Consider the following 72,089-nt stretch of genomic DNA (forward strand, 5'->3'; position numbering starts at 1 on the left):
GTGCGGCCTACCCGTACCAAGCCCCACACGGCTTGGTCGGACCAGGTTGGTGCGGCCTAGCCGTACCAACTTGGTAAGACCCGTACCACTAGAGGCAAATCAGAGATGAAGTCTGAAACCCTTGAAACATTGAAACATCTTTTATCCTAAATCAAAACACAGTTTATACCTTTACTTGCACAGTTACTATTCTATTGCATTGTTTGATCGCTTGAGTTGATTCTTTAGGAAGATTAAGTACCAAAACTCCATCTTTCTCACTTCTAGTCTTTAGTCGAGATAAGTAGATTCTAGATAAAGAAACCGTCCCTGTGGATCGACACCCGATTATACTCCTCGATAGGGTTGTGCACTTGCAACCCTAATCGGAAGGTGTAACCGCGGTTTTAAAAGGTACGCTCCCAAGCGTACCGAAACTTGCGTTGCGCTTTCACGCGAACACGAGTAATAAGGGAATGTGATTAATTAGATTAGTGTGAGTGACTTAATTATATTACATCCTATGATAATCTGAATTGTCCCCCCATAAGCCGACCTTAGAGTCGGAGAATCTTTCAAATACGCATAGAACCGAACTAAGGCATCCATAGGAAATAATAGTACCGGTATGCGGCTCTGTCTACAGGGTGGTCTATACCGCATATGGTAGTGACAGAAGGCCATATGCGGGTCCGTATGCGGTAGTGACAGAATGTCATATACGGGTAGACATGAGTGCCATAAATATGTATTGAGATAATTAGAATTATTTCATTTAGAACCCTAGAGGTTCCCAATTCTTAGCTTACAACAATTAGCATCCCCATCTATCAATCTACCAGAATAAACTGTATAATCAACCTACACGCTTATATTATTATTATTTTTAGTATACACGCTATCCAAATAAATTCGAAGAACCTAGACTAGTATATTGTTGTTAAATACTTAGAGATCTATCTCTGTGGATCGACACCTGACACTACTACAAGGTAGGATTATGTGCTTGTAATCCGACATAGTAGAATTAGAGTAACTAAGTATATATTTTATATACTAAAAGTTAGTAGTACTCATTTAGACCTTGTTCTAACTTTTACTGTTCACGTGGGAAAACAAAAATTCGGTCTGACTGAATTTTTTTTTTCCACGTAAACAGTAAAATTCAGTTCAAAATTTTCACAACCCATTTCTATTCTCATTCCTTTGAGCCCGCCAAACAGGGCCTTAGAGTCATCAGTAACCCATATACACATTATTTTGATAATTGTGAACCTATAAATTTAAATCTGTGCATACTTTACACATTTTTTGGTCTAATGCGCATTAAAATAGTGTGTTTCTGTTAGCTGGCGAATTGAAAGTAAATTTTCTTGTGAGACAAATCAGAATCCAACGTTCCATTTTTTTTAATTTGACAGCTTTCATAATGGCTGTCGAAATATTCAATAAACAAACTAAAATTATTTATTAAAATGTTTATGAATTATGAAAATAAGATTAATGCTAAGTCAAGGTACTACCTCGCAATCCTATTTGACAATTTTCTATAATTAATGTCCAACGACTCCAACCATTGAAAAATAAAATGATTTTTTGTCAAAATGTTTTTAATAGTATATAAACTAAAATTCATTTTTTTTTTTTGGACGCTAATAACTGTTCCACACCCTTGTCCCCGTACATAACTTCCATAACTAACAATTTTTTTTATATAATATGTATCGTCCCCGCACAATTTTTAAAATATTAATACCTATGAACGGGAATATTTATATCTATGCACGAAAATATTTTAACGTAAATAATTGTCTTCCCAACCAAATCTCCCAAACTGTCCTCGCATCATAAATATCAGGGGGGGCACTCAAACTAAATGTCGGAGGCGACTAGGGGGAACCATACACGTTTCTAAAAATATAAATATTACCATAACTATATGGGGGACTGCAATACTTAATATTTTTTTAATATGACGTTGGTTGACATATGAAAGTATTAGTATCAAGTATTAAAAATATTTATACCTATGCAGTGAAATATTTTTATGTATATACATTGTACAAAGTTTAATCTTCAGGCGTTTGATCATATGAAGTTATACATCAAAGTATTAATATATTTTTTGCAAGTATTGATACCTATGCATTGAAGTATTTATACTAATGAGGTCAACTATTTTTATTATAGGAAGGTTGATGCGGAGATACAAAGTCTCCACTACTTCATTAGAGGAAGGTTGATGCGAAAACTATTAGGAGACTAGAAAAGAGAGATCATCTTATTAAGTTACGCATGCAAGTATTAATATCTTACTTTGTAAGTATTAATTTGTTTTTTTTTAAGTATTTATATCTATGAAAGTTGATGCAGAGACAAGTGCAGAGACTGAGAAAGAAGGGACTATAATACAACCTTCCTCTACTGTAGATACAGAGACAGAGGAGACTGGAGTGCGAGAATGAATATAATAATTATTATTATTATAATTTTGCGTGAACGCTCGACTCTCAAAGTTTGTTTCATAACTCCTTTTAAGTCATACTTTTTTTTAACTAAATAAAAAATTATCATAAAATAGATGAGGTATTTAGTCTTTTGATTCTATAGAAAAAACTGAATCAATCATTCGGTTTATTCAGTTGCCACACTGCTACAAATAAACCACCGGCCATTTTTATTAATATTCCTAAAAAACTAATTAATTTTAAAAAGGCCCCTGTGTACCATTTTTTTTATTTCTGCCCTGACTGCCTGGGCTTCGGATGGCCCAAAATACCAAATGAGGCGCCAGCCCCTGGAGCGCCCCATATGCCAACTGAGGCGCCACCCCCCCGGATGCCCCATGCCCCATATATCTCCACCAAACCCTCATGCCCCCTACCCATTTCTGTCCCGCCTCCACACCAAAAAACCGAAAAAAAAAAAATCTGAGCCACTGCTCCGCCCCGCCGGTCGGCGCCTCACCACCCTCTCCCCACCGCGACATTCTCATCTCCCTCGCTCCCTCTCTCCCTCACTCGCTACACCACCGAGCCGCTGCACCACCGAGCCACTGAGCCGCTGCCCCACCGAGCCAAAGCCTCCTCGATTGAAGGTATGTTTTTTTTTGCGATTCGATTAGTTTAATTTAGTGTTAGGGTTAGGGTTTAATTGTGAATGTGATTCAATTCGATTCGATTCGATTCGATTAGTTTAAATTGATTGTTAAATGTGATTAAGTTGATTGTTGATTGTGATTCGATTCAATTTGATTAGATTTTAGGGTTGAATTGCTTGAATTGTTGAATGTGAATCGATTCGATTCGTTTATAGTTCAATTGCTCGAATTGGATACTTGAATTGGTTGAATGCTTCAATTGGTTGAATTCTCGAATTGCTCGAATTGGTTCAATTGCTTGAATTTAGGATTATGATTTATATAAAAATTGCTTGAATGTGATATGGTTCAATTTAGGGTTTATGGATGTGAATTGTGAATTGCTTTAAAAATTTAGAGTTTGTAGTTAAATTTAGGATTTATGGTTGTGAATTGTGAATTACTTAAAAATTTATGGTTTATGGTTCAATTTAGGGTTAGAATTTATGGTTCAATTGGTTGAAATGTTTAAAAATTTATGGTTTATGGTTCAATTTAGGGTTAGAATTTATGGTTCAATTGGTTGAAATGTTTAAGAATTTAGGGTTTGGGTTTATGATTTTGAAAATTATTTTTGTGATAGTTGGCGAAAAACATGTATATATCAATAGAAATTAATTTGAGGTAAAACTAATTATTTTGAAGTATATCAATATTTGTTTAAAAATGACATATATATTTTTTTGTTACAAGTAAATTGCATGTATATCAGATTTTTTTTTAATTTTAAATTTTAGGGTTAGGGTTTATGGTTTAAAAATTAATTTTGTTTTTTGTAAATTTTATTTGTTTCAAAATAAGTTTTATTTTAAAAAGTAAAAATTTAACAATGATTTTATATTAATTATATAATTAATAGAGTGAGTCTATGGTACTATGCATATCATGGGTTGGTCCGTGCTACGACTCAATATTCGAGATTTCAAAATCCAAATGGTCGATCCGAACCATTCATCTGGTTCTCCATATTAATATGTGTTTGGAGACCAAATGTTATATTTTTTTGAAATTTTTTTACGATTTTTTTAGATATTTAGAAAATCACTTGATCTGAAAATTCTGGACCATCCAAAAACAGTGATTTTCAATAAATCTAAAAAAAATCGTAAAAAAATTTCAAAAAAGATAACATTTGGTAATATATTAAATAATTATTTAATAAATATATATTTTTAAGTCTTGATTTTCTTAAGTTGTAATTGATTAATATTTATTTTTTGGTAAATGTAGTATGCCTAGAGTTAGACGGTGGGGAGTACGAGCTGAGCCTGCAGCAGGTTCGGCTGTAGCGGGTGTAGATGTTGTGGATCTGACTGGAGCGGGCACATCCTCGGTGGATCCGACTGGAGAGGGCCCGTCGTCATATGATGATACGACTGGCAGGGGATTTGAGGATCCGACTGGAGTGGATCCGTCGTCTCAGGCCGGTTTTACAGATGGTGTGCATGATCCTGACACATTTAGTCCTCTTCTATGGACCCATCATGTTAAGCACCGTGTCTCATTGGCATCTGTTGAGGTACGTGATTTTTATACTTAAAAATGGCATCTGTTGAGGTACTAAAAAAATCACACAATTTGAGTATGACAAATTGATAATAAATACAGGATGATGTCATGCTTACGGTGAGGCACCGCAGGTCTGAGATTATGTTTGTTCCCCATAAAGAAATGCAGCGATACATCTTGAACCTTGGATTGTATCAGCTTGCCACCATGCCGCAGAGTAAGATCGATGTGTCTCTGATGCATGGTCTAGCGAAGAGATGGCGACCTGAGACTCATACATTTCATCTCCCGGCCGGGGAGATGACAGTTACCCTTGGTGATATGAGCACCTTATGGGGTTTACGTATCGATGTTGACCCCATAGGTGGCATCTCAGACCATCTAGAGCTGCAGAGGTTGATACCGGAGTTGTTAGGGTGTGATCCGAAGACTCTGCAGAAGAAATATAAGAAGAAGAAGGGGGAGGAGGAGGAGTTCCACTTTCTGGGTACTGTATTTCTCTAAAGGCACTCCGGTCTCACTTCTTCCAGAATCAGATATTTCCTGAGACTGCTGACATTGAGGCAGTCAGGAGGTACTATTACACTCTTTAAATTAACTTAGTAGTTCATCAACAATCTCAATTATTTATATTGACTATTTTATATTGCAGGTATACTAGGGCATATGTGCTGGATTTGTGTGGTGCTGTCATGTTCGAGGATTCCAGTGGTGACGCGGTTCCGATGATGTATCTCTCCCTACTGAGGGACCTGGAGAAAGAATCGAGATGGAACTGGGGTGGAGCTGTCCTCGCCCACTTATACAGAGGCATGTGTCATGCTTGTCTGGTATGTCTGTATTAATATACGTTGTTATTGAAGGTTGGATAAGAAACACCTAGTTTTTATTTTAAGTTAAATTTTCAGGTGAAGAATAAACAGATTTTTGGACCACTTCTTCTGCTCCAGCATTGGTCGTGGTCACATCTGCCCATAAATCGGCCAGTTATACCATTGCCACATCCCCGGTGGAGAGGTCCTGACCCAGACAGATGCCCCGCGTACGCCGCTATATGGGGCAGTCATCACGATCATGAAGAGAAGGACAAGGGGATTTCTTATGTTCGGGGTCAGCTCTAGATGCTCCGAGATGCGAATATCGATTGGTTTTCGTATTGTGCATGGTATCAGCGTAGATGGCTGAGCCCGCTAACATTAGAGCAGACACAGCTATGGTATTATCGGGGACCGGTCGTCTATTTCTGGATAGTGGAGTATCACTACCCCGATCAGGTATCTCGACAGTTTGGCTTGGATGCTTTCATCCTGAAGTTTCCGCTGATGGGTAAGGATGATACCGACAAGTTTCACAAGTAAGTACCATCTACTTAATTTCATTATCACTTTAATATTGCCACTGTTTCTCTCCTTTCTAATTAATTGTACTTGCAGTACGGCGCACAATAAGTCTAAAGTCGACTGGAGCCAGCATTTCGTCATGCAGTACAACTGGGCTCGACATCCGGAGCAGCACTTATGGAGCCCGCCATCTACTGCATCATTGGGTGCTGGTCCCAGGGATCTGAGATATGCCGTACGGTACCAGAGATGGGGCATGCCGTCAGTCTACCTGACGGGCCATTATGGCGAGACCCTTCGACGTAGACTGATGGATTCATCCAGCAATTATATGCCTTGTGGTCCGATCAATACTCGCGCGGTAAGTACAACCGAAACATACTTTAATTTAAAATTGCAAATTTTAATTACTTACTGTTGGCATAATCATGTTGTGGGTAGCTGTTGACCATTGTGAGAGGAGTTGGACATAGCTTGGTGTGCATGGCGAAGGATGCTTGGCGATATATAGGATGCCAGATGCTCAAGCACACTGCACAAATCGTGGAGACAGGCGGTTTTCAAGGCCGCCTCGTTGGCATGCTGCGCGATGCTGGGGAGAACATCAATTGGCGAGAGATAAAGTCTACACCGCGAAATCCGGACTACCAACCAGAGGCCATCTACGGTCACGATATGCTGCCACCTCCTGCAGGTAATTACAAGTTAATATTAAAAGTACGACACACACAATATTCTTATTTTCGTTGAATTGTTTGTTCTAACTCAGTTAACTTCCAATTATGCAGTTGATGACTCAGGTTGGGCATTCCACGACTGGGTGTTGAATACCCAAGGATGGGATGCTTATAGAAATAAATACGGAGTTCCGGTAGAGCTTGGCACGGTCAGTTACCACTTTATATTATTTATTGCAGAGTTCTTTGTATGTAGCAAAACTAACATTATTTTAATCTAGGATGGAGCACCTCGTTGGAATGCCAATCCCAGTTTTATCGTGGATGAGCTGGCTCCGTTAGACACAGATGCAGAGGTGATTGGCTCCCACAGACCACGATATGGAGTGGAGATGGAGCACGACTTTGAGGCTGGTGGGAGTGCATCTCAGACTACAGATGGCTTTGTCTCTGCATTATTTGGCGCACCGCCTCCTGCCACGTATGCTGCAAGCTGGGAGCAAGATCCATGGGAGCTGCATACATAGCCCGCCAATGTAGAGTCAGCTGCTATATTTGATCGATGGGCAGCCAGTACAGGTACGCAGCACATGTATACGGGGGAGGAGGATGAGGATATGGGAGACGAAGAGGAGGATTTGGGAGAGGAGGCGTTAGGATATGTGAGTCCGCAGAGGCGCGTGCAGCCACACAGGCATGGCAAGGGCATAGCGGCTCCTAGGTTGTCTCCATCCGGAAGGAAACGAAGAGGATGATTGTAGAGTTTTTGTTTATTGTGATATAGTTCTGACTGTAGTATTTTGACTATGGGACTGCTGTATTATACGTTTCTGATTATGTTGGCGCATTATGTTGGCATTATGTTTTTTTTATTTATATTCATGTTGGTATTATGTTCTTTGCACTTTACATTTCTTTATTACGGGTACGGTAATAAATGACTAATTGGAAAATAATTTTAAAGAAATTTAAAAAAATTTACAATTTTGCTACTGTATGTGTACAGTAATTGCAACAATTACAGTAAATTGCTACAGTAAATGTACAATATGCTAAATTGCAATTATGTTTTTAGACTATTTGATGAAACAAATAAGATGAAAATTCAAATCACAAATAAGTCCTTCTAAATCCAATACATGTAACATTTCATAAATTTATAATTTTTTATGAACTTCTCTTGTACAATTATTTATAATTATGAAAATTTAAGAATTTATTTAGAAAATGTGTAAATTTAAACTTAAAAAAAAGGAGGATGTGTCATTCTAAGCCACGTGGCTCAGTTGGCATATGGGGCGCCTGGGGGGCTGGCACCTCACTAGCCTTATGGGGCGCCCCAGGGGCTGGCGTCTCATTTGGTATTTTGGGCCGCCCGAAGCCCAGGCGGTCAGGGCAGAAATAAAAAAAAATGGTACAGAGGGGTCTTTTTAAAATTAATTAGTTTTTTAGAGATATTAATAAAAATGGCCGATAAACCACGCACATATAAATGTAAATTAACCGAATCATTATTTTTGTTCTTTTAGACATTTCTTTGAAACAATTGGATTAAATGAATACAAAAAAATGTGAAATACAATGAACCGATTTAATGAGATTCAGTTCATTTTCATTTCCATTTTTATGTGGCCAAATTAAGTAAACCCCTCCGGACATACATTTTCTAAGAAAACAGATCCTGTGGTACGGCAGTACCAGTACCAGTACCAGTATCTCAGACGCAACGTAAAATCCCAAAGAATCAGCTAAGGCAGAATCTGAACCTTGATGCATTCTTGAAAGTATCTATTACATGGAATATCCCTGTTGTACGGTACAAATCTCAATGTAAATATACAGACAAATTAGAAGTCATCATTGGTATAAAATATATGTTTGCTTTCTTAAATATTAGTATCTTTTCAATAGAGGAACAAGATACCTTTTCGAATTAACAAACTGATCCAAATACTGGGCTCGGTCCAATCTCTATAACCATATATATATATATTTATTTTATAAAAGAAATAATTAATAATGATATGGTCAGGATAACAACTTTAAAAATTGAAGATATAAAAAATTATGATAATATAGCATATAAGAGGTCCAGAAAGTTGTAGAAACGACCAATTGGCAGTTGGTACTTGGTACACTAATAATTTACCATAACAAATTTAAGAAGCCCAATATCCAATTTAGACCCTGCGGTTCATTCTTTCTCCCCTATAGCTACTCGTCATCCTTTTTTCTTTTTTCTTTTTTTTCTTTTAGAAACTTTATTTCATCTAATTCCAAATTTGGTAAAGAAATAATCTATTTGTTCTCAAAAACTGACTTATGCTACACATAATTTTGTAAAGACTAACATTTTTCTTAAAAATGCTACACATTTTTTTATTTTTCTTAATAAAGAATAAATAAGTACTTCATAAATTTAAATTTACTTCTTATAGAAAAAATAATAAAGTGGGTAAGTTGGGGTTTTTAAAATTTAGAAGAATAAGTGTATATTACGAAATTTAGAGGAACAAAAATACGTAATTTCAATGTTTTTGAGGGGCATATATAAAATTCCTCCCTTATTTAATAATAAAACAATACCTAGGGAATGAATTCATAAGTTGAAAATTGTGTTGGTTTAAAACCAGAAAAAGAAAGAATCTCCCGGACCCGAGTTTTTTAAAAATACTCAAATTTATTAATATTTTATTATAAATAACCAGATGTTTGACAAAATTATATTTTTACCCAAAATTTTTTTTTTATTTAAAAATTCAAATCGTATAATTTCCTTACGGTTTGAAATTTTTTTTTTTAGGTTTTTTTTTTTTTTTTTTGAGACCAAATTTGCACCTCTGGTTAACATATCAAAACACAGTAAAAAATTATGAAAATTTACCGACATGCATTGTTGACTTCATAGAAGAAAACTGTGAAGTTTCATACAAAATCTCAAAACAAATCGTGAGATATCGGCTCTCAAAAATTGCCCGAATTGCTGAAAGAGTGCTTCTGAGCCCAAATTTGCACCTCTAATTAACATATCAAAATACCTTCAAAAATCATGAAAATTTACCTACATGCATTCTTAACTTCATAGAAGAAGACTGTGAAATTTCATACAAAATCTCAAAACAGATCGTGAGATATCGGCTCTCAAAAATTGCCCGAACTGCTGAATGACTGCTTCTGAGCCCAAATTTGCACCTTTAATTAACATATCAAAACACCTTCAAAAATCATGAAGTCAAGAATGTTGAAGGTGTTTTGATATGTTAATCAGAGGTGCAAATTTGGGCTCATAAGCAGTCCTTCAGCAGTTCGGGCAATTTTTGAGAGCCGATATGTCACGATCTGTTTTGAGATTTTGTATGAAACTTCACAGTCGTCTTCTATGAAGTCAACAATGCATGTCGGTAAATTTTCATGATTTTTGAAGGTGTTTTGATATGTTAATCAGAGGTGCAAATTTGGGCTCAGAAGCACTCCTTCAGCAGTTCGGGCAATTTTTGAGAGCCAATATCTCACGATCTGTTTTGAGATTTTGTATGAAACTTTACAGTCTTCTTCTATGAAGTCAAGAATGCATGTCGGTAAATTTTCATAATTTTTGATGGTGTTTTGATATGTTAACCAGAGGTGCAAAGTTGGGCTAAAAAAAGACTAAAAAAACTTTAAAAAATAATAATAATAATTTCAAACCATAAGGAAATTATACGGTTTGAATTTTTAAATCAAAATATATATATTTTTTCAAACCGTAAGGAATATTTATGGTTTGAATTTTTAATTCAAACCGTAAGATTTCCTTACGGTTTGGGTAAAAATATAATTTTGCCAAACATCTGGTTATTTATAATAAAATATTAATAAATTTGGGTATTTTTAAAAAACTCGGCTCCTGGACAATTGAAAATATAAACTAATAAAGAGCGGTGCCTTTCAGCGGTGCGAAAAAAGGCGAAAAGGAAAAGAGTGAGTAGTCTATTTCGTACTGCACTAGTTTCATCATGATGGGTACCAGACTGCAGTAACAGCTCAGTTGCGGGTGTCTTCTCCTCTTTGACAATGAAAGAGTGAGTAGTCTTGTTTTGTGTTGTTGTTTGTTGTTGCGATTGGTTTTTTTTTTTTTTTTTTTTTTTGCTCTCTCTTCTACTTCTTCTTTCTTCCCCTTGCTTTAATAATTTTTTTTGGCTCCAGCCCTAACGGCTTTTCCTCTGAGAGGCGACTGTCTTGGTCTGGTTGATTTAGTTCCTGGTTCGGTTTGATTCAGTATCTTCTCAGCTGCACGGTTCTCTGAACAGTGATTGTCCTGATCCGGTTAATTCAGTTCCTGATTCGGTTTGGTTCAGTGCCTTCTCGATCGTGCATAAGGAAGGGTTTGTTATACAGTGTAGTTTGCTAGAATGATCAACACAAATATGCACACAATTGAAACAATCACTATACTACTATCATTACAATCAAGCAAGGATAATCAAATTTGCATCCACATGATACATACTCTTTGTGTGTGTTTTATTTGTTTATAACTAAATACTTTTAAAGACATTCGTTGTCTAATATCATGTACCAGCTAGTTTATAACTCTTTTAATGAATCATCCTTTAAAAAATAAGAATAAAGCACAGGAATGATGCTTCAACTGTTTTGAGCATTTTTAATTCTTGTAAACTGTGGATACAAACCTTGTAACCACAATTGATCTCCATTCATATTGAATGAATTTGCACGCCCCTACTTTTTTTATTTTTGAAACCTTGAGAGAGGCTGCAAAGTTGTTCTCTCTCTGTGCATCCTCATTTTTAATGCATAGAGATTGCTTTTTTTCTATGTACAAATCCTACCTATAAACAAACTAAAGAGATCAAGCACTGTATAGCAGAGTGACGTGACTGAGGCATATGCTCCTATGTGGGAGTTCTTAGGTTCGATCCTGACTAGCAGGATTTAGAGAGTGTGTGTATCTACGAATTTATGTAAAAAAACAAAACAACAAAAAAAAAAAAAAAGAGGCTCTGTACCTGACACGCAAAACACTGACAAATATAGGCAACGAGATGTAATATCTGATAAAAATGAAAGAAAATCAAATTCTGATGATGGCAACAAATGTAAGTTACAAGGGAGCAAATTAAAGGTAATTGACAAGTTCAAGTCTCAATGGACCCGTTCGGCAACACATGGTGGATTAAATAATAATCTGTGCTAAGGAGGAGTTGTTCGGTAAGCTAAAGGAAGGGGCGAAGGATTAAGATAGCTAAAGGAAGGGGGGAGGTGCCTTAAGGAACGGGCAGGGGATTAAGATCCGGGCAAAAGGAGGCTAAAGGAGGTTGTCTTAATCCGCGCTAAGAAACCGGTGTTCGGGAAGATTAAGTGGCTATGGAAGCTAAAGGAAGCTCATTTAGTCTTAAGGAGGCTTAAGGAGGCTTAAGGAGGCCCTAGCCGAACGGGACCAATGCATCAATCCCAACAAAAGAATAAAATAAATGGAAGATGATAAGATGACCGATGGAGATGGTGCCACACAGATTTTTTTTTTAAGGGTATATTTTTCATTAATTTCTTATTAATATTAATATGTAGTTGAACAAAGAAATATAAATTTTAATAAAATAAGTGAATTTGAATAGAAAAATATCTACTTGAAGAAAAACGGGTGGCAGCGTATATTTTTGAAGGTCATACTGAAAAACCCTTTCCAAGAGCATCAACAGTTGACCCCACAACACAGTTGAAGGACAATCTTTTCTCGTCCCATAAATAAAATATCTGAATCTAATTTTGTCGGTTCAGTTTATAGAAAAGAAAAAAAATTAATAAATTAGAAATATATCGAAAAATTTCCAAGATTAGCTATTTAATTTACTGTCTTTTCTAAACAATAAAAAATTATCGTTATGTTTCTACTTGATTAAAATAATATTAATTTCTTTTATAAAAAAATAATTGTAATTTGGTGACATCCCGTACGGAATTGTACCCACAATAAAGAAACACATAAATAATTTGGTGACACTTGGAGCCTTCGAAAAGCTGACAGCACACTTTCAGATTTTATTACGGCCAAGGTACAACCGGACAAGCCATTGCTATCTTATCTCCGGTTTTTTTTTTTTTTTTTTTTTTAATTAAATTGAATACAAAGTCGTCTCCTATTGCACTTAATTAAGATTTAACACAGAATCACTATGGGATTTCCTCATGCCATGCATAATCATTGTTTCAAAAATGATATCCTTTGCTATTAAATTTTTGTTATATTAGGTTGAATCTTTTAAACAATAAACTGAATCATCACACACTTAGATTTTTATTTTAAAGATGGCAAAGATTATAGTAGCAGTAAAGTTATCCGTATATCACCTTGGAAAATGTTTCGTATTAATTTAATTAATTTATATATGCTTCTTAATTATGCAAAACATAAAATACAGAAATTATCCCATTACAAGTTAACTATGATCAAAGGAAAGGAATCAGATATCATGACAAAGCACCATACCAAATAAGGCTATAGAAGAACAGAACACAGAATTAAGTATTAATTCCCCTAGAAAATGATGATGGTACCAATTTCCAGGAAAGCAACAATATATAATTAATTAAGTGAAAACAAGGATTCTTTCCGATTCCTCCTTTGACTCTGCATCCTCATCCTCTGGGATTCATATTTCATCCCCAAACTAATTCAACCAATAAAGAAATGTTCAACCATAATTAAAAAAAAACAGAGGTAAATGGAGCATTTCATTTTCAGCACCACCAGTACAGCTAGCCGTACAGGTACATTTCATTCATTAAATGTTAAATACAATGCTGGTAGAAAATAAAATATGAACATGATCCATGCATGCACTGGTGTTGCCTCAGCATCCTTATTGGTACCAGTGGTACCTCTTTCTGATTCAGCTCCAATGTCTCCAACAGGTCCAAACATTGGATTTAAAATTTTAAATAACATCCAAGTCTGTTGGTAACAAAAAATTTATAATATTCAAAATGGAGATAGTTGATTATGTGGAGTATTGTGATTGTATTTTAATTTTCACAATCCTGAGTAGATGGATCATAATATTCCTACCATCACTTACAAAAGACTTTAATTTTCATAGAGAATAGCAGCGTAAAATTTATAACTTTTATATTACACTAAATAAGAAAATTATGTTACGAATTTTAAACGGTGTATGATTGATAAATATATTTGTTCAATTAACAACTAATAACTTTTACTTATAATATTTGTTCAGAAATGGACAGTAAATTCATTACTTAGGTGAACTCATTGCTTAAACCTTTTCTCCAACTAATTCCAAGTCCACTGTTACCAATTCAGATCAATTCTCTTGCCAGCCTTAATTGCTGTGCTGTTCTGTTCTGTTCTGTTCTGTTCACTAAATTCCTAGCCTCCTTAAAACCAACCAAATCAAAACCAGCAGCGATTACTAATAAACTAATAAATATTAATTCAGAATAGTAATAATTAATTATTAATACTAAATCTTTATAGCAATTAAATAGTTAACCTTTGAATAGGCTAATTCTCCTATCAGTTTGTCATCCATTTATGGTTATATATAGAACTCAACTTTCTAGGAGATAAACATCCTCCTCACTACTGTGAAGAGATCAAAAGGAAGGAGGGACTTAGGGAGAATACAATCCAAGCTCCACCATTGTTTTTTTCTTTAAAAGGTATATATGCTAATTCATGGTTTGCCCTTAAAACTTATGTCTTGTCTTTAGCAATTGAGGTTTGGAGTATATAGTTCTTTAATTTATTTTACTTTTTTTTAATAGATAAAATTGGTGGAAACCCACCAATTTTATTGAAAGAAATAGCTGTTTTTGAAATGGTACCAATCTCCAGTTACAAAAAGCCTATAGCATTCCAAAACCTTTATCTAAAGAATGATCAACCAAACACATTAAGTTTTACAAACTGAGAAAATTTGAATGAATACAAGAGTAAACTTAGACAAGCATAAACAAATTTCCTAATCCAGAAAAAGCAACTCATTCAGCATTGTCAGTTAGGTCTAGTCCAGACCCAAGAACTGGTACGAGAGTAGTCTCCTCTTTCCTTTCTAACTCCTGACATGCTGGTACCTGCAAAGGTAATATGTATCCAGGCCCAAGGGTTCAATTTCAAAAAGAAAAACAAAACAATATAATTCATTCTGAATGGATTGCTATTAGAGAGAGAGAGAGAGTGAGATAAGAGTCATATTCCCTTTTCTGTGTTTCTGCAAATTACTTGCTGTTGTTGCAAACTCAGTTTCTAAATGACGACCTCTACCATGCCTTATTTCTTTCATTTTTCTAAAGGAATTGCAACTAATTGCCTCTAAAAATGGCGGATGAGATGGCAACAAACAGGGGTTCTTCTCTGGAGGTGCAACAGCGGGGCAATGCAGCAAAATTCAAGATACCAGTGGATTCAGACAGCAAAGCGACCGAGTTCTGGATCTTCTCTGCTATCAAGCCGCACATGCGCGCCTTCCACCTCTCTTGGTTCTCTTTCTTTTGCTGCTTCGTCTCTACCTTTGCGGCCCCGCCTCTGCTGCCTGTCATCAGAGACAACCTCTCGCTTACAGCCACCGACATTGGAAACGCCGGTATTGCATCAGTCTCCGGGGCTGTGTTTGCTCGTCTCGCCATGGGTACTGCCTGTGATCTGGTTGGACCTAGGTATGAATATGATTGCTGCACTAGTATATTTTTAATTGCAATTAAAGAGCAAACAATTAATATTTTTGAGTTTGATTAATCCAAAGACATAAAAGTTGACACCTAGTTTCCTACTACAAACAATATAGAATATTTAATTAGTTATGTGACATTTTAAGTAATGGATACTTTTCTTCTCATTTGGTATATTCAGGTGGTATTGTTATTTAATGATTTGTAAAATATTCATTCATTCATTGTGGACTTCCAACTGATGATTGTTCCATTTTTAAATTAATTTGCTAGAGACTGAAAAATCAATTAGCTGTGTAAAATACATATTCTTTTGTTCTTCAATTGTTCAATTTTTTGTACTTTTTTTTTCTGATTTTGATTGGTTTTTCCCAAAACAAAAATAAAAATAAAAGAACAGCATATAATTCCAGTTTTCATATTAAATTAACCTGAACATATTTACAAATTATAACAATGATGTTCATGTTTTATGCGCTAAATTTACATTAATTAGGCTCGCATCAGCCAGTGTTATCCTGCTCACAACACCGATGGTGTACTGCACATCCCTCATCGACTCAGCCACCGGCTTTCTTCTCGTTCGTTTCTTCACCGGCTTCTCTCTCGCCTCCTTTGTCTCCACCCAATTTTGGATGAGCTCAATGTTCTCTGCTCCTAGGGTTCGTAGCTTTAACCAGCCACTAGTTACATTAAAATTAAATTCTCTTTAATTATACAAAATGATTGTGTTTTGTATAACTTCATTGAGTGCCCTTATACAAAATCAGATACTCCAAAATTAGGGAAATAAATCTGCTGTTATTCCAGTGGAATAACAGTTGAGATTCGTGTATGAAAAAGATTCTTCATTGAGATGCGTGCATGGAAAACTTCGAATGGTTGGGATTGGAATAACAGCAGATTTATTTCCCAAAATTAGACATGCACTTGTACAAAAGTTAGAAATAAAAAGTCTTCAATGTTTCCTTTTTCCTACCAATTTGAAATTACTAGAACTAAACTTATTTCTGTTATTTACCGAAGTAAAGTACTGGAAGAATGATAATTGCAATTCTCCCTCCTTTCTAAAAACACACTATATATATAATTATGTTTTCTTTTATTAGGTTGGACAAGCCAATGGATTTGCCGGTGGCTGGGGCAACTTGGGTGGTGGAGCGACGCAATTGATTATGCCCCTGGTCTACGAACTGATAAAAAAGATCGGGAGCAACCACTTCATTGCATGGCGTATCGCCTTCTTCATTCCTGGAGTGATGCAAACTGGTTCTGCCATTGCTTTGCTAATGTTCGGGCAGGATATGCCTGATGGTAACTTCAATCAGCTTCACAAAGCAGGGGAGAAGCATAAGGATAACTTTGCACCGGTAAAAATTGCGATTTATTATATTTGAACCTAAAGGAAAAAAGCAACATTAATTTAAAGTTAACTAATATATCTACATTGCTTAATTTGAAGTAACTAATATAGCATTAATTGCAACACAATGCAGGTGTTCAAACATGCAGTAATCAACTACAGAGCATGGATCCTAGCACTAACCTATGGATACTGCTTTGGTGTAGAGCTAACAATTGATAACATAATTGCTCAGTACTTCTACGACCGGTTTAGCGTGAACATCAGCTTGGCAGGGACAATTGCGGCTAGTTTTGGCTTGGCAAATATTATATCCCGGCCCGGGGGCGGTTTCCTTTCGGATTACCTATCAGATTTTTTCGGCATGAGGGGGAGATTGTGGGGTCTGTGGGTGGTCCAAACATTGGGCGGCGTATTTTGCTTACTTCTTGGAAAGGTTGATACGTTGGCCTTGTCGATTGTGCTTTTGTTGATGTTTTCATTCTTCTGTCAGGCGGCCTGCGGTCTCACCTTCGGAGTCGTTCCCTTTGTGTCAAGAAGGTAATGATTTCAGATACACCTGTATTGATACTATGACAGTTTGTTTACTAACTGTTTTTCTAAAAATTTTCAAACAGAAAGCCGGTGTATATACCATTTCGAACGCAGTATGTTCTGTTTTTTACTGTTGTGAATCAACTTAATTGAAAACCTAGGTTAATATCTCTGAATTCAGGTCATTGGGCCTCATTTCGGGCATGACAGGAGGTGGCGGCAACGTTGGTGCAGTGCTCACACAAGTCATCTTCTTCCATGGATCAAAATATTCGACCGAAGACGGCATTTTCTACATGGGAGTAATGATAATTGCTTGCACACTGCCTGTACTCCTAATCCACTTCCCGCAGTGGGGTGGGATGTTGGCTGGTCCCACATCCGGCTCCACAGCCAAAGACTACTACGAGAGCGAATGGACTCACCATGAGCAGCAAGAAGGGCATCACATTCCGAGTGTGCGGTTTGCAGAGAACAGTGTTAGAGAAGGAGGCCGGAGTGCCTCGGGGTCATCCCACTCTAAGCATACCGTACCAGTCGATACCTCACCAACTAATGTCTGATACATCATATATTGTATCTGTGTGCAAATTGCAAGTCGTTGATCTGTACATTAATTACTTGCCTTTTATTTTTCTCTTTGAATTGTTGAGCGCTTAATATGGCTTGTTGATGTTCTTTGTGATTGTTGTTTGGGTGAAGTTGTAGTTTGTGCTAAAAGGGGAATTTGGAGTTTTATTTGGAATATAAGTAATTATTTGATTTTTTTTTCATCTTGATTTTACATGCACGCTCTATATATCTATGTTAATGCTCGGTTCAAAATTGTATGCATGCATGTGAGAAATGGATTGTGAGGATTGTAACTTCCAATACTATAAATATGGGCTCTTTTAACGCCCAATCTTCTATCGGTATTTTTGGTCAAAACCGAAAGTTTATTGTGGTAAGTTTGATAATTAATTTAATCTATATTTTATTATATTTTATTGGTTTTACAGTGCGTCCATTTTATATTTGAAGACTTAAAATGGAACATTATAGTTTTTTACTTTCCTAATTTTTTTTGTATAAGTTTGGATGTCAAGCCTCCTAACTATTTAATTTTCACAAGAATTATTTTTATTCAGGTTTTTGAATCTGAGAATCTCCCATACATAGGGCATTGCTTTTACCACTAGATCAAATGTTGATTCTCTTTTCTTTCCTAATTTTGCAAATACTAATATTAAAGTATCATGTAAATTCCTTTCCTAATTTTTGGTTTTAGTTTTAGAATTTTTTTAAAAACATTACTTTCTTTTTTAGTGTTTTTTTATATGTACATTACCACTCTCTTCTAGCGGTTCTGTACATGGAATCGCTACAAAATATGCCCCCTCTCTATTAGTGGTTTGGAATTGCTAGCTAGAAAACATTATCCTCTTTGTTCTATCGTGTATTTGACTACTAATGGTAGGGAAATCATCATTAGAGGCCTTTTTTTTATAGACTGTGTGTGTGAGAGAGAGTAAAGTTACCGTGTGATGTGTTCATTAAAAGAATTTGGTGAGCACATTTTTAGAAACTTACTGGATTAATTTTCAAAGACGAATCAAAATCTTTGAAACCGATCTACTTCACAAGTGATGCATGTACATACAAAATTTTGAAATTTTCAAACTTATTTAAAACAAAGTCAAGTGATAAAAAATATGATCAAAATAAATACATTAAAATAACTTATAAAACTTTATTATTATTATTTTTGGGTTGAAAGCTCATAGGCGATATTTCATTAATTAGGACAACTAATTACACATCGTTTTGTACTAGTTGTTGAATAATAATCTTATACGTAAGGGTTAATATGCAAAATGTACAAAATAACTTGGAAAGTCTATTGTAGAGAAAATGTAGATAGATTCCAACGGTCATATTGACCTTGTAACATATATATAGCCATTGTAACAGTAAAAAATATACAACTTGTTCAAATTACAAAATTATTTATGTTTCCTCAGCTTTGCATCTCTAAAAATAACATGGTATCAGAGCATTAAGATCTCTGACTACAAAAACCATAAAACAACAACAAAATCAGCAAAGGGCAAATGGCTCAAGAAGGGCAACACGAGGCTACCAACAATTCCTCCAAGCTCACAAATGCGTTACTTAACGGCAAAAATTACCTTACATGGGCAAAGACTGCAGCAAGAGCGCTCAGCAGCCGAGAGATGCGTGAATACATCACGGGAGACAACAAAGTGCCCGAAATTATAAATCCGCTTTCGCTAACCGAAGCGGAGATGAAAGCAATGAAAAAATGGCGAACTCAAAACGATAAAATCATAACATGGCTCACGAATTCTATGGAGCCGTCCATTGCGGAGCTATTCCTTCTTCCTGACACGGCTTTTGAGCTATGGCAAGTCGTAAAAGATATGTACGGGCAAGAAAACAATTATTCCCGTATATATCAGCTCAAATTAGAAATCCAACAAGAAAAACAAGGCACAAGAAAACACGTAGAGTACCTTGGTACTCTTCAAAAGAAAAAAGATGAACTCCGGTTGTACCGGCCGGCAACCACCGATTTGGCAATAATAAGAAAACGGGAAGAAGAAGATGATATATTTGAGTACCTCGCGGGATTAAACCCGAGCTATGAAGCCGTACGGGCTCAGATTATGAACACCATCCCTTTTCCCTCTTACTCCCAAATCAAAAACATGATTCAACAAGAAGAAAGCCGAAGGGAGGCGATGGGTGGTCCACAACTCACAGTCGAAGAAGGACACGAGATCCATGGCTTTGCAGCAGCGAAAAAATCAAATTTCTCCAAATCTGGCCAAAACCCTAGATCTCAAATTCACCCAAATCTCAATGAAATAAAAAAAATGTACAGGGTGTAAGAAGGAGGGGCACACCCATGAAAATTGCTGGTTTCTTCATCCTCATTTGAAACCAAAACATTGGAAAAATCAGAGCTCGATTGGAGGAGGAAGATGGGATCGGAATGAAGGCAGAGAAAGAAATGAACGGGGGCGTGTGTATTTCGCTGAACCAAGCAGCTGCACTGAACCAAAACGAATTGGTTTTGAACCAAGTCATATCAATTGCATTAATGGGCCTTTAGCAAGTAGTGGGCCTGGAGCAAGTGTTTTCCACACAGCAAATAATGCAGCTGCTAGCGGATCTAGAGCCAACACCTTTTTCGCTGGCGGGTCAGGTGCAGGCCGAAACGGGTCAGCAGAGGGAGTGGATCAATTGCAGTCCCTAATTCAGCAGATGTCCGTGCTGCTGACTCAACAAAATCAGTCTAAATTTTTTGGTATCTCTTCATACTCAAAAAATTTAAATTTATTAGATAAAATAATTATTGATAGTGGTGCTACAGACCATATGTTTGGTAACCAAGCACTTCTAAAAAATTTAGATATGACAAAAAATGACCAATTTGTCTTGGTAGTGAACGGTATGAAGGCTAAAATAAATGGTATAGGCGAAACTATATTTTGTAACAAAAAATTATTCAATGTGCTATATCTAGATACGTTTCCTATAAACTTACTTTCAGTTAAAAAATTAACACAAGAATTAAATTGTGACGTGATTTTTTCTTGTGAAAATGTTGTATTTCAAGACCGGGAAACCGGGACGAAGATTGGTGAAGGATTTCTTGAAAATGGACACTACTTTTTGAATCCAAAAAATTATTTTTGTGCTTCCGCTAAATCCATTGATATTGGACTTTGGCATAGAAGATTTGGACATCCCTCCGATAAGATTTTAAATTATATTTTGGATTGTAAAAATTTTAATTATGCTAATTGTGAAGTTTGTAAGTTGGCAAAACAAACAAAACTTCATTTTTCTCATTCCAAAAGTAAAAGTGAAGCTATGTTTGATTTAATTCATTCGGATGTATGGGGACCGGCCCCAATTGATTCATACAATGGATTTAAATATTTTGTTACTTTTATTGATGATTTTTCAAGAACCACTTGGTTATATTTACTTAAATCAAAAAATGAAGTGTTTAGTAGCTTCAAAGAGTTTTTTTTATTTTATAGAAAATCAATTTAATGCCAAATTAAAAATATTTAGATCGGATAACGGAACGGAATTTGTAAACAAAAATTTTGAAACATTTTTTAAAGAAAATGGAATTATACACCAAACCACTTGCATTAATACACCCGAACAAAATGGAGTGGCGGAAAGAAAAAAATAGATATTTGTTGGAAATGACAAGAACCTTGATGTTTCAAAACAATGTTCCTAAAATATATTGGTCGGATGCCATACTTTGCGCTACTCATTTAATTAATAAATTGCCAAGTTCAAAGTTAGAAAACAAAATTCCGTTAGAAATCCTTTACCAACAAAAAATCACCTTTGATCATTTAAAAATATTTGGGTGTACAAACTTTGTACATATTAAAAGGAAGGACAAGCTAGATTTTGTATCAACAAAAACTATTTTCTTAGGGTATTCACCTTTTAAAAAGGGGTACAAATGATATGATCCTATTAATAAAAAATTATTTATTTCTAGAAATGTTATATTTTTTGAAAATGAGCCATATTTCAAAAAAAAAAAATTCTAGAGCCTAATCAAACCCAAATTGAAAGAATAAATTCGGTAACACCCTATATTGCACAAGATAATTTAGAAGAAAATGAAACAAGTGATGTTGAAGAAGAAATAGTTGATAATAATGATGACATAAATGAAACCGAGGTAGAAAACAATTCGGGGCTTAGACGAACAACTAGGGTATCACAACCGTCAACTAGACTTAGAGACTATGTTACTTATACCGTACAATACCCTATACAAAATTTTGTTTCATATGAAAAAATTTTACCTTCATACCAAGCCTTCCTTACCACCATAGAAAAAGAAATAGAACCAAAAAATTACCAAGAGGCCATTCAAAAACCGTCTTGGAATAAAGCAATGAAAGAAGAGCTAAAAGCTCTAGAAAAAAAATAAAACATGGGTAATTGTTCCATTACCAAAAAATAAAAAACCCGTTGGATGCAAATGGGTTTACAAAATTAAATATAATTGCAATGGTACCATAGAACGGTATAAGGCAAGGTTAGTAGCCAAAGGATTTACACAAACATATGGGATAGATTACAATGAAACTTTTGCACCGGTTGCAAAAATGAATACCGTTAGAGTGTTATTCTCCATTGCCGTAAACAATGGTTGGAATTTATGCCAAATGGATGTTAAAAATGTGTTTCTTCAAGGAACACTTGAGGAAGAAGTTTATATGACCCTTCCACCGGGTCATGTAAAAGAAAAGAATACTAACCTTGTTTGTATGTTAAAAAAATCAATTTATGGACTTAAGCAATCTCCAAGGGCATGGTATGGCAAGTTATCTCAATATTTAATTTCTTGCAATTTTAAAATTAGCAATGCCGATCACTCATTATTTACCAAAAGTGAAGGAAACAATATAACACTTGTCTTAGTATATGTAGATGATTTAATAATTACCGGAAATAATTTAGAAGCAATTAGAAAAATCAAACTCCAATTAAAAGAAAAATTTAACATTAAAGATTTAGGATATTTAAAATATTTTCTAGGAATAGAAGTAGCATTTTCAAACAAGGGTCTATTAATTTCACAAAGGAAATATACCTTGGATTTATTAAAAGAAACCGGTAAATTAGGTTGTAAACCGGCCTCTACACCAATAGATAATAAAAATAAATTAAATACCGAGGATGGTGAACCCTTAGAAAATATAAACCAATTTCAAAGACTTGTAGGAAAATTAATTTACCTCACGGTAACCCGTCCGGATATTTCTTTTTCCGTAAGTCAAATTAGTAAATTTATGCATTCACCAAGAACACCACATTTAGAGGCCATAAATAGAATTTTAAGATATTTAAAAAGAAATCCCGGAAAGGGCATATGGATGAAAAATAATAATTCTAATGCAATATGTGGCTATTCCGATGCAGACTGGGCCGGTAGCTTTGATAGAAAATCCACCACCGGCTTTTGCACATTTGTAGGCGGAAATTTAGTCACATGGAAAAGCAAGAAGCAAAATGTCGTGGCACGATCAAGTGCGGAAGCGGAGTACCGAGCCATGGCATCAACCGCAAGCGAATTGATATGGCCCAAGCAATTGCTCAATCAATGTTGATCAACCCATGAAGATGTATTGTGACAATAACTCTGCACGTCACATTGCTCAAAATTCCGTATTTCACGAACGGACCAAACACATCGAAGTGGATTGTCATTTTATTAGAGAAAAGGTCCAAGCCAAGGAAATAGAAACACCATTTGTGCGAAGTGAAGACCAACTAGCGGACGTGTTCACAAAAGGATTGGATCCGAAGCCGTTTGAAGAAATTACAAGCAAGCTAGGATTACTCGATATTTATAATCCTACCTTGAGGGGGGGTGTTGAATAATAATGTTAGACGTAAGGGTTAATATGCAAAATGTACAAAATAACTTAGAAAGTCTATTGTAGAGAAAATGTAGATAGATTCCAACGGTCATATTGACCTTGTAACATATATAGTCATTGTAACAGTAAAAAATATACAACTTGTTCAAATTACAAAATTATTTCTGTTTCCTCAGCTTTGCATCTCTAAAAATAACACTAGTACATACAACATATGTACTAATACTTACACTATTGCAACTGAAACCCCTTTAGAAAAGTAAACCAGAAAAAAAAAAAAACCACAGGTTACTGCACTTAGATTAGTAGATAATGAGCCTGCGGGATTTTCTATGTTTATGCTCAGATTTATAGGTTGTGAGCCTACATAATTCCTTGTTGCTAGCACAAAACAGTGATGTTGTAATCAAAGCTAGATAGGGGTATCCAGAAGTGCCTTTGTGCTTAGATGAGTTTTGTGCCTGAGTTATTTAAAAGGAAACATAGAAAAAGGAGATAGGAAGAAGGAAGGTGAAGAAGATAAGGAGAAGAAGACAGGAGGAAAGGGTCACCGTTAACACATCATTATCATTAACTATAAACATATCTTATTTAATCGTAAATATAGTAGATACTACTAGTAAAGGTGGGGTGAATCAACAACACTCTCATTTTAACCCATTTAATCGAGACGAGGCGAAGCGACGCAACAAGGCGGAGTGAATGCGCTGCGACCAAATCTGAGACGGAAGTGCCGATCAAATGGAGACGAAATGATGAAAAATGACAATTAGATCCGAGGGGAAGCGCCATCTCAACAGAGATAAAGTGGGGGACAATGATGGCGAAAAGAGGGAAACCTCATCTACTCAGTAAGTGGGTGAGGTGGGAGGAGGGAGAGAGGGCAAGCGGTGGATATCTCCTTCTACAACTCTCAAACCAACAGTGAATTTTCGCTAGAGTTTTTTCACCTCAAAGCGGCGCTACCGTTTTTGCTAGAGTTTCCTCGTGTGATTTTTATTTTGAACTTCATTTGTTAGAGAGAACTTTATTATTTTTATCGCTTGATTTTATACTAAATTAATTTCAAAATTTCAAAATTTTACATGTAGATCGATTTAACGGTTTTAATACATTATTTGAAACTGTTTTGATAGATTTTTGAAGTTGTAATCACCAAACTCTCTTAATGAGTATATCACATAGTAACACAATACGCGTTTAATTCGCGAGTTATTCGCGAATTAAACATTTTTTAGCTATTAGCAGATCAATCCGTGTTTAATACGATGATCCACGAATTAAACGATTAATTCGCGAATTTAACAAATTTTATGTTTTATTCGAGTTAAATTCGAAAAAAATCGTCCCCGCCTTTTTCTTGAAATCCGGAGAAATTTTGAATTCGTTTGGTATGCACGTTTTCCTAGGAGTAGGCAGCTGGACCACGTGAAGCCCAAAAGGTTTGCATCCTATTGGGATCCTCTCCAATTTGAAAAGAGTTTATTGCATGCTTATTGAAGATCTCAATGGTTAGATATGAAATTAATGGTGTAGATTTTTTTGAAAACCATTCAACCAAATTTGAAAAATAGAAGGGTAATTTTGAGTGTTAAATATTTCTGACTGTGCAGAGGCAGTGGGTTTTAAAGTGTAGATTTGATTTCTATGTTCGTTTTTATATATAAAAGTTTATATTCAAGTTGTTATTTAGTGTCAAAATTAAAAAAAAAATTATCTGATTTAGAACTTAGTCTCGTTCTGTATTATTTTTGAATTATACTCAAATTATGAATTTTTGACATCGCCAAATCGAATCCAAATAATTCATTTGTTATTATGGCACATCACACCCTAGCTCTGATACGACTAGCACAGCCCCATGGCGTGTGGGTCTATATTGGTAGGGTCGTAGGGACTTGGTCATATTCTTGCACGGCTGTACGAGCACTTTATCAGAGGGGTTTTAAGATTCGTGTATAAAAATTATTTCTTTTTAAGATTCTTACATTCTAACAAATGAATGGTTGAAATTGGAATCACAGAACCTGTGATCATGTAGGATAGCAGCAGATTTGCTTCCTTGGTACTTAGCCAAATTTCTTCATCTCGTGTGGCCCGCATGTGACCGTGGGGTCCACACCAATGAGGTCGGTCTTCTCGTTGTTGCTCCATTCCTCCCGATTGATTTCTTCTCCAACTTATTTCCTACAAAAATCATCCAAAACTTCAGCAATAACCTAAATCTTTTCGATAAACTTAAATATAGCAAGATATTTGGTATATTTTTATCAGATGACCTTTTTTTGTATCATACTTCTCAGTCCTAATTAAAAAACAATGTTTTAATACTGTTGCTTACTATTAATTGTATCTTTAACGTTTTGAAAAAAAAAATCATTTTGTGGTTAAATCTTTCCGAATGCAAAAATAAATAAAAAATATAAAAAAAATTTAGACAAATTATTTTATTTTAGAAATTAACTTTTCATTTAATAGATATTTGTTTTCCGTGAACAAAGTCTGATAGCATGTTTATTTTATGACTTCTGAGGAGATTATTTATTGAAGTATAGAGTTATGTTTATTACAAATTTCTACATCTATTTATACTAAAAGCTTTTCTAAGTTACCGTTTGTACTATTTTGCTATTTATGTCAATACGGTACACATTATCGTTTATTTTATTACTATAAAAGTCTATTTCCTATTTTCTTTATTCTTGACGTCTTAATCTATGGTGAGTGTCTAAGATTAATTCTTCCATGTTTTTTCTTTATTTTCAACAAAGTCTGAAAACCAATTCTAATTAATTACTATAATAATGAATAACTATAATCAAAACAAAAAAATTCTCGTGAAGAAATTGAAACCATACATATTTTCGTCTGATGAAAGTCATGTCTACCGAATTTTCCGAACATTATAAGTGTGAATGCAAATAAAAATTTAAATTTATATTTATATTTTCTTAAGGATTGGTGAATCATTTCCGAATTATACCCGAATTATTCCCGAATCACGAACTTTTGACCTCGCCGAACCGAACCCGAATAATTCATTTGTCCCTATGTGTATACTAATATGTTCGAAGATAAAATGTACAGAACTAATGGTGTGAATATATGAGGTTTTAGATATAAGAAAGGTTATATGGAATATAAGAAAAACATAATATAAGATATTTATACTTAATTAAGATTATATTGCGGTGTAGAAGTACAGCCGCTACTTTGACATAGAATGCTTTGGAACAATGCTAAAATGATATGGTGCCACAAGAAACAGTGTTCATTGAATTTTTGGCGTAGAAAGCGAAGATCCACCAATCCTTAAGAAATATGAAGTCAGAACAAGGATTCAATGAATCTATAAAATTCAACCTTGGTATCACCTCCTCTGTTATTTTTAACCCCTACACGGAAACAGAGAAATTTCAAAAAAGCTGATACTATTTACAGACTTAAAGCTCTAAACAAGAGAATATAAAAACTTTACTCTCTTATACTTTTTTAGGCCAATATGAAAATTGCAGAACTATACGATTAGAAACAACAGAGGTTGTGGCTCATCTCTCCTCCATCCAATGTCAATAGTCACGTGCATTCAGTCAAATTTGATACAGTGATTTCTAAGCCCTCTCACTTTCAACAATCAACAGCACAACCTTGCATCCTTTTTAGCTCCTCATTGTGTGGAAAAGGTACTGAACCAAGATATTTGGTTAGAATTTGAACTATAAACTTCTTAAACAGAAGAGTTGAACTCATACCCCTCAAGAGGAAAGAAGGTAATACAAATCTTTATCATCAATTTTTCTTGAAGAGTCAAGTTGCTGCCAGAAAATGGTTTCTTCTCTGGAGGTAGTACAGCAACCCGATGTATCCCAATTCAAGATGCCGGTGGATTCAGACCACAAGGCAACCGAGTTCTGGCTTTTCTCCTTTGCCAAGCCGCACATGCGCGCCTTCCACCTTTCTTGGTTCTCTTTCTTCTGCTGTTTTGTCTCTTCCTTTGCGACCCCGCCTCTAGTGACTGTCATTAGAGACAATATTTCATTGACAACAACGGATGTTGGAAATGCTGGTATCGCCTCAGTAGCAGGTGCAGTTTTTGCTCGTGTTGCCATGGGTACTGCCTGTGATCTGGTTGGGCCTAGGTATGTTTATTCTAATTATATTAATTTGGAGGTTAATTTTTGTTCTTACAATAATCAAGAATTTGGTCTAACATAAACTTGGACTTTCAAGCTGAGAAAATTGATTCTGTTTTTTAAGCTGCAATATTTTTTTTATTCTGTAATGAAACTATTCTAACAAATAATTCCCATAAAACGAAATATAATTCATGTGCACTGTAATTAACTAAAATTTAAGTAATCTTTTACTTTATAATTGTAATTAAGGTGATATGTTTTAGGAATTTCACCTTCATTACGATATTTTGTAGTGACAAACTGATCAGATTTCTTTTTTCCTTTCTATTAAACAGTGTGAACAATTTGCAACCATTTCTGAAAATGAAGCGTATGAATAGATTTCCTTTTGCAACAATATTGTCTGAGCAAAGATTTAACAACTTCCATATTGTTGTTAATTTACATTTATAATTAGGCTCGCATCAGCATCTCTCATCCTGCTTACAACACCGGTTGTATACTGCACATCCATCATCGAGTCGGCCACAGGTTTCCTTCTCGTCCGCTTCTTCACCGGTTTTTCTCTCGCCACATTTGTCTCCACCCAATTCTGGATGAGCTCAATGTTTTCTCCTCCTAAGGTTTGCAGAGAAGAACCAGTCACATTATAACTCTTAATTTTGAATTGGTAAAAAATGTTAGTATAGTTCAAAAGTTTGTTACTGCTTGTATTTTCCCTGTAGGTCGGACTTGCCAATGGAGTTTCCGGTGGCTGGGGCAACATGGGCGGAGGAGCAACCCAATTGATCATGCCACTTGTTTACGACTTGATCAGAAAGATAGGTAGTACCAATTTCATCGCATGGCGAATCGCCTTCTTCATTCCCGGTCTGATGCAAACTTTTTCGGCCTTTGCTGTGTTGATGTTTGGGCAAGACATGCCAGATGGTAACTACAACAAACTACACAAAGCAGGGGAGAAACACAAGGACAACTTTGCGCAAGTAATAATTTGATTCATAAATTTTTATAATTTATTTCAAAAAAAAAATTATAAAAGTTGCTCTCGTAAAATTTTAACTTTTAAAGCATCTGTTTGCTTAACAGTTTTATCATCAACATCGCAGGTGTTCAAGCACGCAGTAACAAACTACAGGGGATGGATCCTCGCTCTGACGTACGGATACTGCTTTGGTGTTGAATTAACAATCGACAACATAATTGCACAGTATTTCTACGATCGCTTTGGTGTGAGCATCAGCAAGGCTGGTTCGATTGCGGCCAGTTTTGGACTGGCAAATATAGTGTCCCGACCTGGCGGTGGTTTGCTCTCGGATTACCTGTCTAAACTGTTTGGCATGAGAGGGAGGCTGTGGGGGCTGTGGGTGGTACAAACTCTTGGTGGCATATTTTGCTTGATTCTCGGCAGGACAGACTCTCTAGCCGGGTCAATTGCCGTTTTGTTGGTTTTTTCCTTGTTTTGCCAAGCAGCATGCGGTCTTACCTTCGGTATCATCCCTTTTATCTCAAGAAGGTAAACATATTACACAATTCAGGGTAGTTAAATAGCAAAGATACTAATTAATTGATGATGCAAATTGAATTAACAACACAAATTCAGGTCGTTAGGCCTGATCTCCGGCATGGGAGGTGGTGGTGGAAATGTCGGTGCGGTGCTCACACAACTCATATTCTTCCATGACTCCAAGTACTCAACTGAAGATGGAATATTCTACATGGGAATCATGATACTCGCATGCACACTACCCATAACCCTCATCTACTTCCCGCAATGGGGCGGGATGTTTTGCGGTCCCAACCCGGACTACACTGCTGAAGACTACTACCAGAGCGAGTGGAGTCACCATGAGCAACAAAAAGGGTACAACACGCCCAGTTTGCGGTTTGCAGAGAACAGCGTTAGAGAAGGCGGCCGATCAGCCCAGAGATCGGGCCATTCTGGGCATACCGTACCGGTTGAGACCTCGCCAACCAATGTTTGATATCTATGGAATGTGCAAATAGAGTGCAGGAGGGTGTAGCTACTACATAATTAAAAAAAAATTATGTGTATTGAAATATAATATAATTTTATTTTTGAAAAAAATTAAACGGTTCAATCTTCTCATAGAAATGTCAAGTGTGTAATCGTAGCTTGATGTAACTATATATATATATGCATCATCAAAGAATTAACTAAAATAACAGGGGAGCATCTGCATCAGCTTGCAATTGATTGGTTGAATTAGATTCAAGTCGGAAAAATTGACTTATTGGTTTGCACTTGTCCCAATCTCATCCACCCAATTGACTTAGAAATCGGTTCTTTTCACACCATTTTTCTTCACAAAAGAAAACAAAAATAGTATCCTAGTCAATTAATGTTCCCAAACCGGCATTTCTTCAAAAATGAAAAAAAAATATATATTCCGGTATATCACCTCAACACCTAATGCACTAAAGTTGTGTCACGTCCCTGGCATGAACGGGTCAATTCCGACCCGGTTGGATGTTGCGTAGAGGAAGACGAAGGTGCAAGTGGAGCAGTCAGAGCGAAAGGAGACCTGGACAGGGAGTTAATTGAATTTGCTTACACTGACAAGGGGGCCCGCTGTTTAATGAATATGACCATGATCGCTCGAGAAGCACTGACACCGTCATGTGGCTCTTCTCTGATAAGAAACGGAGGGTACTGCGCTGAGAAGCAGTTGAGCCAGTTCAGCTAGATTGCTGATATATTAAGCTGACGTGTAGCTTTGTAACAGAATAGAAACATCTAGACTATTATTGTTAGAAATTCCAACAACTTTAGAATGCCTATATAAGTCCAGTAAGGATATGGAGTTGGAAAATAATGAAAACAATTATCAATCATTTGTAATTTTACTTCCTTTCTTCCTTACTGTTTTTTCCTTGCTGTTCCTGTATCGCTACTGAGAGATCAATAAAATTTGTTTCTTTCTTCTATTCAATTTGTAATTTCTGAATTTTAGGATTTCTTATACCTTGCTTCTTCGTTCCTTTGTATCTCTTTACCAGTTAATAAAATTCCAGAATTCTTAAATCCAAGAGTTTCTTTGTTCAATTTGTGTTGATTGTGCTTGTTTGAGTTGAGGGTCGTCACAAGTTGTGATCCAGAAAACATAGGGTAGAGTGAACGAACGAGAAGGAAAGAAAGTGATCGGAGGTCTATTTACTTTGTCTACACTCCAATTTGATAATTTGAGAGTGACAAATCTGGAAGAGTTTGTGAAGCGAGTTGAACCTCTCTCTCCTCCGCTCTCCTTCACTATTTCTCTGATTTTCTTCTTCTGAAGCTAGGGTTGCTCATGAGCTAAGTTTGAGTCCGAGTTGAGGACAACTTAAATTCAACTCGCAAACTCATAAATCGAGTTGAGTCCGAGTTGTTAATCCAATTTCGAGTCAGAAACTTCAATTTGAAATCAACTCGCGAACAACTCGAGTAGAAGCGAGTCAACTCGTGACTCATAATATAGTATATAGTGAAACAATCTAATTTGATTCTAACAAAATAAATAATACATAGTTTATCAAAATAATACACAATTAAAGACAGTACATAATGAGACAATGGCCAATACATAATTAGAAATTACGAAAATAACAAATAATTAAAAATTACCAAAAAAATAAAGTCTAACCAAACAGTACATAGTGTAATAAATTAACAAAACAAAATGAATAATACATAGTTTATCAAATTACCAAATATTACAAATAAGTATAAGGTTTGAGGACGCAAGAATTAGGAATATATGAATTAGAGTTTGGTGTGAGTCCAACCGAGTTGATCCTGAACCGAGTTGAGGGTAACTTGAATTCGACTCATAAATCAATCGAGTCAGTAAACTCGAGTTAGTTTTGACTCGAGTCAATTTCAACTTGAGTTATTAGCGAGTATAATCCGAATTGATTCTGAAATGAGTTTCGAGTCGTGAACTTTTCGGTCTGCTGGCTTTTCTCCTCCGCTCCCTTTCCTTTTCTTGAATGAGCGATATTTCTATAATATTTTTATTTTTTGAATGCCCTGGCAGAGGTCAATTCTAGGATATTCATCCATGACAATTGACAACCTGTTTGAAAGCAGAGAGGGGAGCTCAGATTGGAAGAGGAGGAACTGGATCTGTCCATTATTGCTAACTTGGTTTGGTTAGAGAAGACACGCATTTGGGCCAGCTGATCCAATTCTGATCAGTGCATTTAACTGGGCTTAGTTTAATTTTAACTCTTGGATTTTGCAAATCAAAGTGGGCCTCCGTTTGAATTTGTTTCATGCACTATTATATTAGTGTAGTTAACAAAAATTAGAGAAGTTCCAGAATTATTTTTTATAATATTTTAAAATCAAGCAACAGTTGAGTAATTTGTCATAGGTGGAATTGTCTGAAGGAATGGCCATGGCCCATGGGCCGGTACTTTTTAGGCTTAGTAGTAGTCTCGTAATTTTTAATTTAATACTTTTTAGACTTTTTAGCCTTTTTAGGCTTGATGAGAAGGACGGATGAAAAGGAATTCCCCTTTAGTTTTTACCGCAGTAAATAATGGGTCAATGGTCAATACGAATTACGAAGCGATAGACAATTAGACAGAGCCCGCTCCGCTCCGCTCGTCAGTCGTCCCTTCAGAAAAAACGAATCAGCAGAGAGAGATTGAGAGAGAGAGGAAATGGTGGTTCGAATTGGGTCTTGTTCATCCTTCATTCGACCTTCTACCTGCAAGTATTCTAAGGTTGTCGTTCTTTTTTAAATTCTATGAATTGAATAATAAATTGTTTTGTTTTTGTGAAGAGAAATTGATGAAATTTTGATGCGCATACAGTTTGGTAAATGCACTTTACAGTTTCTCAGTGGTCAAAAGAATGTGATTACGCTGCTACATACTGCTAAAGGTATCCATCCCCTTGCTATACTCATTTTGATCAACATTTCTTCTTCAGCTAACCCAATTAGTCCTCCATAAAAATAAAATATTGCTGTTCCTATCTTTTTGTTAATGATCAGGCTGCACAGGCAGTATGGAGTTTGTACAAAATTTGTACCAGTATATACAGTCAGATTTCTACCAGTATATACAGTCTTAGTAAAGTATCTGTTATATACTCTGATTGTTTACTATTAAATCTGAATCATCAATAGGTGGTCTCAATTCAAGAAAGGGCTATATTTTAAAGCACCTCGTTCTTGCAAACTCCACTTCAGGGGAGGTAAACCCTAATTTACCTGAAGAAGTAAACCCTAATTTACCTGAAGAAGTAAACCCTGGAACAACAGAGCTTCTAGAAGATTACTTTTTTGACCTAACAGCCGAGAGAAGCGAAGGGAAACCGGGTTTCATTTCCTTTCACGGGCTCCCAGATAAGAAAAATGAAGAGGCTAACGGGTATGAACCTGTTTCTACCAATGAGGAAGTACATGATGTTTCCTGGTTTGTGGGCCCCACGGTGCTCGTTTCTTTCTTGGTCTTGCCTTCACTTTACTTGAGAAAGATTCTCTCTTTGGTGTTTGAGGACTCCTTATTAACAGGTCAGTTGACTCTTTGGTGTTTTATGTATATCAGGTAGATGGAATTATATACCTGACGCAGCGAGTAACAAAAATAACCGTTTTTGCAATTACACTCAAAAGAAAGAACAAAGTTTTATAATTCTTCACTCAACTAAAAAGATACATCCAGCCATCCCTTTTAGGGCTTTGTTGGTACGGAATAAAAGAAAATACAAATAACTGCCTAAACAGATAAAATACAAAATTCACGCCCTTTCATCTGTTTTGGCCAAAAAATATTTTTTGACCCGAAAATGTTTCTTTTGGCCAAAACAGTAAACTCCCAATACCATTCAGCTTACCTCATTACCTGATGATTTTACTGGTACCATAGAAGTTATGGCAGGGATTGGATCATAAGAACTGTCCAAAGCTTTATTGGCCCTCAAATTTTCCTGTCAGCTGATCAAAGGATGATTTATTTTCATGCGAATTTGTTACACAGCTTCTGAATTTGCTCGGCTTTATTTGGAGAGAAAGGAGGTAGCGTTTCGGGGTAAAATGGGTGACATTAGTAGAAGAGGGTTCCAATGCCACAAGTTTTTGCTGCACAAAATGCGACAACATCATTTTCACTTATATTTCAAATTTGAAACTCAAATGTCAAATTCAAACTATTGATCTTGTTCATTTTTATTTGGGATGTATCCATGCATTATGATGGAAGACAACTAGCAAGTTTTGTGTATATGCCCCTGAATTATGTGAAATTTTTTTGTGCAGATTTCCTCATACTATTTTTCACTGAAGCCCTTTTCTATATCGGGGTCTTAATCTTTGTCCTCCTTACGGATCTCACCTGGAGGCGGCGGTTAAACAAAACCCAGCCACTAAACCTCCCAACTTTGCCAAAAGCACCGCGATATTTTCAGATATTGTCAGTTATGATGAAGGTGCTGACCCTGATCATACCACTTGTGACCATGGGCCTGGTCTGGCCATGGACCGGGCCCGCTGCATCAGCCACTCTGGCCCCTTATTTGGTTGGTCTGGTGGTGCAATTTGCATTCGAGCAGTATGCCAGAAGAAAGAAGTCGCCTTCTTGGCCGGTGATTCCTGTCATATTTCAGGTAACATGTCTACAAACTTTTGGAATTTTGTGCTGAACAGTCTTTAATAATTTCTTGTAATACCTTTTTGGTTTTAGAATAACGCCTGTCATCTTTTAATTCCCAGATATATAGACTGCACCAGCTAAACCGAGCAGCTCAATTAGTGACAGCGCTTACATTCTCAGTGAGAAGCACTGAGACAACAGCACAGACATCAGCAATAACAAATTCTTTGGGGGGCCTTTTAACAATTTTACAAATCCTTGGGGTGATTTGTATATGGTCTCTTTCTAGTTTTGTCATGAGGTTCTTCCCTTCGACAACTCAAAGTGACAGCTAGCTGAGTTTTCTCCTCCATCTCACTTTGTTAATGCTAAATTGCTAATCAATAAATAGAGGTGATTTCACAAATAATTTGGTACCTTCTCTTGCCAATTACTAACTGGGCACCATTTTCCAATTTGACTGAAACACTCTGGTAATGCTTTACCAGTCCCTGTGTACATTTTCAGAGTTTTTTTTGTAGAGTAGAACTAGGGTGTTCTTAAGCTCACCAAAGTGTTTGGTGAGCTTGACTCCAAAATCCGTCAAATCGGTTTCAAATGACGAATCCGAACCGTTGGAAGCCGCCTATTTTACGTGTGATGCGTCTACATGTGAAATTTTTTAACTTTCGAATTAGTTTAGTATAAAGTCAAGCGGTCAAAACATGTTCAAAAAATGAATGCACTAAAATTAATTTATTAACCTTCTAATTTTGACCAATTGACTTTATACTAAACTAATTCGAAAGTTTAAAAATTTCACATGTAGACGCATCACACGTAAAATAGATGGGTTCCAACGGTTTTGATTCGTCATTTGAAACCGATTTGACGGATTTTGGAGTCAAGCTCACCAAACACTTTGGTGAGCTTAAGAACACCCTAGTTCTACTCTTTTTTGTACATAATATGAAACAGTAACTGCATGGAAGAACGTCATTTAAACCATTAGCGTCATTTCTTATTACATATTTGTTTTCTTAATATTGACATAATAAATTAAAACTTTAAATTTTTTTCATTATGTATTTTGTAAAAATAATCATATAAAGTATCTCATATATATATATATATATATTGAGTAGGGTTCAAATGTTAGGTCTTTCATGTCTCATTTGAGTAGGACAAGATATTATCGAATCGGATTTAAATAGCTAATTGGATTCAAAACCATTAGATAATCAAGTACTAGATAATCGGGTTATAAAACATAATAATTTTATATTCAATCTACCAATTAATTAGGATTCTAAGATCTAATAATTCAATCTACCAAATAATTTGTATTAAAAAGTAGAAAAAAAATTATAAAAAATAATTACTCCAAAATTAATGATAAGCCCAAATCTTACCCAAAAAAAGATAATCCACTATTATAATAAATATTAAAAAAAATTGACCCATTAAAAAAAAGTCACACAAAAGTTTTCATATTTATTAGTATTTTTTGTAATAAATAACTTGTTGTAATAGTGTATTAATGAGATATTAAAGAAAGGAGGCCCAAGTAACATAGCTGTAATGTAATAATAGTTGCATTAATGAGATATTAAAGAAAGGGGGGACTCACGGCCCAGGCAGGAATTAGTGACTCATTTTATATAATTTGGCAAAACCTGATTTGCTGTGAATCAAGCTATATTCTCAATATTAAACAATACACTATGCATAAACCATGTTTATTTAGTATTTTATAACACTTAAAACATCTTTTTTTTCTCCTGAGGCAGACACACCTTTCTTTCTAAATTCCCTCTAGTTCAACCAGCCATGAAAAAAAAAAGGTAAAATTTGTTCAATATGAGAGAGAATCGTTTTCAAATATTGAATAATTGGGCTCACATCAAAATTCATGGTAGGTCAATATTATTTTTCAGGGTAAGGTAAAGACTCAAAATCTAGTCTTTGTAAAATAATTTTGAATTTTCAAGGTAGGGCAATTACCCTACTGTGTAATGAACTGGATTTATCCCTGTTCAGTAACATAGCTAGGAATTTTATTAAACATACGCAAAAAAAAAAAAAATAATAATTAAATATTATCATTAAAATATTTTCTATTAATTTTTATCAGAAGCGGAATCTATTCATTGACCATGAAGTCAAAATCAGAAGAATCAGTAGAAATTGGTCGAATTAGATTGAAAACTCAATATTTTTTTTAAAATTATGTTAAGATAAAAAATTTAACGTTTAACATTGTTTAGATAATAACGTAAAAGATTAAAGAAATAAATTTTACTTTGAATCATAGTCCATAACACCATTCCTTTGAAGTTCCATCTCATTTTTAAACAGTTGAACTCAGAAAAAAAAAATTAATGCTTACATTAAAATTCGACTTATTTCTTTATAGAGTAAGGCTTGGGTACTATGGATATATAGTATAAGACCTTCCGTGCTACGGTTTCAAAAAATCTATTGAATAAATTTTAAACGTCGATCTAAGTAGCTTAGTAAATTAGTTATATAATGAATTTATAGAATACCAAATTTTACTATTTTTGAAAAAAATTTACTATATTTTATGATTTACGAAGATGACAAAAAATGACTTAAAAATAAAAGAAAATTGTCAATATTCTAGACTATTTTTTGTCATCTCTCATAAATCATAAAAAATAGTAAACAAAATTTCAAAAATAGTAAAATTTGGTATTCTACATGTTCATTATAATTTATTAAGCTACACAAATCGAAGTTTGAAGTTTATATGATAGGTTTTTGAAGTCGTAGCACAAATAACCTTATGCTGTCAATAGCACCCAAGCCTTACTCTTTTTTATAAAAGAATTTGCCACATTCCTTTGAAACAAAAAAAATAACGGATTCATTGAGATCCAACTGTCAAACCCTTCATCTTCCCTTTGTTCTATATTTGAAACTGATTGTAGAAAAATTCAAATATGTTGCAACTCGACCAATTTCATCAAAAACTGAGAGCATCAAAGGTAAGCAAAATTCAAATTTAGAGGTAGACAAAATTCAAATTCAAACAAAATTAGTACGTATTCAATAATAATTTTCAAAATCAAGAGAAAGGTAGTCACCATTGCTCACGTCTGTATCTCTGCTTTTAAAGTCCAAACAACTAATCTAACATCTCAACATAATCTTTCATATTAAAATATATTTGAAAACTAAATTTGTATAAAAAAATATCATTTTTTAAAATAAGTACACAGTCAATGTTCTTTTATGATTGAAAATATATTCTTAAGAAAAACAACGACTTTGTTCTTTCCTATCTAGAAAAAAAATTTCAAAAAATATATAATTTAATGTCCAAAAATATCTCTTTCTTTTCTTAGCACAAAAGGTTCAAAATAAGACAACGGACCAACGCAATGCGAGACTTTGACCATTTTATTAAAAGTAATATCTCTTTCTCTTCTTACCACATCCTTATAACCTTATTCCTTCCTTCTCGAAGGTTCTCAATAACACAACGGACCAAATGCAACGCAACGCAACGCGAGACTTAGGCCCTAAGTATACTTCTGCCTATTTCTGATTTATTTGTTTGTTTGTTTGGAGTATACTGGACTCATACAACTAAGAAAGGAAATCTTAACTGTTACTTATTTTGACGTTAACGGTTGAAATGACGTCCATACATTTTTGAAAATGAAATTCAAAGTTATATTTACAAAATAGATAACGGATCGAATGTTATATTTTTTTTTCGGGGGAATTTCACCTATATCCATCAAAAAAATTCAAAATTACATATTTCTCTTTCTAAATTTTTAAATTACGTATTCCCTCCTCTAAATTTTAAAATCTTACAAATTTACCTATTTTATTATCTTTTATATTAAAACTCATTCTAAATTTATAAATATTCATTTTACCATTTATTAAAAGCATAAAAATCCCATCGCACTCAAATTTAAATTTGAAGAGTTTCTCTACCGTCCAAATTGCTTTAAGATTCGAGTGCACAAGGATCAACCTGAATCTTAACGCGAACACGCAGGATATTGAAGCAACGTGCAGAGATCTTAATACGATGCATGTGGATTGGAATTGCATTAAGATTTGTGCGCTAGATCAACACATATCAGAAGTGAACATGCACAAATATTGAAACGGCACGCACAAATCTTAATACAATATGCACGGATCAGACAGTAGAGGAACCCTTCGTATTCATATTTGAGCCTGATTGATATTTTATGTTTTTAATAAAGAGTAAAATAGGTATTTAATCAATTTAGAATGAGTTTTATTATAAAAAGATAATAAAACGGGTAAATTTGTGATTTTTTAAATTTAGAGGAGGAAATACTTAATGTCAAAGTTTAGAGAGGAAAATATGTAATTTTGAAGTTTTTGAGGGGTATACGTGAAATTCCCCCTTTTACCAACATGAAACAATCAATTGTAAATTTTGAAATTCAACTGTAAGGTTTATAATATATTTTAGTTGGAAGGCTTGACAAACGGTTGCCATGAACGCATGAATCACCAACATGAATGCCTGAACGTGTTGCGTTGGCAGTGCAAAATTTCCTTCTTATTTGATCCAATCCAACGCGTTTAAAAGAGAGGAATTGGCCCAATAATTGAATAAAAACTAATAATAAATATTTATTTGAAAGAGAGATAATTGACCCAATTAAGTAACAGGTGCACAAAATATGATATAATTTGCTAATTACGATATATTTCACAAAATTACAACTTTTTTATGCTAATTATGGTAAAAAATATTAAATTACGCTAAATTACGCTAAAATACGCTAAAATATACTAATTAATCTAAATTAAGCTTAACTACACTACATCAATCAAGCATAAGCTAAATTACTCTTAATTATAACAAATTAATTAATTAAAACTAACTAAATATAATTAACACTAATTACAGCTACATTGTACTAATTTTGGTACATTACTAAATAAATTAGACTATTTTTACAACTATTTTGCACTACAAATGAAATTTAAAAAGATTATAGGAACTTACATGCAAATTTGGAAAGACGAGGAGAAATATGGAAGAAAGAGAGGACGGAGAGAGCGTGTGAAATTTGTAAGAAAGATTTTTGAAAATTTTGGTCTACCCTCCACACCTATATATAGAACCCAAACTACATCATAATTATGCAGTTTGGATTAAAAATTATAAACACAACCTAATTATGCAGTTTGGAATTTTTAATCCAAACTGCATAATTAGGATGCAGTTTGGGTAATTTAAAAAAAATGTTCAAAGTTGGATAGAATTGCAATTTTATATTTTAAAGTGGATATTAATAAAAAAATGTCGGCTATTTTAAACTGAATCATTAAGTACTTATTATTTTTGAAGAAAAAATATAACTGTCTTTGTGAATAATGTAATTTAGAACCTTGACAAGTGGTGACCGTATAATTTGTGAATGATGGAATTCAAAACCTTGGCGAGTGGTGACCATATAATCTGTGAATGGTGAAATTCAAAATCCTAGCGACCGTTTATCGAAAACTGTGTCATCGTTAAAAGTGGGCAAGTCCAACTGACCGTTCATCCTCTCTCTCTTATTGATTATAGTAACACTCTTCCATTTCTTCATTCTTCTTGTTCGGAAGCAAAGACCCTTCCTTCCTCTTCCGTTCTTCTTCTTATCCACCGTAAGAACTCTTCTTCTTACTTTCTTACTTTTTATCCATCGTAATAAAATTTATTTTACAAGTTACTTCTATAGAAATTTTTTTTTTTTTATTTTATCTATGGAATGGAAAAAAAAAATTGATTTCATCTATGGAATTGAAATTTTTTTCGATTCCATATATGGATTGAAAAACTTCATGGAGCAAGAGCTGAAAATACTCTCTTCGGAAAATACAATCTCTTACATGAGGTGGGTTGTATGAAGGAATGAGTGTGCAAACAACACAACACCTTAATTTGGTATTTTTTTTTTGCTCATACTCACGAAGAAAGGGTGTGACTGCTCTTTAATATTAATGTTAGGAAGTCTATAGAGTTTGCTCCAGTGGTACTATAAACAATGAACTAAAATGATGTCACAAATGACAAACGAGTGAGCAAGTATTTCTGACGCGTGGCGAGTTTATAAACTAGAGAACTTTAGAGAGCAAGAGTTTAAGCACTCTCTCATATAAAAGTGCAGCCTCTGAAATGTCTTCTGCTCTTGTGGCTGTCAATCCGTATTAATATCAGAAAGATGCAAGCTAGTACTGGAGAAGGGCCGAGTTTGCCATCAGATAGTCAACTCTTGGTCCTTTAATACATGTCTTCTGTTTTTAATAAAAAGAAGTTTCTTAATATGTAATAATTAATATGTGAGAATGAAGTGTAATGATTTAGAGATATTGATTGTTTCAAAAATTTGGCGTTAATGATTGAAATAACGTTCATACATTTTCGAAAATGAAATTCAAAGTTACATTTACAAAATAGATAACGGATCGAATGTTATTTATTTTATTTTTTTTCCGTCCATATCAATCACATTTTTTTCCATGCGTACCAAAAAAAAAAAAATTGAAAAGTGCTCAAGTTCCATTCAATATTAAACTCATTCGATTTATACAAATCGAATCTAAAATTTTCCACATAACACAAAGTCACAAACATATAAAAAATAATATTGTACTTTAAGCTTCATTAACCTATATCTTTATAATAAAAAATTCCAAATAGAAAACCATCAATTAAAAAAAAGTATATATTTAATATTGGACTTAATTTATTCTGAAAAACAAGAGGGAGCACATGTACATTTTAAAGTGATCTACGTAACAAACAAATATTAGAGGGACTTATATACAGTTTTCATAATTTAATAACATTATCAATCGTCAGGGGCGGATCTACAGTAACAAACAAACACATTTGAATGTTTGAATTGTAATTCAGACTAAATTTAGAGTTAAAATTAAAATAAATTTCTTAAATTATGATTGATAATTAGAATTATAAGTTAGAGAATCAGAAATTACAAATCAGAGTATTGAAAAGTACAATTTAAAGCAATATTTTTTATCGAATACCTAATTAGTTAATGGATCTAAATCCAATTAGCTATTTAAACCTGGTTCAATATTTTTTTGCCTCCTCTGATAAAAATTCTGAGTCCGCCCCTGTCAATCATCAAGTACTACGGTCTGCGGTACATTTACAACCGTTAAATTTCCCAATAATCTAAATCAAAGGTCCATATATAATGTTTGGAAATTAAATACAAACGAGACGAGCAATTAAATAAGTTTGAAGCGGATCTGACCGCCAGAAAAATATTTTATGTGACACAATATATATATATTTATAACATTTTATGTGGCGTTCAGCTATTAGGTAGATTTTGTAATCCTTGTCAGTATCACCAACATGAATGGCTGAATGCGTTGGCAGTCCAATCCAACGCGTTTAAATTAAAAGAGGAATTGGGCCAATAATTGAATAAAAACTAATAATAAATCTTTTATTTCAAGGAGAGATAATTGACCCAATTAAGTAACCGGTGCACGTTGAATGCACTAAGTAAGTAACTAACCATGGCACGTAGGTCCATTTTGATGATCTATTATTTGCAAATTTAAGTCGAATAAAGACAGCCCAAAATTTAGCTGGAAAAAGTCCAATGGACCTACCCATGCTAATATTAATATGCTCTCGTTTTTTGACTTTTTCTTTGGAGATATTTTTATAGTATTACAAGGACACCCAGATCCACTCCAATTTCTCTATTAATCATATCATTATTTTTTATAAATTAATAATCAATTTTAAAATTTTATAACTACATATTTCAGTACAAAAATAGTTTAGCAAGGAAGGCAATTTATTAAAATAAATTATTTTTTTCAGGAAAGGATGACTGCAAATTTTCCTGCTAAAATTTCAGTTGGTATGGCTTCAATTTCATGTTGAACTTCAACATATGGAATTTTTCCTGTTAAAATTTCATGTTCAACATAAATAATATAATTTTTTTATAAACCATAATTAGAAAAAAGATTTTTATAAAACCAACATGATTACTTTTTTTATATATAAAAACCATAAGAACCGAAATATCATTTCGGTTCTGAATTTTTTTTTTTTTGGGACCGAATTGCCATTTCAGTCCTAGGTATTTTCATAATTTTTTAACGTATTTTTTTCTCGAAATCTATGAAAATGGCTAGGACCGAAATGATATCTCAGTTCTTGTGATTTTTGTAAAAAATAAAGCAATCAAGTTGGTTTGGTAAATTTTTTTTTATTTATGGTTTCTAAAAAAATTTCTAAATAGTACATGTGTGTAGGAGTGGCAAAAAAGCTCGTGGCTCGTGGCCCGCTTGGTATTCGCCAGTGACTCGATCGGTAACAGCTCATTCGTTAGTGGATCGAGTTAAAATTAGCTCGCTCGCTACATACTCGAGCCAAAATTAACGAGTTTGAGTTTGGCCTGACTCGACACGAGCCAGCTCGGTCGTTAACGAGCTATTTAATATACATAGTTTAATAGTTTAATCGGATCCGTTAACTTTAGATTGGGGATATTATAGTTTATGGATGTTATAGCCAGTGTTATGGCAATTGCACTTTAGACTGTGTTTAAGTTGATTGGTAATTTTGTATGAAATATGTGTGAATTAATTATAAGCAATTAAGTTAATTTGTATGAATTTGTTTAATTTGGTATGCATGAATTTATTCTGTGAATACGTTTGTATGAATTTAGCTGTAAACTTAATTTATAGTAGTTGATTTGCTTAATTACAATTCAATTAAGAATAAGAGTATTCCTCAGTAATTAGTCATATAAATATTATTTTGTTTTAGCCATAATTGATAAGATGTGTTATGAAAATTTCAGATATAGCAGGAAAGAAAATATACAAATTTATAAATCTGCCAACCTAGTAATGAGCTAGCTCGGCTCACTCGGACAAGCCACGAGTCGGTCTTGAGCAATAGTTTTAGCTCGAGACCTAAAATTCAAACTCGCTCGCTCAGCTTGATACACCAACAAGCCGAGTACGAGTGTGGCCTAGCACGCTCTTTAACAACTCGTTGCCACCCCTACATGTGTGGCTTCCTCGTAATGAAGCTATATTTGGTACATGGCATTCATCCTAATTTGGTTAATTTTTTCACGACACGTCAACATCTACTTGATATTTATATTAGTGGGGCGTGATTATATCCCTTTCAATTATATGTGATTGCTTGATTTGTGTGTGTTGAGTGCAGATGCATAACAAAAAAATTTACTATAATGAGAGGTGGACTTGATAAAAAATAATATCTAACAAGATATTTTATAAGGAGACATATTTGTTGTTTTGATGTTTTAATTAAACAAGTAATTTATTAATAAATGACAGATTATAAATTTTATTAAAATTTGCTAATATTATTGATCAAATAGCCTCTCATATAACTATTTTTTTTTAACAAAGGTTGGAGGTCAATCTTTGTTAAATGATTTCATAATTTAATTTTCTACCCGAATTTCAAACTTGCAACCTCTCATACAGAAAGCATTATTTTTTTTCTATATGACTAATTTGATCAATAGAAATTAGAAAAAAAAAATTCAAATAATAATAATATGCCAGAATTACATATCAAACAGATGTATTACAAAATTATTAATTTTTTTCTTTTAATTTTACTTGCTTATTTTTGTGTTAGATGTTGTGAGTTGTTAGTGGATATTGGATTATGACATGTAGTTTAATAGATGCTTTTGGATGTAGTAGTTGTTTAATTAGGCCTATGTTTAATTATTAACCTCAGCTGTATTTATCTAAAAACACTGATCCATGGTTTCAATAAAACCGGTGGGTATTAACCGTATAACCCACTGTTTAAAAACACACACACACTGACACACAACAGTTTTATAATTTCAAGTGTATAGACAACTTTGCCCCTATTTTATTGTAGTTATAAAACTCTAAAATAAAATAAGACCAACTGTAAGAACCTACCCTCTCTAGATGGTATCATCTTTTTTTTTTCTTTTTAAAAAAAAAATCAAAATTGTGAAATTTAATAAATAATATGAAGGTTAAGTTTTAAGATTCTCATATAGCTTATATTTCTCTTTCTTTTTTTTTTCTTTCACATACCTGTAATGCAATTAATTATTTAACTAATACTAATAATGACTACAAAATTGAAAAGTAAAAAAATATAACTATTTTTTAATTAAAAATTTGTCGATTGTCGTTGATTGAATTTATTTTGTCGTATTGAGCTGTCAATTTTCAAATCAGCTCAATAAATAATTAATTATGGTAAAATTGCCCCATCAAACCCCCAAAATTTGATGTATTATGAAACAAATCATGAACTTATGTATTTCTATTTAATATTTTGTCAATTTTCATCGAGAGGCGAGCTACTCTTGACATGTGGGCCATGTGGGAAAGAACAAAAATATCTGAATGAATTTTAAATTTTCTGATGTGACATAAGTAAAGTAAATAATTTATTTATGATAATCAAGTAAACATAATTTTTAAAATTAAATATCATTAAATTTTAATTTCCGTTGAATTTTTATAAGAAATTGGTGGTACGAATATGCCTTTCTTGTACTGAAACCGACGAGATACATGGGGCCAACTAAAACCATAATATAAAATTCATGTAGGAACCACACAAATAAACACAAAGTCTTTGAAACGTTTATTTAGATAATATTTTCCACACAAAGTCGTTCAACCTTTATTTAGATGTATTTTTCCTGTTTGAACGCCATTTTTTCATTTTTTAGAAAAAAAAAATCGATTTGTCAGAAAATAGATTAATTATATATTTTTGTCTTCTCCAAATTAGTAAGGATGGGATCATTGATTCCGTTCATTGTTGGGTGGACTGAACCATTTCTTGTTTCAGTACCACCAAAAATAAAATACAAATAGCATAAAAATTCTGGTAGCCGACCCATTTGGTTTTGTTCTGTGTGGTCCTCCCCTGTCCACTAGTGCAGTAAAATTTAAAAGGTAGATTAAAGGAGAAAGCAACAAGATATCACACATTGGACACAAACGTACGGATTAGATTATCAATTATCAAAGCTTGAGCAGCTAAGGGGCTGTGCCTGTGCGCCTGTGCGGGAGTTCACGTTAAATGTCGGTATTTGTTACTGCGACAAAATATATATGTACAAGTAGAATGATGTTATTGTATCCAAGGTTAAGCGTATTACCTAATTTTCTATATAACACCAACCTGACACAATGGACCAAGTTGCGAATAAAATGAAATGAACGTTGGTACTTGGGAGCAAAAATATAATCATTTTATAAACCCCTCTCCAGAGTCCAGAATTTTCATATTTTATATTATTTTCCCAAAAATTAAATTAATAGGATATATAGAATCTAGCGATATTACCTCCGCTTCTTAATTAAATTCAAATGAGAGAATAAGGGTAAATCAGGAATTTAAGAAGAGAGTTTTCTCTCAATGCTCAAAATCTTAATTTTTGCGTTTAGAATAGCGCTACTCTTTTTTAATACCTAATTTATCCTTATTTAAGTTCTTCGATTATGGGTCTAAACTTGATTATGTACTATCTATCCTTATTTATCCCTCGTATCTCTATACGAGCTATAGCATCACTGGGCCCCTTGATAGAGTAAGATTATCTGCTAGCGGTATAATTACAAGAGTAATTATATTTGATAATCTGCTCAAGATCAATAAAAGATTCAATTAGCAAGGATGACACACATCTACCTTGAAACTAATCTGATAGCTATGAGACAGAAGAACAGACACAAGTAAATTGTTTACTGGATCGTGATATTGTACTGTACAACATCATCTGTGTAATTGGATGGTCATGTTGTGTTGCCAGATGCCGCTCATGATTATAGAAGTTAAAACAGTTTTAACTCTATTTACCAACATAACACAGATCCTATTGGGTCACACCATATATGAGTTAATCGGAGAATCTTATTGTGATTGATTATAAATTGGTTATGATCAATAGTAAGATGGTTATAATTAATTATACGTGTTATAATTAAATTATAAATGTTATGTAAAAATAACAAGCAAAAACATTGGTTAATTTATAAACGTGTGTGACATGTTGTATAAAAGTTAACCGGTTAATTTATAAATGTGCAGGACACGTTGTATAAATTACCAAAACAACAACCGGCAAAAAAAAATATATATATATAATTGTTCAGAATAATTATATGAATATTATTTGTATTCGGGTCGAGGGCATTCGGGTCTTTTCAGATTCGTCCTTATCTGCATGACATGTCATCGATCCTATCCAAATGACACGTTATCGATCCTATCTACATGACATGTCATCATCCTTATCCATTCAATGGCATATCTTGTTAATAGGCTGAATTTGGAGGGCATTTTGGTCTTTTGGCAACCGACCCTAAACCCTATAAATAGGGGTGGAGGGGTAGAGAGAGAAACTACTAATTCACACGTATCGTTTCGTGCAGAATCGAATCGGTATTTTCTCTCTTTCTCGGTTTCTCTCCCAAATAGTGTTTCGGTTGAGAAAAGAAAGTTATATGTAGTTGACGTATAATCTTGCGGGTTTTTGTGAAGTATATTTACGGGATCGATGAATAGTGTTTTCTCGAATTTCACAGTATGTCAGTTTTAATCATTGATGAAACTGAATAACCGAAAATTCGTGTTTACGGGTTTTCGTCTTTTTCTCTGTGAATAGTGTTTTTGTAGAATTCCGCGATTTATAGTATTTCTGGCAAAATAAATAAACCGCTCTCCGGTTAGTCCTGGTGGATAACCGATAGAGGCATCAGACGTCTGATGCTCCGAGGAGAATCATTCCCGTGATGTAGCTCTACTCGCTCGGTCTGCATTCCAACTGTGATTTGAAAACAAGGTATAAATATGTTATATTAATCTATTTAATTGGTAAGTAGATTAAAGTTTTAGAAATCAATAATGGAGTAGATCTGTAAAAAGGATTAAATTGGGTTTTGATGCCAAAGGAATACTGAAGGTGGACAGCCTTGGAAAGTTTCCTGACATACCCCGTTTAATCCTGAGCTTAAGTTGGCCATAGAAATTTTTGTTTTACGGTCATTCCGCAACTTAAGCCTAAACGGGTTTTGGTTACCCCGAAACCCAACAGTTCTTCTCCTCTACTGCTCGCCACCAGCTATCCACACCGTCGAGATCCGGCGAGGAGAGCGTGGTGCACCGTCGAGATCGTCGAGATCCAACGAGGAGATCTGGTGTGATCCGGCGAGGAGAGCATGGTGCACCGTCGGAAGGGATCCATGCTAGCCCAGCGAAGGTTGTCAGAGTGCAGCATATGAATACTTCATTGGTTAGATATGAATGCTTCATTTGCTAGAGATAAATACTTCATTTGTTAGAATATGAATGCTTTATTTGTACATTAATTAGATATGAATACTTCATACCTTTAAATATGAATAGTGTTAGTGTCAAGTGTGAATAGTTACTATAAAAAAGATTTTAATTGAATTGAAGAGGTCTCGGAAGAGATTTCCCAAAAGAGGTCTGATTTTGAATTGTATAAATTATTTTGTACATGTATGAATACTTCATTAATTAGATATGAAATACTTCATTATTTAGATATAAATACTTTATTAGTTAGATATGAATACTTCATTGTATAGATTCGCTGTAGTGGTCCCCAATCTTGGCAAATGTCGCTTTCAGACGGTTGCGGTCTCCAATCCAGGCTGTCAGACGTCGTCAGGGATCCCCCTGGTTGTTACTAGTCCCCAAGATTAATGGTCCCCTCCAGTTTGTGTTTACATATAACGGATATTATAGATAATAAGTATGAATACTATAAACTCGTAGGTATGAATACTATACGTTTTGACGATGAATAAAATCGCGTTAACCCTACTCATTGGCGGTAATTACCACGTGCACGTCAGTTAGTGGTCCCCTGTTGTATTTTTTTTTTATCTTTTAGTGCGGGGGACAGATAGGGGACTGAATGGAGGATATTGTTAGTCGTTTTTTTTTTTTTTTTTTTTCTATTTTCTAATGCAAATGTCAAACTAAGTAACACTAGTAAGTACTCATTTAATGATTTGGAAATCATAACTGGATTTGAAAATTATATGTAAATTTTGTTTAGGAAGAGTAATATAACAGGAAACTTTACATCATCGACAATATAATTTATAAAAAAGAATTAGTAAAACTAGTATTATTTGTTTTGAATAAAAATATAATTGGAAAAAAAAATTAAATTATACTCGTATGATAACAATGAGGAATCTAATGGCAAAGGTTTTGGTTTCAAATTGTTACTAATAAAATTAAATCTCAGATATTTTTTTATAAATTTATATGATATATTTTATACTTCTACTCCTATAAGTTTACATCATCCACAAAGATAGTAGTATATTAAATATTTAACAACATATAATAGTTTAAGTTCTCGGGTTTATAATAGTTTAAGATGATAACACTAATTGTAATTAAGATACATATGTAACTAGATAATAGAGAGCCTCTAGGGTTCAAGTCATCTCCTTATAAATTACATCAAGTATAATTTCGACGTCTATCTACATTGCATACGACACTGTCACTGCCGCATGCGACACATATTATCCCACAAGGCGACCTTGCATACGGCACTGTCACTACCCGCATGCGCTCTGGGTATTTGCTTATGCAATTTGAAAGGTTTTTCGATCTTTCAATCGGCTTTTGGGCTAGCAATTCAGAATGTTATAAGTATTCGATTGTCTTTGTCACACCAACACAAATTGGTCATATCATATTCTACTCCAAATTAATATCCCAAAGACCTGAAATAAGTAACTCCTAATATAAATTAAAGATACGATTTACGATATCCTTCCAAAGGGAGCCCACTGGGTTCTAACCCTAGTCTTTGAATCGCTGCCAAGCCTCGTTAGCCGAAGTGTTCGAAGTTCTTACACGTAATCCTACTCACACCAAAATACAAAGATTTTACACCTATTGATATAGTAGACAAAACTATGTATGCAAGGATACGATAAAAAACAATTCAAAGTATAAAAAAATCTCAAATCAACATAAACGAAATATAAATTATACTAAAACATAACAAAGAATTCGATACAACCCTAGTCCTAGAGATGAGAAAATTAGCTTCTCGTAGCCATGACAAAATAAAAGGAACAAAATAAGAAAGACATAAACTACAACCCTTGAAGATTGAAAAACTATAGCCTCCTTAGATGACGCCTTCTTCTCCCGCCTTAGACTTCAATGGCTACACTTCCCTTCTCCAGAATTTACTCTCTAATGTAGCCTAATTTTTGGACTTAACACAATTAAACAACCACATTAAATCCTATTACAAGAGGGGTATTTATAGTATTTCTAAAATGGTGTAGAGATGGTGGAGATCATGGGGGCATGGGGCTTACCCATGATGTGTAGATTTTGCCAAAAATAGCTTAGCAATCTTGGAGGTGAAGTATGTGCGTCCTTCTAGAAGGATTCTGCTCAAAATTCGCGTCAAATGTTGAGATTTAATCCAATCAAGACAATCCACGGATTGAACCCGTGGACTCGTGCGGCCTCTGGGGGGGGACCTGTATGTGGACTCGGCTGAAGCTGTACGGCTCCCGACTTAGTATATTTTTTGCATTTTTCACCATTTTGCATGTTGTGTACTTCGTGTGAGGTGTTGCATGCTCCATGTAATGTCTTATTTTGACGCCATATTCAGAATTTGCCTAAATACGATATTTTTGCTTCATTTTATCTTAAATACACTACTTTCTACAAAATCTGTCAAAATAACTTAAAAACACATTCATTTTTTTTTTTTTTTGGATCATTTTTCGTACTTAAAAGTAATAATTTTTACTATATAAATTGACGTGATCGTTTACATCAAATTCGCTAAAGAATAAATTGGGCAATAAATAAATTTCTACCGCTCTTACGATTGTAATTTTTGCTCTCAAATGATTGGTTTCCAAAATTTTGGGGGTCACAGAATCAAACATTTCATTTATCTCACTTTTCGGATTTTATTGAAAAATTGATTCGGTCCACTCTATTCTGGGCCAAATTATTGATTAAGTACTTGCTATTTTTGAAGAAAAAAATATAATTAGTCTGTTTCTCAACAAAATGATTATTGTTTTCTAAAAATAAAAAACATTAGTAGTACCCTCGACCCAAAGTCGTTGAACGTTTATTTAAGTTTTTTTCGCTTGAGATCTTTTTAGAGGCTCCTGATCTGCCAGATACAGACCGTTCTCACCAGCTGGTCGACCACACAATTCCCTCCATTTATAATAAAATCCGAATATCCATTTTATTTGTAAAGCACACATTGTATATAAATGGACACATCCATTTATTTTAAAAGGAGACAAAAAAACATTCATTTCTAGTTGTTTCTTTTTATGATTATACACGTAGGATTGCGTCACGCGCATTCACTCACTCCTTGCCATTTTCCCCTTTAAACCCACAAATTGCTTCATAATTTACTTCTCTCTCTCTTCTCTTTCATCCCAAAAAAGAAAAAAAACCAAAGCTTAGAGAAAAAACAATGGATGAAAGAGGAATGGAGAAGAAGTACATTACAACCGCCGAGCTCCGGCAACACAATACACCTTCAGACATCTGGATCTCTATCCAAGGAAAGGTGTACGATGTAACTGGTTGGCTCAAGGACCATCCCGGCGGCGACCTTCCGTTGCTCAACCTCGCCGGACAAGATGTGACCGATGCATTTGTTGCGTACCACCCACCCGTTGCATGGTCGTTTCTTGATAGGTTTTATGTGGCCCACTTGTCAGATTACAGGGTGTCAGAGATTTCTCGTGAGTACCGTCGGTTGGTAGCGGAGTTCTCGCAGAAAGGTTTGTTTAACAGGAAGGGACATGGCGCTTGTACTTCGCTGTTGGTAATGGTGGTATTGATGTCGATGATAGTTTATGGGGTGGTGTACATGGAGAGCCCGGTGGTGCATGCCGTGTGTGCCGTGCTTATGGCGGCGGCTTGGTGCCAATCAGGTTTCCTTGGCCATGATTCCGGGCATTATAATGTAATGATTGACGGGTGGCCAGGTCTCAACCGGGCAATGCAGGTACTTTCAATCTCATTTTTCAGATGTAGTTTTAGGCAATTTTCAGATGTAGTTGGTATTACTGTAGAAATTTTATAAATAAATAAAGGTTAGATTGAAATAAACATTTGAATTGGGGTTTCATTGATAAGGTTGTGAATTTTATTTGGTGATTTAAAATTTTGTAGATTTATTTTGCTATTATTAATTATTGGTGATTGTAACTTGGCTTCCCTTGATACATATGCCCCACCCTTGTCTTGTTTGCTTCTCTCAAAATGAGGTCTATATACAAAATTACAAATCATCAGATGTCTGTTATTGACAAAGTAGACCAGATCAAATTAATGGTCAAAATTTCAATTTGATCTTTTCAATTTTATAGTTTTATAGATTAATTTGTTCCAATATTAATATATAAATACAACATTATTTTTGTTGTTCTTCAAAACTGTCTAATTTAAAAACAACATTATGCACAGATTTTGGCAGGGAATTGTGTGACAGGAATCAGCATCGGGTGGTGGAAGCGGAACCACACGGTGCACCACATCGCATGCAACAGCCTGGACCACGACCCTGACCTTCAGCACATCCCAGTCTTTGCTGTCTCTGACAAGTTGTTCAAATCCCTGACCTCTGTCTATTACAAGCGCAAAATGGACTTTGACAACTTTGCTCGCTTCTTTGTCAGCTACCAGCACTGGACCTACTACCCCGTTATGATATTTGCACGATTCAATCTTTTTGCACAGTCCATTCTTCTCCTCATCTCTAATAACCGTGTGCCCGACAGGTAGGTCTTTAACTCTTTAGACCTAACAGTAAATGCAAAAGTGTTGTCTATTACAGACTACAGTACTGAAACCAGATCACTGCTGCAACAAATTTGAATACGCACGCATTGATTAATTTAACTATAACTATAAACTTTGGCAGGTGGCAAGAAATTCTAGGTGTGGCATTCTTCTGGGTTTGGTTTCCGTTGCTCGTCTCGTGTCTACCCAGCTGGACTGAGAGAATCGCATTTGTGGTTATCAGCTTTTCGGTCACAGGAACACAGCATGTGCAATTCACCCTGAACCACTTCTCCACGGAGGTTTACGTGGGACCACCCAAGGGGAACGACTGGTTCGAGAAACAGACGATGGGGACCATGAACATCAGCTGCTCACCATGGATGGACTGGTTCCATGGTGGTCTACAGTTCCAGGTGGAACACCACCTCTTCCCCAGGTTGCCCCGGTGCAACCTTAGGGCTATATCACCTCTTGTCAGAGAGTTGTGCAAGAAGCATCACTTACCGTACTCCAGCTTCTCGTTTTTTGAGGCCAACAAAAGGACGATCGCGACATTGCGCAAGGCGGCTTTCCAGGCCCGAGACCTGACGAACCCTGTGGTGAGGAATTTGGTGTGGGAGGCTGCCAATACACATGGTTAATTAGTTCGACGGGGTTCGTCTCTGAGACGAACAAAGTGATTGAATTTTTTTATAAGCAAATATTTTTCTTGGCTTGATTCCAACCATTGGTTTGTTTCCATGGCAATTACTACTGTTATTTGAAAAGGGGGAAAAAGCAAAGAGAAACACTACCAAAATTTTGCTGCTAGAGGATATTTTTTTGGCGGGCAAATATGTATAAACCTTGAATGATAAACTTTATCTATGCTTATCTCAGCCATTTATTTTTAAGATGAATGTCCAAACATGTGTGCTGTTTTCTAATTTCATCGGTACAGCTTAACATGATAGTATAATAGCAAGTGTTATCAACTTGACATTCAAAAATTTTCAAAAAGATTTACAATATTATGTTAATCATAGTCTGATAGTGCAAGTAACTGCACAAATTTCTCTATCCTACATGACTAGACCATAATATTATTAATATATGACAGAACATTACATTAGCATCAACAATCAAACCAACATCAATCTTTGAGCTACAAAGTAACCTCAAACCAACATCAATCTTTGAGCTACAAAGTAACCTGAGATAACCAGAGAGAAAACAGCTATAAACGAGCAACACAACACTTCAAAATCCCTTTGACAGATGACAATGAAATGAGATTCATTTGTTATCTGGATCGACTATTAACCTCTGATTTTCCTTATCTTATACCCTTTTTCTCTCATCTCTTACAATGTGCATACACATTAGACAACAAAACAGAATCAGCTGAGTCCCCGAGAGCACCGCACAGTGCTGGGAGCTGCTCAGCAGCCCTCTCCCCTATCTCCTCATTCTAGTAAAAACTAAACGCACCCAACAAGGCAGCCTGAGAATTTCCACCAGGCTGAATTGACTTACACTTACAAGATGGCCCACCGGCACCGTGCATGTATATTCACTCATTATTCGAAACAAAATACGATTTTGTCAATCATGCCAGAGTGAATTTAGGCAAATAAAATGGACAAAAATGATTTCCCCTTTAGTTTGATATCACCCCCTCCATGTCTCATTTTCTCAAGTAGGCTTTAGGAAACCTTGCATTTTCCAGTGGAATTCTTGCAAATACCTTCTTACAACTATGTATATCTCCTGATTTTTCATACATGTTAGCAAGTGCAGATCCCAGGAAAACATCACTGTGTACAGGGAGCTTGATAATCTTCGCATGAATACTTCTTCCCATTTCTAAAGAAGGGATACTTGCACAGGCAAAGACAACAGTTGAAAATGTCATATAATTAGGTCCCTGTCCCAATTCAAGCATTTTATAGAAAGACTGGAGAGCATTCACAAAGAGTTCATTTTGAGTGTATCCAGAGATAATGGCATTCCATGAGGCAACATTTCTTGTAGGCATTTTATCAAACAGTTTCTCTGCTTCTTTGATTTTCTGGTCGGAGCAGTAACCAGCCACCATGCAATTCCAACAAACAACACTCTTTATAGAAAGTGAGTCAAATACCTGACGACCATAGTCTGATTTTCCACACTTGCAATACATATCAATTGCAGAACTCCCAACAAAGACATTGTCATGAAGTCCAGATTTGAGTGCATGACAATGGACCCCACACCCGAGTGTGAAGTCACGAAGAGTAGCACATGAACTAAGAACACTGGAGAGACATGATAAATTGAGCATGACCTCATTAAGCAACATAGTTTTAAAGAGCCTCAGTGCTTCAACAGGATTGCCACTTTGGTCATACCGAGCAATCATAGTGCTCCAAGAGACCTCATTTCTCTCAGGCATTTGTTCAAACAGTTCTCGTGCATTTTCTAACTGTCCCATTCTGGTATATACATCTAGTGCAGCAGTCCATGAAATGACATCCCTCTCAGGCATTTCATCGAACACTCTCTTAGCTAAACTGAAGTCACCCATTCTGAGAAATAAAGTGATCAGTGAATTGCATACAGATACATTGTTTTCGAAATTTGTCTTGACAACTAACCCTAAAATGCTTTGGGCAAAATCAAATCTACCACTTTCAGTACATGCTTTAATGACACAGGTGAAGGTGACATTATTCGGTAAGAGCGCAGAAGCCACCAGCTCACAAAAAAAAACTAAAGCCTCTTTGTACAACTCATTAGAGACAAACCCACTAATAATAGCAGTTGAAGAACAAACTGTACGAAATGGGCAGGTGCGGTACAGCCTCATGGCCTCTCTGACACGACCACATTTCATAAGACCATCAACCATCGCAGTCCAAGAGATTGGACTCCTTTCTGGCATTTCATCAAACACCTTACATGCACCATCAATATCACCGCTCCTCACCAACTGTGAAATCATAAAATTGTGAGAAAAAGGGATGAAAACACTGTCACGCTTTGCAACCGATTCCTGGAAAAGGCGATCACGGTCGAGTGAGAGATTTAGAGAGGAATAAAAAGTGAGGAGTTTAGTGGAGACAGAGAAGTCAGAGAGGAGGCCTGAATGGATGACGTGGCCATGGAGAGAGCGGCCGAGTTGGGGGAGAGAAGAGGTGGTGCATTGCCGGAGAAGGGTAGCACAGATCTCGGCGTAGGATTTGAAGAGTATGGTAGTAGGAGAGATGAGGAGCAATGATCTTTTTCTGGTAAAGGAATGTATGAGAAACAAGAGATTGCTTGGTGGTTTCCCGATTACCGGTTCCATAGTATCACATTTCCGATTACCGGCGCCAAAGTATTATATTTTTGGCGGTTAGTTCATAGTTGTATGCAAAAAATATGATAAGGTTTCTGTAGCTAATGTTAGTTCATAGTTCATAGTTCATAGTGCCATGTATTAAAGGCCTCCACAAATCGATTATGGACCAAGAATTAATATACTGGGATTCAGATCCTTTTACGGGACCAACTCGAGATCAATTGCGCAAAGTCTATGATCCGGGAACGATTAGGCCCAACAAGCTCTGATAGGTGCTCAACTGCTCAAGTGACAATCTGGCAATAAATGCAAGCTCATTATTTTATTCAAAGAAAATAGTACATTCATGATTCATACATGTTTTATTTACTAATTAAACATACTTCACAATTTCCACATTTTACAGGCATACTTCACAGTCACACAGTATGCACATTAAAGTCATCCGCAAAAAAGACATCACATTTTACAGGCATACTTCACAGTCACACAGTATACACATTAAGTATTTTACAAAATTGTTGATCCAACGGTAGCTTAACAAAACAGTAAAATCAGTAGCCACCGTTGGATCAACAATTTTGTAAAATACCTAATAAATAGCAAAAAAATTCAGAAAAATATAAAATTTGGTCTCCAAGCACATATTAATATGGAGAACAAGATGAACGGTTCAGATCGACCGTTTGGATTTTGAAAAATCAAATTTGGACCGTAAGCACTTCGGTCCATATGCAACCGAATGCATATTAGCCACTCTCCAAATTAACTACCAATTGGTTCTACATTAAATTGAAATGTAAATTAGGTGAGTAATATTTATTGAAAATTAATGTGACTTTGTTTAAGTAGCAGTACAGTACCTTTCCGGTGAGTTTGGTGCCAGTGTCCTGATCATAGTTATTACATATTTTAAGTAAAATGTAGTATTTATAGACAATAAATGTTAAATGTACCGAATAAAGATATCCAATACAATAATTTTACAATATAAAAAATCATTACATAGCATTACAAAATATTCAAGAGATCACTGTCGACCTCTACGCCTCTCAGCGTCGCCTTGGCACGTGCGCTTGTGCCAACTAGTATGAGAGAGGTGCGAAGGAGGCGACGGGTAGCATGGAGAGGAGAGAGGAAAGGCAGAGAAAGAGATGGAAGACGGAGGGTGGCGACGGGTAGCACGGAGAGAGAACAAACCTTTGGAGAAAGAGATGGGAGACGGAATGAAAAATAAAAATTGCACGCTTCGTCTGAGTTCTGTCGATCGGGAATGAAAAAATTCCGTAATTTTTTTGGCTATCGCAATAACCACAAATATGGTAATTGGAATAGCCAGGAATTCCTAATTACCGTCGCTATTCCGTAATTCTTAACTCATGTAACGTCCCTCTCTCTCTCTTAGCGACCCACTGTTTGTCGTTGCTGTGTCATACCAGTATGGCAGGTGACACCGGTTGTCTTAGCGGGCCTCTTTTATGAAAAACTTTCAATGAATTTGTTTTCTTATTCAACAAATAAAATTCGTTTTTTTGTGAAATTCATCACCAGGTTAGGGTTTTCATAATGATTTTTCTTTGTTTCCAATTCTTTTATTCTTATTATTAGGTATGACATACATATTACAATTATCTGTAATTTGTGATCTAATGCCAAATTCAAATTATTTTAGAAGTATTAAAACATCCTATCATATGAAAGATAAGTATAGAAGTTTCTATTATTTAGGATTTAGTAACAGGTTGAGGTCTAATATTCAATTGTTCTTATGCGCATCAAGTTTGGGGTTATATCCAGCGAAGGTGGGGAAAACAGATTCTGGTACGGAGACCGGTACCAAACTTGCTAAGGAGTAACTCAGATATTCAAGTATGGAATGACTCCTGGATGGAGGGAAGATGCAAATAATTTCTCTAAGGTGTGGATGCATGTGTCGAATGCTAATGGGCTAGCGGGTTTTAATTATAGGAAGTAGTAGTAGCTGTTATTTACTATGGTTTTTAATTTCTGTAAAATGTAAACTTGGCAGCTTCTGTCCGGTTCTTAAAAAAAAAAAAAGAAGAAGAAGAAGAAGGTGAAATCAACATAATATGTGCGAGTGTTCAGTCGATGACAGATTCGGTGGTGAAAAATAATTGTGACTATTCCATATGCTGCCTCAGACTTATTTGGTATGTATGTGACTATTAATTCCTTGTGAATAGAAATTGCTAAATGCAATCAGGATTTTGAGTAATCGAGCAATCAACCAACTGAACTGTGGACCATTTGTCCTTGTGAATATGCGTACAAATATATTTATATCTTTTCCTAGATTGCTCAAAACCTTCCATTGCAGTTATCAGCCCCAATGTTATCAGAACCGGACCGGACATCAACTCGGAAAAGTTTCGGGTCAACGATTTACTGGTCGGACCGGTGGATCAACCGGTTCAATTGCTGGTTTATTTAAACATTCACATAGATATGAGATATGAGAATTGTTATACAACGTATATTCAAATAATATAATACAAGACTAAATTATAATATATATGTGTGTATATATATATATATTTCAAACTTAATATTTAAATAATATAAAATACTAGTTTTTATTAGAGATGACTGAATATATTTTTTTTAAGGCGGAATAATTTAGCAAACCAAAAGTTTCATTTTTATTTGAATAGTACTAGGAATTTTATTTTGTAATAGCAATAAATTATATCCTAATGAAAATGAAAAAGGACTTCAATAAAAAAAATAACGACAATTAAAATACATAATATAATAATAACAACTGTTAGGTTTCAAAAAAATATATACACACAAAATTTTATACGCATGATTGATACTTAAGAATATGTAAAATTTAAGGTTTCATGTGTAAATTTCATAAAAATAAATAAAATATGTGAAATGAATAAAGTTTAAACCTAGGCCACAGACTTGTGTACAGTACAGGCCTACTAGTCCTTTTTTTAGAAGAATACAGGTCTACTAGTCCTTTCATTTGATACTATGTCGCATTTAATGCATGACAGTGTAAAAGATTGAACTTTGAACCGTTTAAAGCGTTTTTTTCTTTAAAACCGAGTAGCTGGTTTTTGAAAAACCGGTCTATTAAACCAGATTTTATTGGTTCAACAGCATAATCGGTCTTTAAAATGAACCAAACTGGAAAGGCATCCGGGTCTGGTTTTTTTTGGTTAAACCGCCGGTCCGGTCCGGTTCTGATAACACTGATCAGCCCCACTTCTGATTGTTGACCATAAATGCACACTAACACAAGAAAACAATACTTTGCATTTTCATGTCTCCTTATCTTAAAGCATATATGTCTACTTTCCTTTTCAATTATTTTGTAGGGTACACATATCGCTTATGACTCGTCAGAGCCACAAGTTATGACTTTGAAGGAGTTTCTTTTAGTAATTGAAGAACTCGAGTACTGGGCTTTGAAATTGTTACTTGGGAGACACTTCCGCATCTAAATTCATTATAAGAGGATGCATAGCCTCATAATATTTGTACTGTTTACTCTTGAATTAATGTATTAGGTACATATTGGAAGACTTGGAATGCTCAATTTATGCCTTAAGATAGAGTTTGCAATTTGTTCAAATAATCAACAAAGAAGTATTAGAGGATATTAATTACTAGTCGTACTGCATGCTATGCTGGTGTCAGTAATACTATTGCTGAAGATTTATATGAAATTTCAAGTTTGGGTAGATAATTAACCAGAAGGATATGATTTGTAAATTATTCAATTAGTTCGCATATGAATTTCTTTGATTATTTGATGTAATTAGAATTTCTTTTTCATTTTTCTTGAAGCTTTATGAAAATGTGTATATAATGTAAACAAGTCATGTCGTGCCGTGTCGTGACCAAAATGTCAAGGGGTGGTCACGGCACGCGACTCACGTCGTGATTATTCGAGTGCCGTGTCCAAACATAACTGGTCATGTTTCTCACGTTTAACTATTTTTCATAATTTAAGTTAGTTTATTCATGATTCACCATTTGATTAAGACCTAACGGTCCTAATTATATGTGACTCGCGTGATTACGTGCCGTGCCATGATTAAAATGTTAAGGGGTGATCACGACATGCGACACGTGAGTCACGATACGAAACAGTAACACGTACCGTGCCGTTCCGTAACGGAGCCGGCTCCGTCGTACCATTTTTTCCACACTAGGTATATATAGGTTTATATTGTCAAATTCATATACAAACTTGAAAAGTTAACCGGGTTAGGATCTACTATCAAATAGTACCGCACCTAATTATGTGAATTCAAGCGTCGGCAGCTCTTTGTTGGAACTTGGAATTAAGTGATAAATGTGCATAGATACAAAACAGTGACCTGGATGATAAATAATACCAACCAAACAGCGTACCTTGATGATAAATAATACCAACCAAACTGTCGACCTTGATGATAAATAATACCATGTGATAGGTAAATAATTCATCTAAATATACTGTAGATTACCTGGCGATGTTTCTTTGCATGATGCATGATGACGTGGCGATGTTAGCAGGCAGTGTTAGAATATTCAGTTATTCTATTAAAGTTAGAATATTCAGTTATTCTATTTCTAGAATCTATTTATGGAATCCTATTTTGAGTAACCTATTTATTAAACATATCCATTTATATATGTATATATATTTTTGGGGAATGGTTACATGAATTATAATTGGATATCTATTTATGGATTAATGGTTACATGAATTATAATTGGATATCTATTTATGGATTAACTGCCCACTCATCCCCACTCATATCGTTGATGGATAGAATGAGTGTAGGGTATAAATTAGAGTCCTGACTGATCCTCTCTCTACATATTCTCACATACAACAATTAAAAAGATTTTGCTCTCCATTAGCAAAAGTGAAACAGAGCGAGAGAGAGAAATCGACCCGGCGCAACCTCGAAGGATCTAGGGTTTGCGATCATCGTTGAAGTACTTGCTTGTTGACCACCATGAATGCTAGAGGTACGCTTATGTATTATGTTTTAATTTAATTATAGTATTTAATGTAATATCATGTTGTTTCAAGTTCTTGGGATCTTTAATGGTCTTTTGCTCTTATGATGCATTTTCTAATGCATAATTAAAGATGATCAAAGTGCTTATGTTCATGTAGTAATTCTACTTACATGTGGTATCAGAGCCTTGCTTGGAAACTTCATAATATTCATTAAATTTCTATAATTAAACTATTATAGATTAATCTATAAAATTAGAACTTGTAAAATTGATAATCCCCAATTGAATTGCAAGTTTATGGGGAAGTTAGGGTTAGACTTGAAAGAATAATTTGAATGATTATTTTATGTGATATGATATTTAATCATCATATAGATATTGAATTGAATTGCGTGTTAATTCATAAGACATTAAGGATACTCCCAAAGGTAGGTCTGCCGCTCTTATGATTAAACACATTAAAAGTGCAAGCAACTTTCGTTATTATGTAAAATTGTGTATGCCCAAAGGTAGCACAATAGAACACCAACGAAATTGCTAATTAAAGTGCTTCAATAATGTAGTTTTATTTATTTTTTCTTTTCTTTTATTGCTATCGTATTAAATCATGAGACATTAAGTATACTCCCAAAGGTAGATACGTCGTTCTTATGATTTATACATTAAAGTTGCAAGTAATTTACGTTATTGTCAATTGTGTATATCCAAAGGTGGCACGATGAGACACCAATAAAATTACTAATTAAAGTGTTATATAATATATATTAGATATATTATATTATTAGGTTGTAGATCTTAATTTATTAGGATCTAGTGTTATATAATATATATTAGATATATTATATTATTAGGTTGTAGATCTTAATTTGTTAGGACCTAGTGTTATATAATATATATTAGATATATTATATTATTAGGTTGTAGATCTTAATTAGCCCCAAAGGGTGATTAGGGTTTATCTTACGCCACTGCTCCTAAATCTGAATTAATATCTGAATTAAGGTTAAATTAGAAGATTCAAAGCATTAACGTACATCTTCTAATATCTCTTCCTAATTATACTTACATTAAAGCCTTCTTACCTCTTAAAGTGTTCTTTCTTTACTATCTCCCTAATAAAAGTTAAAATAAGTATAATTACTTAAAGATTAACTAATAATAAACAAAAGAATTTTCTTAACTAAAAAAAAAAAAACCTTAGTAAGAGCTGTTGTACTAACTTAAGAATGAAGCAATGTCTAGGAAAGTCGGAACTCGTAGCAGAGCCAAGTGCTCCCTGACTTTCCTGGTTGTGATTTCAAGACTTAGACAACTGGCCGAACGGGTTATGAAGATAAATAAAAGGATATTAAAAGTTTCACGTAAGGATTTTCTTTAGTTTCTTGTCATATTGTCGAGTTTGATCTTAAAGGTAGATGCAAAGAAGCTTGATCCTAAAGAATTAGAGTAATTATTTTACAAAATAAGATGAAAATATCTATTTTATAATTACCACTTGAAATCTAATTATTATTCATAATTTTTCTAAATAAAGGTTTCACTCCTGCCGGTGCCGGATTCGCATCAATGGTTCAGTCAGTTGTGATCTTTAATGGACTCAACTTTACAGAATGGGATGAACAAGTGCAGTTTGCACTTGGCTCAATGGATCTTGAGGATGCCATCCTAACCAAAAAGCCCGCTGCTCTTACTAACTCTAGCAGCGCTGAAGAAAAGGCTCTAATGGCTGGTTGGGAGAAACAAAACAGAATGGCATTGATGTTTCTTAAGATGACTGTGGCAACTAATGTCAAAATTTCGCTTCCGACTACTGAAAGTGCCAATGACTTTTTAGAAAGTGTTAAAGCACAATCTCAAAGTGCTGATAAGAGTGTTGCAATTACGCTAATGTCAAAACTGACCACCATGAAATATGATGGCAGTCTTACTATGCACCAGCACATACTTGAGATGACATCCTTAGCCTCAAAACTCAAGGGTGTCGGGATGACCGTGGAGGAACCATTTTTGGTTCAGTTTATAATCAATTCTTTGCCTTTTGATCAGTATGGACCATTCCAAATGAACTACAACACACTTAAAGATAAGTGGACAGTTCATGAATTGTCTGGAATGTTGATCCAAGAGGAGCAAAGAATCAAAGATAACAAGCCTCCCGCGGTCCACCTTGTGAACCATAATGGCGCTAGCACAAGCAACATCAAGAAATCAGGTGGTGGAAAAGGAAAGAAAAAGGGTTCTCCAACCCAGAAAGATTCTAAAGGAACATTCAAAAAGACAAGCAAGGAAAGGTGCAACTTTTGCAAGAAAGTTGGGCATTTCCAGAAAGATTGCATGAAGCGTCGCAAATGGTTCGAAAAGAAAGGTATGAATAGTGCCTTAGTATGTTTTGAATCTCATTTTATTGATGTTCCTAATAACACCTGGTGGTTTGATTCTGGTTCTAGCACTCACATTTCTAATAACATGCAGGGATTCCTTTCAATCCAGACCACAAGTCTAAATGAGAGATCAGTGATGACCGGAAGTAAAGAAAGAGTACCAGTTGTGGGAGTTGGAACGTATCGACTCATTACTGACACCGGCTGTACTTTAGATTTACTTCATACACTTTATGTACCTACTTTTAGTAGGAATTTAATCTCTGTATCTAAACTTGATAATTTAGGTTATGAAGTTAACTTTGGTTCAAATTGTTGTTATGTATGTAAAAACAATTGTGTGATTGGTAATGGAATTTTAGTTGATGGATTTTACAAGCTTTGTCTTGATAATGTTTTTGTCCAATCTCTATGTACTGTGAATTTTAATGTAGGAATTAAACGAGCTAACATAAATGATAATTCGGCTTACTTGTGGCATAAAAGACTTGGTCATATATCCAAAGACCGAATCCAACGTCTTGTAAAGAACGAGGTTCTTCCGAACTTAGACTTTACAAATTTTGGAACATGCATTGATTGTATTAAAGGGAAACAAACCAAACAATCAAAGAAAGGCGCCACAAGAAGTTCACAATTATTAGAAATTATCCATACTGATATCTGTGGTCCGTATGACGTCCCCTCCTTTAGTAAAGAAAAATACTTCATCACCTTTATCGATGATTACTCACGTTACAGATTCATTTACCTTTTGCATGAAAAATCTCAATCAGTTGACGCTCTCGAAATTTTCGTCACTGAGGTTGAAAGGCAATTGGAACGAAAAGTGAAGATTATTAGATCTGACCGGGGTGGTGAGTATTATGGAAAGTATGACGAATCGGGTCAAAATCCTGGTCCATTCGCTAAATTTTTAGAAAAGCAAGGCATTGTTGCGCAATACACAATGCCAGGCACACCACAACAAAATGGTGTCGCCGAACGTAGGAATCGTACTTTAATTGAAATGGTTAGAAGCATGTTAAGTCATGCTAATGTACCTAAGTATTTGTGGATGTACGCTTTAAAGACAGCCATGTATTTGTTGAATAGAGTTCCTAGTAAGTCCGTTGAAACTACTCCTTTTGAGTTATGGACGGGAAGGAAACCGAGTTTAAGGCATTTACACGTTTGGGGCTGTCCAGCGTAAGTAAGAATTTACAATCCACATGAAAAGAAATTGGATTTCCGAACCATCAGTGGTTATTTTATTGGTTATCCAGAAAAATTAAAAGGGTACTGTTTTTATTGTCCTAACCATAGTACGAGAATTGTAGAATCCGGAAATGCTAAATTCATCGAAAATGATGAAAACAGTGGGAGTTCAAGTCAACCAAGTGTTGACATTCAGGAAGTCACGCGACAAGACATTGTACCTATTATTGTACAAATGCCCATGATTTCGAAAAGAGCTGTTCCAAATGTTGCTCCGCAACTTAATGTCAATTTGGAACAACAAACTGAGAATGAGGAAATTCCCATAAATGATGTCATTAACGAAGAGATAGTACAACCCCAACCTATTGAATTGAGACGCTCCGCACGTGAGCGTAAACAAAATCAAATAGATGATTATGTGTACTTCAATGAATTAGAAATTGATTCAAGTATTGACGACCCTGTTTCCTACACTAAAGCCATACAAAGTGAAGACTCAGAACATTGGGTAAATGCTATGAAAGAAGAGATAAAATCAATGGATAAAAATCAAGTTTGGGATCTCGTTGATTTGCCTCACGGTTCCAAGAAAGTTGGATGTAAATGGATCTTCAAGATCAAACGTGATTCTAAAGGCAAAATCGAACGATATAAAGCAAGACTTGTTGCCAAAGGTTTTACTCAGAAAGATGGCATTGACTACAATGAAACTTTTTCGCCCGTCTCGAAAAAGGATTCTCTCATAATAGTCTTAGCTTTGGTAGCTCATTATGACTTATAGCTACATCAAATGGATGTCAAGACAGCTTTTCTAAATGGCGAGTTAGAGGAAGAAGTGTACATGGATCAGCCTGAGGGCTTTTCAATTGGGGGGAAGGAACACAAGGTTTGCAAATTGAAAAGGTCACTATATGGGCTAAAACAAGCCTCACGACAATGGTATCTTAAGTTCAACGATGTTATTACGTCTTTTGGTTTTAAAAAAAACATCGTTGACCGTTGTATATATACCAAAGTCAGTGGAAGTAAGATAATGTTTCTAGTCTTATATGTTGACGATATTTTGTTGGCCACTAATGATCTTGGTATGTTACATCAAACCAAGAAATTTCTCTCAAAGAATTTTGAAATGAAAGATATGGGCGAGACAAACTATGTGATCGGAATTGAAATATTCCGCGATAGATCACAAGGATTGTTAGGTTTGTCTCAGAAAGCATATATAAATAAAATTCTTGAGAGATACAATATGGATAAATGCTCAAGTGGGTCAGTGCCAATTCAGAAAGAGGACAAGTTTGGATTGTTTCAATGTCCTAAGAACGAATTGGAGAAATCAGAAATGAAAAACATCCCTTACGCGTCTGTGGTTGGTAGCCTAATGTATGCCCAGACATGTACAAGACCAGACATAAGCTTTGCCGTAAGCATACTTGGCAGATTTCAAAGCAACCCAGGGATGAAACATTGGAAAGAGGCGAAAAAGATACTCCGCTATCTTCAAGGAACGAAGAATCTTATGTTAACCTACAGGAAGACCGATTGCTTAGAAACAATCGGATACTCAGATTCAGATTATGCCGGATGCATTGACACACGCAAGTCCACAGGTGGCTTTGTGTATCTATTAGCAGGAGGAGCAGTCTCATGGAAAAGTGCGAAGCAGACTATTATCGCTGCATCCACTATGGAAGTCGAATTCGTGGCTTGCTTTGAGGCCACGATACAAGGATTATGGCTGCGGAATTTTATTTCAGGGCTTGGGTATGTTGACAGTATTGCCAAGCCGCTGAAAATTTATTGTGACAACGCTGCAGCAGTCTTCTTCAGTAAGAACGACCGGTACTCTAAAGGTGCAAAGCACATGGAAATAAAGTACCTGGCTGTGAAAGAAGAAGTGCAGAAGCGAACAATTACGATTTAACATATAAGCACCGACAAAATGATAGCTGATCCCTTAACCAAAGGATTAGCGCCCAAGACATTTATGGAGCATGTCGTAAATATGGGTTTAGTTGAGTGTGCATGATTTTGTTATTTGTAAAACTTTGAATTAATATTATTAAAGAGTTCATTGTTTGTTTGTTTCTATTTGATTGTTATTTGCTTATGTTGGTATACCTTATTGTTATATTTAAATAATAATCAGTTCTTTGCAAGAACAATTAAATGGATCATTATGTTAAAGCCCTTATGGTTTATATTAATTGAGATTAATATTGTGGTACATGGAAGGGAATGAGTCGATATACTGACTCACAACCGCCATGACTCATTTTGATTTTGATTAAGGATAAACATTATGTCATACCGAAATTATGGAATATATTGCATATATATTATCACTAGTCTTAAAGTTCATATATGTTATTAAAGTTATATTCATTACGAATTACTGAATAAGTGGGAGAATGTTAGAATATTCAGTTATTCTATTAAAGTTAGAATATTCAGTTATTCTATTTCTAGAATCTATTTATGGAATCCTATTTTGAGTAACCTATTTATTAAACATATCCATTTATATATGTATATATATTTTTGGGGAATGGTTACATGAATTATAATTGGATATCTATTTATGGATTAACCGCCCACTCATCCCCACTCATATCGTTGATGGATAGAATGAGTGTAGGGTATAAATTAGAGTCCTGGCTGATCCTCTCTCTACATATTCTCACATACAACCATTAAAAGGATTTTGCTCTCCATTAGCAAAAGTGAAACAGAGCGAGAGAGAGGAATCGACCCGGCGCAACCTCGAAGGATCTAGGGTTTGCGATCATCGTTGAAGTACTTGCTTGTTGACCACCATGAATGCTAGAGGTACGCTTATGTATTATGTTTTAATTTAATTATAGTATTTAATGTAATATCATGTTGTTTCAAGTTCTTGGGATCTTTAATGGTCTTTTGCTCTTATGATGCATTTTTTAATGCATAATTAAAGATGATCAAAGTGCTTATGTTCATGTAGTAATTCTACTTACATGCAGATCCAACCGTTCATTTAAGAACGAACGGTTATCCACGCAGTCCCCTATACAAGTAAAGTAAGAGATCTGAATAGATTCGTGATACCCAAAAGTAACACAAATTCGTCCGAGCAGAAATTATGGGTTACCGCCTTACCGGGATCAAAATTCTGAATAGATGGGTTACCCAGAATTGTTGGTTATCGTCCGATCTGAAATAGACGTTTTGAATTACATTCGAGCTGTCCGATCAATGTCATATAACTGGAGAGGATTTGGTAATATTTTATGCAAATCAAAGCCGCTTCGAATCAATGTCATATAACTGGAGAAGATTTGCTTAAATTGAAGCTAGACTGAATACGATCTTAGAGCATCTATATCTCTGAAACTATTAGAGTTTCTAATCTAACGTGGCAGTTTCTAATTCAGTTTCAGAGATGTGGGAGAGTTTCTTATTTAGAAACTATGCATGAAAGTTTCTTATTAAGAAACTGTTTATAAACTCTATGTTGGTCAAATGATTGGCTCAAATTGTTTATCCTTTCTAATTTGTTGCTGACGTGGCTTAATAGAAACTCTTAAATGAGTTTCAGGGATGTGAGAGTTAGAAATTTTAAAGATCATAATTTCTAAAAAGTAGTTAACAGTTATTTAGAAATCATGTTGAGTTTTAGGGATGTAGATGCTCTTAAAGACACGCCTTGGATTTAGTCCACAAGCTCCTGCAGTCCTGCTATTGAGAAAGCGAGTCGTAATTAGTTTATTAAGAAGCTCAAGGGTTGTGACGGCTGTAGAGCGCCTTTTCTGGTGGCCTATAAGTAAAAATATGAGCTCGCGAGCCAGTTCATGAGCTCGTGAGCTGAGCCGAGTCGAACCAATTGTTTAAATGAGCCGAATCGAGTCGAACTTTTTTCTTTCAAAAGCGAGCCGAGTTAGAGCCGAATCATTTTGTTTCTCTCATTGAGCCGAGCCGAATTTGAGCCGAACCTTAATCATTAGCAGCTCTAGTAAGAATATAGTAATTAGAGTTAGTAGATGAGAACAAAGAGAGAAACTAGTGATTTTCAAAGTAATATAAGTAGTAATGTTCTGGAGAGTTCCTTCTTTTGCTATTTCAACCATCACCAGAAATAGTATAATTGTGTTGTTCTCGAACTGTTCGAATTAACAAGTGTGTATTTAGATTGACTAGACTTCCTCCGATGTCCCAATATTATATTCGATTATAACTAACAAATTTTATATTGTCACGTTATCTTTACTCAATATGTAATTTGTGTAGCTTTACACAATATGTAATATGTAATTAATTTGTTGAATTTTTCAATTTATAATTAGTATACACTGTATATATGTAAAAGCTTGTAAAGATTTTCTATTATCAGGTATTTTTGTGTGGGTATATAATTAAGAGTAAGGCTTAGGTGTTATGGATAGCATAAGGTCTTTCATGTTACGATCTCAAAAATCTATCGTATAAACTTCAAACTCCGATCTAAGTAGTTCAGTAAATTGATTATGTAATTAACTTGTAGAATATCAATTTTTACTATTTTTGGATTTTTTTTTATTTTGTATGATTTATGCAAAATGACAAAAAAATGATCTAAAATATTGACAATTTTCTTTTATTTTTAAGTCAATATTTGTCATTTTTCATAAATCATAAAAAATAGTAAAAATTTGTATTCTACAAATTCATTATATAACCAATTTACTGAGCTACTTAGATTGAAGTTTGAAGTTTACACAATAAGTTTTTGAGTCCGTAGCAAGAATGATGTTATGCTATGTATAGCACCTAAATCTTACTCTTAAATTTACTATGTTTATTTTAACCATATATTTCATCATATATGGTTAGTAAAATAAGTAAAACAATGGAGGAATCAAAATATGAGTTATTTTTTTGTACTAAAAATTTCTTGCTCAGACCAGCTAGGGGTGTCCATGGCTACGGTACAGGTCGGGTGGAGACATTTTCATACCCATACCCATTAAAATTGACCTTACCCATACCCTATCCATACCCATTAAAAATTGATCTTATCCTACCCTACCCTTATCCGTTAATATTATCGGGTAACGAAACGGTAGCAGGTGAATAACGGATGATACTAATATAATAATTAGTTTTATTATATTTTACAAATTAAACATCAAAAACTCATTCATTTTAACACATATATAATTGCATTTCTAATAAAAAATAAAATAAATGTGCAATCAATTCCAACTAAATTATTTTTATAAAGAATAAAAATTCAAAAACACGAATATACATTTAAGTGGGTTGAAAATTGAATTGAATATATATTTGGATTTTATAATTACCCTATAGGGTAACGGGTATGAAATAGTAATTACCCATACCCTTGTCCATTTATTTAACGAAAAAATATTCTTACCCATACCCATACCCAATAAGCTAACAAAAAAAAGAACTTACCCATATCCGCCTTATCGAATACTATACGGGTCGGGTAAACGGCTAAAAAGGTACCATTGACACCCCTATGACCAGCGGTAAAAAAACAGCCTCTTTATGGAAATGAAATCCTCACGAATTGGGCAGGAGTATTACTAGGATGAGTGACCTCCTGGGAAGTCCCTGTGTTACTGATTCCGGTTGAATTTTATTTCTAACCCACCCCAACTTGTTTAGGAATAAAAATTTTGAAGAAGACGAAGAAAAAGAAGATTAGGGAAGAATTTAACGGGTACAGAACCCAATATAATCCAATAAGGAAACAACATCCACCCCGGACCCATGTCATCAACTATAAAAGAACACTGAACCGTAATAGTTTCACAATCAACCTAATACAATAATTTGGAGCAGAAGTATATATATATGACTTCTAGCTAGCTTCATATATCCCAAAAAATTAAGCACTGTCAACATGGCCTCCCCTACATATCTACTGTTAATCTCTCTCTCTTTTACGGTCTTCGCCGTTACTACCATGGCAACCTTGCGCGCAATAGAGGAGCATATGACCCATCTCCATTTCTATATGCATGATGATTACATAGGCTACGCGGGCTCGAAACCAACCGCTATACGTATCATAACAATGCCCAAAAGGTCGCCCAATGATACATCACCACGTACATTCGGCGACATGGTCGCGTTAAACAACATTCTGACTGTGGGGCCCAGCCACGAATCCGAACAGGTCGGCCGGGCACAGGGATTTGCAGTGCGGGTGGCGGAAGGTGGTTCTGTTAGTGACTTGAGTTTACATCTCGTGTTTGAGCAAGGGCCCTATGAGGGGAGTTCGCTAACTGTTCATGGGAGAATACCGATGGACCAACCGGTACGAGAGTCAGTGGTGATCGGTGGTACCGGCCATTTCAGGTTTGCCAAGGGTTATATGTTGTCCCGGAACTATGAATACAATCTTGCCACTGGTGGGGTAGTGGAAATTGATGTCTATGTGATGTGATACATTATTGGAGTAGTATATTTAATTTCAACTAGTTATATATATTTTAAATTACTTGGTAGTTACCAAGTTAAAAAAAATAAATATGTTTACTGCTATATCATATATCGTCTCTCAAATCTAAACAACAGTGAAAGAAAAAAAACACACACAATAAGTATCAACAATATGCCGTAAAAATTCAACAATTAAATCTTTATACAATAATGGAACAATATTCGCGATGAATATTGTTGGTATACCCTCACGAATACTACCGTCGCTAATAGAAAAAATGTACGCCTTTTTAAATAAGCAAATACTTTTTTAGATGTATATCTATTTCTGTCGGTGTACCCTCGTAAATAGTCACTTTTTATCATCGCCAATACTGTCTCATTCTTGTATATATGTCATAGCTAATTTTCTACCTCTATCTTGCTTCTCTCCTTGTTTCTCTTTTATTTTCTTCATTTATTTTATTAGTTATTTCTCTCTGTTTTTGTTTTTGTTTTTTGAAACCTTGGTTGCGGTGTCTAAGTATTTCTCATTTCTACATCTAATATAAAGAATGATTGGTTGTTCCTCGACTAAACTTTCATCTATTTGCTTTGTTTCTACGAGAGGGAAGACCATTGATTTGCAAATTATTGGAATAATTAGTTTGGTCTCAAATCTCTATTCACTTTCAACTAAAGAGGGCAGATGACTAATGTCCAATTTCAGCTAGTGACAATGACTTGACGATTGTCGTTTTATAAATTAACCTCCAAAACATTGTGATAAAATCATCAAAATCACTAAATACATTAATTAATTATATATTATGCATCAAATTTTATGCCACTGTTCATGCTTATCAAATTTCAGATCCAATTTTTTTTAATACATGTTTGAAATCAAACTATCTAACTATTTAATATCCACAAAGAATTACTCTTTCTGTGTTTTGAACATTGCCTTTACTAATAGTCTAATAGACCAAAAACTAATTCTATTTATAAATTCCTGATTTGCCCCCAATACTATCACATAGTTAAAAGTTTCTTCAGTGAAAGAATTTCTATTGATTTCTTGAACGAGAAAAGCTTTACATCTGAATTCTTAGATTTTAAAGGAATATTAAGAAAGCACCAAAATTAGGAATAGGAAGAGACCTTTGTTTACACCAGCGAGCAGCGATTCAGTCATTCAGATTTTCCACATGGAATATGATTTTTGTTGAGTTAAAATAAAATAAATCAGGCCTTGATAAATTGCCATGTGGGCCTCCATCATAACCCAGCCCAATAATATTATTAAATAGGTTTATCTTCTGAGATTAGTACATTCCAACACTAATATACCTTCACTTAATTATTTGTTGTGAAATTGATAATAAATTTAAGAGATGCATCCAAATTTCTATGGAAGTTTGAATCCAAGAGCTATCTTCTCTATTTAATAAGAGAAAAATACTTTGAGGTAAAAAAAATTCTCTTTAATAAAAAAACAGAAAAAGTTTAAAAAAG

General features: G+C 34.7%; 5 protein-coding genes, 1 long non-coding RNA gene and 1 pseudogene across 8 annotated transcripts; 5 read left to right on the forward strand and 2 right to left on the reverse strand.

The window, feature by feature from the left end:
• Window positions 1–14,910: 14,910 nt before the first annotated feature.
• LOC144562887 (high-affinity nitrate transporter 2.3-like) lies at window positions 14,911–17,989 on the forward strand. Its single transcript, XM_078312223.1, has 5 exons — window positions 14,911–15,323; window positions 15,832–15,997; window positions 16,445–16,705; window positions 16,832–17,238; window positions 17,414–17,989. The coding sequence occupies exons 1-5, from the start codon at window positions 14,986–14,988 to the stop codon at window positions 17,793–17,795; spliced, it is 1,554 nt and encodes a 517-aa protein (XP_078168349.1). The 5' UTR covers window positions 14,911–14,985; the 3' UTR covers window positions 17,796–17,989.
• A 1,145-nt stretch (window positions 17,990–19,134) lies between these two features.
• LOC144563297 (uncharacterized) lies at window positions 19,135–20,272 on the reverse strand. Of its 2 annotated transcripts, none has more exons than XR_013514305.1 (2): window positions 20,142–20,272; window positions 19,135–20,058 (listed from the first exon to the last, which is right to left on the reverse strand). It is a non-coding gene; the product is annotated as an uncharacterized LOC144563297 (long non-coding RNA). The 2 variants fall into 2 exon arrangements; XR_013514306.1 differs by having other exon boundaries at window positions 19,135–20,070; window positions 20,142–20,246.
• Window positions 20,273–27,326: 7,054 nt separating this feature from the next.
• On the forward strand, window positions 27,327–29,895 carry LOC144562888 (high-affinity nitrate transporter 2.3-like). The gene is made up of 5 exons (XM_078312224.1): window positions 27,327–27,808; window positions 28,263–28,428; window positions 28,531–28,791; window positions 28,915–29,321; window positions 29,409–29,895. Exons 1-5 carry the CDS (start codon window positions 27,495–27,497, stop codon window positions 29,788–29,790), a joined length of 1,530 nt encoding a protein of 509 aa, XP_078168350.1. The 5' UTR covers window positions 27,327–27,494; the 3' UTR covers window positions 29,791–29,895.
• Window positions 29,896–32,412: 2,517 nt separating this feature from the next.
• On the forward strand, window positions 32,413–34,863 carry LOC144562889 (uncharacterized). 2 transcript variants are annotated; one of them, XM_078312225.1, is made up of 5 exons: window positions 32,413–32,536; window positions 32,627–32,696; window positions 32,944–33,330; window positions 34,075–34,421; window positions 34,528–34,863. In XM_078312225.1, exons 1-5 carry the CDS (start codon window positions 32,474–32,476, stop codon window positions 34,741–34,743), a joined length of 1,083 nt encoding a protein of 360 aa, XP_078168351.1. In that variant the 5' UTR covers window positions 32,413–32,473; the 3' UTR covers window positions 34,744–34,863. The 2 variants fall into 2 exon arrangements, with proteins under 2 accessions (XP_078168351.1, XP_078168352.1); XM_078312226.1 differs by having other exon boundaries at window positions 32,440–32,536; window positions 32,648–32,696.
• Window positions 34,864–50,869: 16,006 nt separating this feature from the next.
• On the forward strand, window positions 50,870–53,105 carry LOC144562828 (delta(8)-fatty-acid desaturase-like). The gene is made up of 3 exons (XM_078312125.1): window positions 50,870–51,516; window positions 51,978–52,291; window positions 52,435–53,105. Exons 1-3 carry the CDS (start codon window positions 50,977–50,979, stop codon window positions 52,934–52,936), a joined length of 1,356 nt encoding a protein of 451 aa, XP_078168251.1. The 5' UTR covers window positions 50,870–50,976; the 3' UTR covers window positions 52,937–53,105.
• A 51-nt stretch (window positions 53,106–53,156) lies between these two features.
• LOC144562827 (pentatricopeptide repeat-containing protein At1g08070, chloroplastic-like) lies at window positions 53,157–55,696 on the reverse strand. Its single transcript, XM_078312124.1, has 2 exons — window positions 53,488–55,696; window positions 53,157–53,451 (listed from the first exon to the last, which is right to left on the reverse strand). The coding sequence occupies exon 1, from the start codon at window positions 55,600–55,602 to the stop codon at window positions 53,962–53,964; it is 1,641 nt and encodes a 546-aa protein (XP_078168250.1). The 5' UTR covers window positions 55,603–55,696; the 3' UTR covers window positions 53,157–53,451; window positions 53,488–53,961.
• Window positions 55,697–70,116: 14,420 nt separating this feature from the next.
• LOC144563646 (dirigent protein 21 pseudogene) lies at window positions 70,117–70,599 on the forward strand (annotated as a pseudogene).
• Window positions 70,600–72,089: the final 1,490 nt, after the last annotated feature.

This window comes from Carex rostrata, chromosome 12, assembly GCF_964058835.1.
Source record: "Carex rostrata chromosome 12, lpCarRost1.2, whole genome shotgun sequence".
Lineage (NCBI taxonomy): Eukaryota > Viridiplantae > Streptophyta > Magnoliopsida > Poales > Cyperaceae > Carex > Carex rostrata.

What these genes read in the sequence shown, in the direction of transcription:
- LOC144562827 (XM_078312124.1), bottom strand. Translation starts at nt 55,602, where the DNA reads ATGGAACCGGTAATCGGGAAACCACCAAGCAATCTCTTGTTTCTCATA.
- LOC144562828 (XM_078312125.1), top strand. Translation starts at nt 50,977, where the DNA reads ATGGATGAAAGAGGAATGGAGAAGAAGTACATTACAACCGCCGAGCTC. An exon ending in GTCTCAACCGGGCAATGCAG is followed by an intron (nt 51,517 to 51,977) that starts GTACTTTCAATC and finishes CATTATGCACAG; the next exon opens with ATTTTGGCAGGGAATTGTGT. An exon ending in AATAACCGTGTGCCCGACAG is followed by an intron (nt 52,292 to 52,434) that starts GTAGGTCTTTAA and finishes AAACTTTGGCAG; the next exon opens with GTGGCAAGAAATTCTAGGTG.
- LOC144562887 (XM_078312223.1), top strand. Translation starts at nt 14,986, where the DNA reads ATGGCGGATGAGATGGCAACAAACAGGGGTTCTTCTCTGGAGGTGCAA. An exon ending in TGTGATCTGGTTGGACCTAG is followed by an intron (nt 15,324 to 15,831) that starts GTATGAATATGA and finishes TACATTAATTAG; the next exon opens with GCTCGCATCAGCCAGTGTTA. An exon ending in GTTCCCTTTGTGTCAAGAAG is followed by an intron (nt 17,239 to 17,413) that starts GTAATGATTTCA and finishes CTCTGAATTCAG; the next exon opens with GTCATTGGGCCTCATTTCGG.
- LOC144562889 (XM_078312225.1), top strand. Translation starts at nt 32,474, where the DNA reads ATGGTGGTTCGAATTGGGTCTTGTTCATCCTTCATTCGACCTTCTACC. An exon ending in GCTGCTACATACTGCTAAAG is followed by an intron (nt 32,697 to 32,943) that starts GTATCCATCCCC and finishes AATCATCAATAG; the next exon opens with GTGGTCTCAATTCAAGAAAG. An exon ending in TGAGGACTCCTTATTAACAG is followed by an intron (nt 33,331 to 34,074) that starts GTCAGTTGACTC and finishes TTTTTTGTGCAG; the next exon opens with ATTTCCTCATACTATTTTTC.
- LOC144562888 (XM_078312224.1), top strand. Translation starts at nt 27,495, where the DNA reads ATGGTTTCTTCTCTGGAGGTAGTACAGCAACCCGATGTATCCCAATTC. An exon ending in CAATGTTTTCTCCTCCTAAG is followed by an intron (nt 28,429 to 28,530) that starts GTTTGCAGAGAA and finishes TTTTCCCTGTAG; the next exon opens with GTCGGACTTGCCAATGGAGT. An exon ending in ATCCCTTTTATCTCAAGAAG is followed by an intron (nt 29,322 to 29,408) that starts GTAAACATATTA and finishes ACACAAATTCAG; the next exon opens with GTCGTTAGGCCTGATCTCCG.